General features: G+C 37.6%; 1 pseudogene; it reads right to left on the minus strand.

Annotated features, from left to right (window-relative positions):
• Positions 1–34,046: 34,046 nt before the first annotated feature.
• On the minus strand, positions 34,047–45,003 carry LOC126752953 (uncharacterized; annotated as a pseudogene).
• Positions 45,004–72,089: the final 27,086 nt, after the last annotated feature.

The following is a 72,089-nucleotide window of genomic DNA, read 5'->3' on the forward strand; positions in this document are numbered from 1 at the left end:
CATAACCTTCCATTTTTCCACGGTTTAGAGCGGTTTCATCGTCTACCGTCCCTTCGGATGACTGTCGATTGAACTTCATGTCACATATTTTTTTGATGTTTTCGTTGTTACCAATCTCTTTTGGACATCCAGAGCGTCTTCGGTCTTCATTTCACCACATCTAAACTTAGTATACCTATTCTTGTTGATTGATTCTCTTGAATACTGTACCAATAAATCAGTAATTTGAAAATTAGGTATTTTTTTTTCAATATCTAATTTAAAAGTTTAGTCTCTTTACATTGATCCATATTCTCCAACTAATATATCTACAAGCATGCATTTATATACAAACCTAATTTTGCCTGGAAGTTGCTCACCGCTTTCATCGGTCAAATATTTTGGCTTACTGACATTTGCTTTTCTATTTGAAAGATAAAAGTTTCTGTAGAACTACTCTCGGCAGTTCTTGAAAAGCTATTTGTGTTGATTCGTGACAGCAAACGAAAGTTCTTTACTTACTATGCACGCACAACCCAGGTGGGGTGTGTGTCAAATATTCATCATCGAAATTAGCTCCTTGGCTTTAGCTGCTTCTGCGCTTCCTTTCTATTTCTGTTCGTAAATATTGTTTTATGTTGAAATAGTTCAACTTTGTTTGGAGTGGATATAAGTACTCAAGTGTTGCATCAAACTTTGGAATTATTTTTGTGGTTTGCTAGCAATCAATATGGTCGCAGAAGTAAGACAAATACTCAAATATAGAAATCCACTTGACCCTTTGCGCTTTAGATAAGATAGTTTTGATTGCGGTCCCTAAACTAGTTATTGTTGATTGGAATTATATATAGGTTGCAGTAAAAGTTTCCTATTTCTGTCTTCATTTTATACAATATTTCTCAGCTAAAAATGGCATAGGTAGTTTGTTCGGTCATAATTTTTGTTATAATCACTCATAATAACAGATACGTGAGCTTACAATGTCTTCCTAATTTCCTCTCTTTTCTTGAGGCTTAATGTTGATTAGTCTTTCTAATATAACTGTGGCCTCCATACAGCTGCTCTAACCCCAGTTGATACCGCATTGAAGATTTTCATAGTTCTTTGGCTCATTCCATACTATTGAACTTTTCAAGTTTGGAAACAAAGAGAAGTCTACCTGAATTAAATTTAGGGGATACAGAGAATAGAAAATAATTCCGTACATAACTAGCTAAAGTGGAAGAGCAGATTTTTCTACTACAGAAAAATTGGTAAATACCTTTCCGGCTTATAAGGCAGTTTTCTGCTGCTTCTACAGTTCTTTTGTTTCTGATGTTTATCAGTAGAATCATTTTGTGTTGATGATCTCCGATAGCTCATCTCACAGTTCCGCATGTAGTCGGTCGAAAAATTGCAGATATGTTCATTAACCGATCTTTCTGCTACCTGAAAAATATCTTTTAAAACTATGTGACCCTTCGGTATAGCATTTTTTGATTTACAGGTGACTACTCAGCTATCCAAAGCAAGTTCAACTAGAAGTCTGACAGTAGAGTAAAGGTGAGTAAATGGCGCAGAGGCACGTGATCCTTCGGCGTAACTTTCAACATCTGCATGGACGGATCAAAAATGACTAATGGAGTGGAGTCCATAGCCCAGAGCGCAATTAAATCTATAATTTTACATCCCACTGCCTCCGAGCATGTCCGTAGAAGTAAGGAGCCGGTAGATATAGTGACTTCCCGAAAGCTGCTGCATATATATTGGATTCCAGGCCACAAGAATATTTCAAGCCCGAAATAGCTGATGAGATTGCCAAAAGTGATATCCGCATAGCTTCAGAACCAGTTCTAGAAATACCGAACCAGTTCTGGTAATATGTTAGTCGCTAAAAGCTACATATACACAATAATATTTCCGAAAAAAGCTGGATCAGGAAAGATGAAATGCCTTTGAGGCTATGCAGGATCGCCAATATTATCTGCAAGGGAGCTCAGTCTACAAGAAAGATTGTAGGACAACAACGTTAGCCTACAGACCACAACTTACTGGCATCTCATGCGAGCCGTAAGCGCATATAAACGGTGTTACATATAGAGATTGCAGAGAGTTAGAAATGAGAGAGACGCTGAAACAATTGCTCATCTGGTGTCGGGACCAATCTATAACTCGGCTTAGATGTCTAGGAGCTTCGGAAATTCAATGAGACTAGAGGAAGTATCAGAATGAGATATTGAGTCTGCATTAAACTTCGTCAAAAGCATTAACGCTGACCTCGTGTTAAACCGAAGCTAGATCTGGCATTACAAAGACCAGTGGTTCTATGTATGGCCTGACAGCCAGCCAGTGTAACCTAACCTAATATAACAATATTTACATTTAAATAAATTATTGAAATAATTTCCATTCTGTGTAAGTTATTAATTTAACTTAATTTGAGCCGCAATTTGATTATTGAAAGATTCAAAATTTTACAAACAAATTTTCAAAGCAATGTAACAATTAATTATGAAGCAAACTTCCAAAATCCAAATAAATAACAATGTGCAGTTTCCATTCTTTTGGATTTCCAAAGATTTAATTGATTAATTTTTAATGAAAATAATAATTTAGTAGAAATGCATAAGCAAAAAGTTTCTGGCATATTGTCCGTATAACTGATTCTTACCATAAAAAGAGAGTAAGTAAATAAACGAAGAAACGACAATAAGCGCTCAAAAATTTTGTTTTCGTAAACTGGTTGATTGTTTTATGAAAGAAAAATTGTAAATAACGTTTACGTAACCTATGTATAACGTTAATTTCGTTCTTATATATTAGCCTAAGCAGTGAATTTGAACTGCATTTTTGATATAATCCTTATTTTTGACTTATGCCCTTTATTTGTGTGGCAGTTGTTGCCTAGCTTAGGAGGCAAATGAAGATTTCGTTAAGTCAATTATTTAATTGTTAAACTTTTGTTGTAATCCACTAATGAATGTGTTAGCTTACGTTGTGGTCAAAGAGTGATAGGAAATTGAAGAAACATAAGTGCATGCGCTTACATATGCAGATATGCAGTTATTTTGTTATCTATTTTAATAATTGAGTCGAAATGCAATATGAATCGCATCCTGATTGAATTCAACAAACAATCGTATTAAACTTTAATTACCACAAATAATGAAAACCGGCAGAAACACAGTGAAATTAAGCATTAAATGTAATTTTTGAATATTTGAGTCTATTAATGCAATTAGTAACAGAAAAAAATAATGAAACTTATTGGAATTTTAGTTTTGAATTTTCTCCTGCTACGACATACAGTAACAGTGGCAAGGCTTTAACGAATTACCACTCATCCCTCACAATGGGAACTACTTATACTTAAATGAGCTGCCGGTTTATACAGAGCTTTGTTACGACTGATAGGAAAGTTATAATACCTTAGTCACAAGAAAACAAAAGATTGATATTATAATACCTTTCACAAACACAAAAGATTCTTGAACTAGATTTTACTTTCTCAGTTTTTATGGCATCTTTATACTAACTATATTGATCCGATCTGAACATTTTCTTCAGAGAAGGCACAATTGCTTTAGACAAAAGGTTAGGTTAGACGGCTGTTCAATGATCGCACGTGGACTGCTATATGTAGTACCTTGTGAAGTCATACAAAAGAAGAAATCTTTTGTTCGAACTTATAAATTAGCAAAACCATTAGTAGCCAATACAAATTTCTACAGGCGTTCCCGCCAATTCGGTGGGATATCTGAAGGTATGCGCTAGCATGTGTTTAAGTCTTAACCTCACAAACGCAGGACAGTCAAGAAAAAAGAGTTGAATTCTTTCCATCTCATCTTCTTCCAAAAAGCTTCTGCAGATGGCGTCTGGTAGCATTCTCAGCCTAACTGCGTGAATGCCAATAGGGCAATGGCCTGTTAGAAGCCCCACAACTAGGAAGAGGCTAGCCTTAGTGAGGGTAAAGAGATCACTAGATATCTAGCGATCAATTTTGGAACAAAAGGATTTTGTATCAGCGGATGTGCCGATGCTGAACCAGCGCTGACCAAGCTTCCGCGAAGCCCAGCTATCTAGCATTAGAACACAAAACGATGCGGGAGCACCAACCCACTTCCATTCTACCGATAGTGGTTTTAAGGTGTCTTTTCTTGCTAGCTCATTAGCTTTACATTTTTCTATGATTCCGCTGTAGACTATCACATATACCAGTCTTATCAGAAAGGGACTATTAATGAGCTCAAGGCTAGTATAGTGGTAGTAGAAAGTGTGTTCTTTAGAATCTACTATCTGGGTGGATGGTCCCTTCTCTGAAGGAGGCTGCCTCTGGAGCAGTAAATCTATTGCTACTTTAATGGCTGCAACATCGGCCTGGAAAATATTGCAATTGTCAGGAGGTATGAAGCTGGAGTTTATAGAGAGCTCCCGACAATAAACTCCTCCACCAACCATCCTCCAAGCTTTGACCCATTCGGAAAAAAGCTCTCTGCCCTTCTCCCTCGCCGGTATATTGGCAGAGAAGGAGCCGCCAGAGTTCGGTTTGGCGACTCTATGATCCAAGTGATCCGGTATGAAGCCAAAGTGAGTGAGAATTTCCGAGTGTTCAAACAGGTGTTCTGTTAGGAACCCGGATTCTCTGAGTCTGATAGCAACTTTCGCAGCCATACACCTTCCGACGATGTCTAAGGGCACTATGTGCGAGATGATGTTAAGTGCTCTCGAGTTTCTTTGAAAGTGTGGTCTTTAGACAATAACATGAAGCTATCTTGTCAAATGAAAAAGTTTTCAATGCAAGCACTTGATTCCTATCGTTCGGTTTGTATGACAGCTATATGCTATAGTGGTCCGATATCGGCAGAGTCGACAAATGAACAGTTTCTTGGGAAGAAAAGGATGTATGCAAAATTTCAGAACAATATGTCATAAACTGGGTTTAACTCGATAGCTCATCATGTGGATCATTTAAAAGTTTGAGAAAGTGCAATTCTATAAAAAAATATGCCAAAACGACTCCAAGTTTATTATCTTTGTATCGGATGGTATCCACCATGTATGGATAAGGCGTAGTAAACGGTTCAGTGGAGAATGTGTACAAACAACAGTATGCCAACCAGTAAGCAAGATAGCCTTCGGACTAAAAGGAATTAATTTAATTGATGGAAGATCCCAAGGTGAGACGTGTACGAAAGAAAATTTGATACCTTCATTTGAAGAAATCTATTAAGAACAAAACGACGTCAGTTTTCAGCACGATTATTCGCCATGTCACAGGGCGTTAGTATTAATTTTATAGGGTCTCCGACGTTTGCTGATACAAATCTGATTGCAAAGGATATTTATTAATAGCATCGAACTACTTTGTTATCCGACTTGTTTGGGCGTTGAATCACAGCAGATTCGCTGTAAACTACGAATCCGTTGAGCTTGCTAAAGATAGTTCCCTTACCACAATTTCATCATATTGATAACGAATTCGTAATCCGCTTTCTATCCGCTTTTAAAAATCAAAACTTGGGCAGCTGCGAGATGCTTCTGTCCCAAAGTGAAATCCATGAGATCCCCTAAGCTATTTACTCTTAACAAAGTTAATTTCACCACCTAGGAAGGCGTTCTGACTCGACACAGTTCAATAAGCCCACATGTGGTATGATTATATTGTATATTGTAGGATAAAAATTTACACTTTATTATATGAAAGAAGGCGAGGTGGCATCATCTAGACTCCTTGTGCTTAACTGTGAAATTTCCATCTTTTGTCAGACTTCTTTTTTATTGACGTAGACACCGCTTACGCGGTTATAGCCGAGTTTACAACAGCGAAGCCAGTCGTTCTTTCATTTCACAATTTGGTCTTTCCAACGTAGGGGAGGCCTTCCTCTTCTTCTGCTTCCCCCGGCGAATACTGTATCAAGTACTCTCAGAGCTATACTAAGGTTGAAATATCACGGCAGACATACATATTTTCGACGTACGTGGAGAAACATTTGTGATTGATATTAGACATCTTAGCAATTTTGTGGTATGCTCAAAGAGATTCGTTTATCTACATATAAGGGTTTTACGCTCCGTATATAGGAGTGTTGCGAATCATAAAGGACCACACTTCCCAGCTGTTCAAATGGGATTCTGCGTATGACAATCGAGTCCTTCAATTACCGAATATCCGAATATTTTCCGATATTTCGATTGGTTTAAAATGGACAATAGGTAAATGACGTAATTATTTAGGACTTATTTTACCACATCTATAAGATAAAATGGTACAATAGCACTCAACGCTATTTGTGAATAAAATAAACTAATAAGAAATACTGGTATCAAATGTATTTCGAAGACTGTACCAACTTCTGTCAAAATGTACATATTTCCACTACTGTAGTAGGTGACTTATAACTTCTTGCTGAGTTATTCGGTTCGCTTTGTATTTATGCTTTAGGTTAGCTTGTGGTGAGGCGTTCAGGCTGAAAGCTAACTCCAAAGATGTTAAACAGTTGGTGTTGTAAGTTACAATTCTGGTATTGGTGCGGCAAATAGTTTCATTGGAACAGAGGTCATGTATTGTATTAACAACATATCTAAAGTAACTGTCAGATCAGAAAGAGCACAGGTTTCGCTCCGCGTTTCACATTTCTCTTACATTATTTTCATAAAAATTTGTTTGGGTAAACAAAAACTGTATTTACATTTGTTTACAAATAAAATGCCCAAACCGAATTTCAACACAGGAATATTAAAAAACTTACCGCTAATGTCTTTAATTTCAACAAGTTAGCTCTCTCTCGCCTTGTTGTTGGCTCCTTTTAAGAGCAAAACCTCAATACTCGTAAAGCTACGCACTCTGAGAGTGTAAAGTATTTATGTATGGTGAAAATACCGTTGCGAGAAGCTACTTTAAACTCACGTTGGTGTGTTATATTGTGTTAGAAGTCCTATGATTCACTTGTGAGAGCATTTCCAACATTTATTGTGTAGGATAAAAAATTAGCTTTGACTTATGAAATTATTTCATTCATAATCGTAAAATAAAAATTCAGTTTCCAAAAATTCTTTTTTATTTTTATTTGATTGCGTATAAAGTAAAACTAACAGTAACATATTTCACCACAGTTATCCTACCACAACTTTTGTCGCTTTGTCGCGTGCTAAGTTGGTGTGAGGCAATGATAAATGTCTGCTTTTCCCAAAATACTGGGAACAGTTCATATGGAGCGCAAATTCTGTTGAAGTTAAAGAGAAGTACGGCTCTCTTTTCCTTGAATAGTAAATTCCCTGAAATATTCGTTATATTTTCAAATGTTGTGCAAGGTGTGATGACTTATGCCTAACAAGGAATGGGAATAAAATGGAAAGATAAAATTGAGGAAATATCCATTTTCATAAAACGGTTTTATGGATAAAAAAACTTCTATCTTTTGTATTAAGTGCGACACAAGGCTTAGTTGAGACTACCTCAATTTACCGCTCAAGTGAATGACCGAATGTCATTTGCATTTTTCCATGAGATTTGGAAAATAATTTCATACATGTCTAGAGATTCGTAGTAGTACGGGACATTGCAATAGACACTAACTATGTAACGCTAACATTTAAAATCCTTTGCCTTTATATTTGTATAAAGTTTAAAAGCCTCACTAGGCTCAGTTATTTCATGATGTTCCGCAACATTTAGACTAGAGACTTCTTCAACAAGATTTGAAACAATGGCTGGTCAAGTCAATAGGGAAGTGATTCTCTACAAACCCAACAATGATGTTCGATTTATAAATAGGCTTCTCGAGAGGGCATTACTGGTATCCGACCGTTTGTTACCTTTTTTTAGGAGAATAGAGTGCTTAGTATGGTTCAGGTTTCCGTTTAGCATTCTTTAGTCGAATTTGTTCTATTTTAAAGGATCCAAGTGTTGGGAAACTCTAATTATATTACTCTCCATGTTGGTTGCACTGAGAACTCACTTCTTCCGTTAATATTGTGCTAAAATATTTAAGACGAAATGAGCTTTGTATTAGCTGAAATCTTTAATAGAAATATCCAAGGCAACTCAGTAGTTTTATTCCGTTGCAGTCGCCATCTTCATTATGCGTACTCATCAAACTTGCAATATTATTGACGAGGGAGGTACAACGCTTGTTATTCAGCAAAGCCATAGGTGTTGTAATTTTCTAAAAGAGAACTACTATGATGTGTTGCTTGTAAAATCAATTGGACTTTATTGGCACTAGACTATGGTAGTGCTTTCTGTATGTGTAACTCCGTCGTTAAGAAAACTTTATAAATTTTCTCTGTCGCCTATATTGCAACTGAATACATACATACCTACATATGATGGAGTCCATAAAAGGTGACTAAATACGTCCTGCTTTACTTTAAAGGCCTCACATGTAAAACGTCTAAGTGTTAGAAATGTAATTCTGATTGCTTGACTCAATATTCTATGAGCAGTCGTCAACTCGATGGACTGCGCTCTGGAAGGCCAAATATCAAAAATATCGATTAAATCGTATGAATCAGCATATACTGTCATTATGTAGGTACTGTTTTTATTGCATTTAACTGCTTATAGTTCGCATTTAACTAAGGATGAATACTAAAACGAAGACACATTGTGCTTCATACACCCCGAGTTAACACAATAACCTGCCTGCACCAAATCTCAATCAGCTAAATGCCGCTGGTTACTAAACAAAGCTAGATTCATTCTTGAAGCGGATACTTACTGCGGATAAAAAGTGGGTTACTTATGGCAACGTCAAACGGTAATAGTTGTCGTCTAATCGCGGTCAAGCCTAACAAACGGCGGCCAATTTTGGATTGACGATTAGGAAAGATTGATGTAGAAGGTAGATTTGGCAGAGAATCTTCTACTGTGAGCTGCAAATATGCTGTTAAAAATGTAATCGTCTGAAGCAAGCAATAGCCCAGTAACCACCAGCTTTGGTCTTTAGTAGAGGGATTTTGTTCCACTAGTATAACATCAGGGTCACACACATCGAAACTAACTTGCCAGAAGTCACGGGTATTCGGTATTTATGCATATATAAATATCATCATCACCAACTGAGTCGATTTAACCATATCCGTATGAATATAGGTAAAATATTCTCAAAATTTTTGAGATATCGACTTGAAATTTTGCACACTTCTACATAGATTTCCTTTTTTTCCCTGGGTTTGACAACCACAGTGTTACAATCTTGATTAACGAATATACAAAATAGTTTGAAACTTACAAACATTTAAGCGTTATTTATGTGATCCATACGACCAACTTTACATTGAACTCAATCGAACAGTCAATATGAATTAAATTTGAACATTTTCGGGCCATTATTTATTGAGAAAACTAACAACATTCAATCATTTCATGAAACATTGTAGAAAAACTTTTTCCAATTGGGTCCCACATAAATTGTCAATTGCTCAAAAAAAGCTCGTATCGATTGGTCGAGAGAAATGTTGAAAGAATACGATAATGGTGCTTCGAAACATACCTATGATAACGTTTACATGTGTGATGCCGAAAGTAAACAGCAATGGAACGATGTTTCAAACAGCAACAAATGGTTGCGTGTTTTTTGGAAAAAGTGGACAGATCGCAATCATGACAATAGAGCAATATGGTACAGCAATAAATTCTAAATGGTAAACAACCATTTGCTTGCCAGTTGTCATTCAAGAAATCAGGAAAACAAACCACCGAATATGGATCTCTCTGCACTAGGACAATGCTAACTTTCATACATCGCCTGAATCATCCGAAAGTATATAGATGTTAATGGCGAATATTTTGAAAAACAATTAAGCGATTTGCGAAAAATAAAATTGTGTTTTCATTCCCTAATTTCGAAATATAAAAGTCAGTCTCCATCTCTCTCCATAAATCTGCAAATACAAAGTCTGTCGCAAAAGAAACAGGTCTGTTAAGAAAAAAATAAAAAATTAATATTTTTCAAAAGTTATATTTTTTTATTCAAAGTAGTTTCCTTGTGCTTCGATACAGCGTTTAACCCGGTCAATTAGCATTTCAAATGAGTGTTTAAGGTAATTTTTCGAAATGCTCTTGAGAATATCGGTCGTCGCCTTTTGGATAGCTGAAATGTCCTGAAACCAGTGTCCTTTCATGGGCAAATGAAGTTTTCCAAATAGGTAAAAATCACAGGGTGCCAGATCAGGTGAGTAGGGTAAGTGATTAATGGTTAAAATGGAGTTTTTTTTTCAAAAAATCAGTGACAAGCGTCGACCGATGACACGGCGCATTATCGTGCAACAGGCGCCAGGACCCTGCCTCACGGTATTGTGGTCGAGCACGACGAATGCGTGACAAAAGACACTTCATAACACCAAGGTAAAACACAGCATTAATCGTTTGGCCAGGTGGGACGAACTCTCGGTGTACAATACCCTCGGAATCGTAAAAACAAATCAACATTGTCTTTATTTTTGACTTCTGAAGACGACCGACTTCTGATCGTCACAGAGGTCCTCACGACCTTCTTGGAATCGCTTAAACCACTCATGCACATTACTACGGGATAGGCAGTGATCACCATAAACTTTTTCATCATTTGAAATGTTTCAGTAAACGTTTTCCCAAGTTTAAAACAAAATTTAATATTTGCTCTTTGTTCAAAATGCATTTTAAGACCGATGACCAAAAGCTGCTGTCACTTTTTGATCGATAACAACGATTGTAGTTATCCAATTGTCTTAAAAATTTTACGAAATGTCACCAAGAGATCACACTTTTTATTTCATATACCCACCAATAGGTGGCGCCGACAGAAACAGTTATATTTAAAAAGTTCTGTTTCTTTTGCGACAGACCTTGTATAAAAGTCAACCTAGGCATTTCTCCACAAAACGCTGCTTCCTTGTCGAAACCGCTGATGTCGGACCACTACGGCATATAGCTGCCATACAAACTGACCGACCCAACTCAAGCCCTTTTATGGAAATCTTCTGTATTTGACAGATAGCATCACACAATTTTGCACAGATCATAACCTAAGGCATAGCTATAATCTCCGAACATATGGTTTAGTTCGGATTACTATAGCATATAGCCGTCATATAAACTGACTGCTGGAAGTTCTGAAAATGTTTTTTGCTCCCAAAAATGCGTTGGTGAAGGATATTATACCTTTAGCTTAGCAATCGACAGTTTTTCATGTCTTTATTAGACTCTGAAAGCATCCGTTATAGAGCACTAATATTAGTTGCTGCATTAGTTACGTTAATGAAAGGAAGTAGCTGGCATCGGAGTCTTCTGTCCATTTTTGCCTCGAATATGATGGTACAGAAAGCTTGTAGCCTAGTTCGACCCAATTAACTTCTGTAATCCCTCATTCACTCACAATACTCTCTCCTCACACATGTATTCACTCAGAAGCTAAGTATGCACACGCCAAATGTATACAAATCGAAATTGTTGCCACCTTTTAATGGTTTGCAAAAAGGTGGTTTTTTCGATCGAATTTACAATCAACAATAAAACTCATTTGCATATCTTTCGAACACCAGCTGGCATATTGTATGCATTGCTTTTTCTCCGCTTAGCTCATCCATCATTTTCGAGCATTTGTAATAATTTATAGTACATAATTTGTTTTCCTGCAGCGAAATGTCAAGCCAACACACACACACACGCACATGCAAACGTCAATATAGAAATACATGCTTGTTTATGACGCTCGAAGCCCGCAGCAGTGATTTGTTTATTTATTTTACTTTTCCAATAAAAACAATTAAACTTTTTATTTGCATTCATTATGCGCATAATCGCAACAGTTACTCACCGCCCCACCCCGCCGCTGTAGCCGGTGAATGAATGAATGAAACCGGGTCATCAACAAACATCTTTAATAGCAGCGGGAGCAAGCGAAAGAGGCGAAACAACAACAACAACAAGCGCAGAGTAGCAGCAATGGCAGGATCATCCATCATCGAACGCATTGAACGCACGCAACGAAATTGGTGGCGGACGGATGTGCCTGCATGCCCACATACGACATATACATACATATATTGAGGGTGTACATATGTATATATGTTATAAGTGTGTAAGAGTGCCTATATATATATGTATATGATTGTGTGTGTGCGTGTAGCTTTTAGACACTTCATACCTACAACTTTGAAGTACTAACTATGATATACAAGTGATGCACTCAGTCACCAACGCACCAACACACCTACTTACAAACAAGCTATTACACCAACTCACATATATGCATACACACACACACTCACTCACATTTGTAATCACACAAATTCATAATCCTGTCAGCTCAACTGTCTGACTGCTTGACTGACTGTCAGCTAAATGTGTTGTTCGCTAGCAGAAATAAAGAAATAAGATGGCTTGCAGCCCTTAGATCTCGCTCTCCCACTATGTACACATATATATGCATGTGTGTGTGTGCGTATTTGCAGTTTCCTAAAGGGGTCGGTGGACACTTTACGCTGTTGCTCTTACCATTGCCGTCTCTTATACACATGTGGATGCTCCTGTTGCTTGTTATTGTCGTTGCTGTTGTTGTTGTTGTCATTGCAGCACAGCAATTGTCAATCTCATCAATCACATGATTGACATTTTAGTTATTAGTGTTTGTACAGTTAGGAATTGAATGCCAGCAACTGACTTGACAAAGCACATACTAACTACTCTCCAACTTACCCACACACCCACACCCACCACACATAGACACAACCCCATCGAGCGGGCACAACTGATTCGCAGGCAAAATGCTACAGGCAATTGATTCTTTGAAATATTACGAAAAGCAATATTGCAAGCAAGGAATGTGAGAGACAAAAACGCAACAGCAACAAAAAAAAACAATATATTTTCGCATTTTAGTTTTAGTGTTCGAAGAAGTTGGTTATGCCGTGCCATTTACTGACAAGGCAAAGAAACTAGTAGGGATGTCTTCATATATATTGACATGTACTGCATTATATCTGGAATATGCCCCATAGCAAAAGCACAGAATATCGCGTCTTAATCCGCCTTTTTGGTGGGTCTCAGACAACCAACTATTTTAGGTTGGCATAATGTTCTTTAAATTCTATAAGTCGGTTGCCGATTGTATTCCTCTTATATAATTTGCCAACTCCCCTACACAGTACATTTGAAATACATGCGCTTTTTGTGTGGTTTACAGTAACTTAAAATATTCATCTCAGCCATAAAATGTAACTAAATCCCAAAAACGTTTCCACGCTATTTCTTACAACTTTCGATGTAGATTATCTCAGCAACAGTGATTCGATGCACCTAGTTAAACTTTTAGGGATGAAGCTTCGCCAAGGACCAGCGTTTATCGATGGTATGGTGCATTCAATAGAGGTGATAAACTACTCGAAGGCGAATTTCTTGGAGCTTGTCCACAATCAGTACTTATTCGGGCAACTATTGATGCTGTGCTGAAACTGATATTACAAATCGGCACTATGGGAATTAGTGGGACTAGCATTCATTCAATATTGCATGAACTTTTGAATGCAGATAATTTGTTACAAGTTGGATCCCACTCAATTTGTCGATCGGTCAGAAGAAGGCTGGTGTCGATTGACCGCGAGAAATGGTAACAAAATATGAGAGCGGTGCTTCGAAACACGTCTATGACAACGTGAGAGATGATGAATTGTGAATGTATGTATACGTATGACACCGAAAGTAAGTGAAAAAGCAGTCAACTGTATGAATGTTTCAAAATGAGCCGATTCGAGCAAAAACTGTTCGCGCACTAAGCAGTTCCAGCAAATTGTTTTTTTTTGGAAAAAGGTGACATTCGTAAACATAACACTAGAACAACGCAGAAATGTAAAGTCTGAGTGGTATACAAACCATTTTTTTGCCAGCTGTCTTTCAACAAATCAGGAAAACTCACCACCGAAGAGGTATCACTCTTCACCACGACAGTGCGAGTTCATCTTTTTGGTCCTGTGCAAGAAAAATAAACTAAGAGTCTACGTTTTCGATACCTGAAGGGGCGGTTGATGACAATTGGTTCAAACGCATGCGAAATTACATTTATGTTTTCTAAATGAAAATGTTATGAAAAACAATAAAGCAATTTTCGATTATTTTGATTATTTCTATTAATAATTGTTCTCTAATCCCGAAATAGAAAAGGCAGCATATCTAGCATAATACTTGTAAAAGAATAAATCAGCTCATTGAAAATATTTTGACAAGAGAAACACAGAGGATTTCAACATAAAATCTAAGAAAACCTGAGCAGAATCTGTCATCGTAGCATTGTGCTTAAAAGGAAATTCGGAATTTATGAGGGCACTTTTAAAGACTTTGGTTATATTGCAGCATAGCTCTGCGATATGGAACCTTAGCTACCAAACCTATGCATTAAGGCATTTCCAATTAGATTCTATATATGTCAAGTCTTCCTAATTAGACTAGTAGTTTAAAACTTATAAATCTACCAAAACTTACAATTACTTAATATTCAAAATTCCAAACTTGAATGGAACAGTTGGCAGCTCTTTTCTTTTGTGGGAAGCTAAATTTAGCATCACGAGTAATGATAATCCACAAGCCATTTCTGAGACGCAGTTGCATCTTCAAAAAGTCACTGTTTAGTGTATTCTATGATCAGAGGGAACCATATTTCTTCAAAAGTAAAGCCGGTCAAATGTTACATTCTTTGGATAATACTTAAGAGCCATGATTAATGACTTTTTCGATACAGAATGGTAGGATGTTGATATGGACGATCTTTGGTTCCAAAAAGACGACGCTAGATGTCATACTACAAACGAAATAATCAATTTATTGAAGGAAACTTTTGGCGTGCTCATTATCTCATTAACTGAGGCGTGAAAAGTCGCTTACCACGCAAATAAGCCCGAGACCATTGACACCTTGGAAGAAATTTCTGGACCGACATACGGACTCAATAGCTGCAAAAAAAGGCCGAACATTTTTTTCCCTCGACTGAAATTTATTGGACCCAGCCGCGGTGGAGACTTGTCTGAAACTCTTATCTTTATAATAAAGCCATAATAAATTGTAAATTATTAAAGATGAAAACAAAAAAACAATTTGTTTACCTTTTCCGCTGTTTTCTCGAGAACCGTTCTTCGACCATGAGCCTCGTTTTCGTAAATTCAAAATGGGCTCATATAAGTGAAAATTAAACACGAACTAAATGGGAATTAATTGATTTAATATTTCCTTTAAACCAATCATCCGATTGTTCTTGCTTGTTAACCTCAACGGAGGGTTATTACTACATATATGGGGTTATATGAAGGTTTTAAGAGTTACCTTTGAGTCACATTCGTAGACTTTTTAAAGAAGCTTTAAGTTTCTTAGATTTTTTTGTAGATTAATTATTAAAGCTTATGTGATAACGCTGCAAATAAAGAGAGGTCGAGGTATAATTTTTTCGTTCACACAATTTTTCTAGAAAAAGTTACGTAGTATTAAAAATTTCGATCGATTGCTCTGTAATAAGTATAAAATCTCTCACTTTTCATAAACACTCTGATATATAGTAGATTTCCATATCTAACCAATTTCAACTAATTTCTAATTGCAGATACTTTTTAATGGAATTTTATTCGAAAGTAAAACTTTCACGAAATGTAATACTGCAAAGAACCGCGCTACTCTGTTAGGTCAAAACTGAAACTGAGCTTATTTAAGGTAAGTTAAGTATTAAGTTTCATAAATAAATTAGTCAGCAACATTTTGTTTATTGGGTGTATCACCCAAACTTCTTCGTGGATGTGTATGTGTGTGTGTAGAAATAGGAATAGTTGATGAATAATGTCTTTGTCGAAAGTTGGAGTTGCATATGATTGATGACCAGTAATAGCAATGAAGATTGTCACACACACACACAGAGAAATACACGTCAAAGTGAAAGACAGCAAAGATGACGATAGAGATCCAAATGTTGGCTCATAATTCAATTTAATTTTAATTATACCAAGCAAAACGGCTTTAATTTTAAGCCTCAGCGACTTGTAGAGTAGTCGTTTAGTGGCTCATTATAGCTACCATATTATATATTACTGTTATATATAAGCATATATATAATATATTGTCACATATATATAATTGCAAGGTGTATATTAAGTTGCATTAAAAATTTAGCTCAGCATTGTGTCATGCTTGTACTCCTACCTAAATATGTTGGTAGTTAGGTGTGTGTGTATGCCCATAAAGTGCACACTTACGTAATCTGGGGTGCAACGCATATGTAAAGGTAAATGCTTCACGCCACAGCGCCTTTGTTCTCATTTTGAAAGTGTGCAATTTTTAAGCCAAGAAGCGCTCTTTAGAAAATTGCACCAAATGACGACAATGACGGAGAGGTAACATACATCTTCAACTTTCAACTACTTAAGCCTTACATGCGTATATATGTAGGCGAACATACATACATACATATATCTAAGCAGTTATTAGAGACGACAATATCTAGTACAATAATCGGTATTACATCGGGTTTTTGTGTGTCGGGGAAAGTATACCAAATAACAAGCTGAGCGTTAAAAAACTTCGAAATAAAAATCTGGCTTCACTTGGCTCAAATTGGTTAGGAGCAGTAGAATAGTTACCAGTTATATAACTACTTAGAACGTCTTCATTTTACATTAAATTTCTTTCATAAAATGTAGTAAGGTTCAAAGATAAAAAACAGAAAAGTAGAGAACTGAAGATGTTTGTCTCAAACTACTCATAAGTTTTATGCTTAGTTCTATGATTCTTTGATTTGTTAGGTCCTATCCATCTAAGATCACATAATTTTTCAAATTGAATGGAAATTACAAAGAGCTGTCTCCCTCACTTAGTGATTTATTTATTAACATTCACTTTCGACAGATTTCATTCTAGAGGAGGGGAGGAAGTCTATATGGCATTCTCAGACAATGTTTTATTGAAATTATTCGTCATATAGATTAGATTCTGTTAGTGTTGTAGGCTATTGAACCAGGCATAGACCTTTCCTGGTCTTGCCATCGATGCCACAAGGTGTGCAGTTACGTAGCGATCCTTCATAATGTTCCTGACTTCTTCCTGAATTCGATCCTGACTAATGTGGCCTACGTGCAAAAGAGAGGACCCGTTGTTTTCTCAGTGCCTTGCTTTCCTTTATTTTCTGCAGTCATCTCAAGTCAGCCCCATTCTACAGACGTGAGCCGACACCAGACTATCACCAGTGAGGATTTGAGTTATGATCCCGCACTCCCTTATATCAAGAGTGTGTTAGAACTTTATGTATTTTAAGTCTACCGCCTCGCATATGATTTGTGAAGTCTTGCATCCCGGTAGATCGTTTCATCCCGTGAATCATCATTTAAGTCCGGGTATCTTCGTATTCGTACTTCCATAATTCTTTTCAGAAATTGCAAATGTGATCACTGGTTCTCGGGACTGGCATCTCTAATAAGTAAGCTAGTAAACACAATCGAAATATTTTACACACAAATGAGCCACTTAAGTGTTTCACTATGCGTTGGCAGCACCAAAATTGTTCTCTTGTAGAATAATATATACAAGCACATGCACATACATACATAGTTACATATAGTACATATGTTGGTCTACCCCGTACGTTCGAAAGGTCGTTTACGCATACCCAGCGAACAGTGTGAAGATTGTTCGACCATAAGAGTCAGGCAGATCACGTTGCAGACCTTTTGGCAATATTTTTTATTCCAGAAGTCAATGCGATTTGTTTATGATGCTTTCAATAATCAACATATGATGCTTTCAATAGTTATCAAAATCTGATTTCAGTAAACGAAAGTAGTCGCTTTTAATACAAGAAAGTATCGCGCGAGTATCGCTAATGAGCCTCCTTTCCATGCTCTCATATTCCTATGTGTTTGCTCCTGTTCGCTGTCGCTGTCCGCTTATTACACGTAGACTTTCGCGCAACTAGTCATTGGAGATTTATTTTTGCCTGACTCTTCACGAAACTTGGATTTCATCTCAGACACTTTACAAATTTTAGCCGAGTTTACAATAGCGCGCCTGTCGTTCATTGTTTGGAGCCAATTGCAGAATCCAAGTAGCCAGGCCAGGTCTCCATCTGGTCCTTCCAACGGCGTGAAGGTCTTTCTCTTTCTCGGCGGGTACTGGCTCTCAGAGCTGGAGCGTAACCGCTGTCTCTTAATTCGCTGAACTACTATCAATGTCGTCGTATATAACGTACAGCTCATCGTTTCATCGACATGCGGTCTTCGTCGTTGCCAATGCGCAAAGGACAGAAATCTTCCGAGAACTTTCATCTCGAATACTTGTCTATACTCATCAAATATTGTCATCGTACATGCCCCATAGCAGGACGGGAATGATGAGTGACTTATAGAGTTTGATCTTTGTTCGTCGAGAGAGGACTTTACTTCTCAATTTTCTACTCAGTCCGTAGTACCACCTGTTGGCAAGAGATATTCTGCGTTGGATTTCAAGGCTGACGTTGTTGTTGGTGTTGATGCTGGTTCCAAGATAGACGAAATTATCTACGAAGAATCTACGACTGTCAACAGTGACATGGTAATCAAGTGGCGAGTGCGACGACAGTTTGTTTGATGACAGATAGAAACGGCTCGGTAAGGTTCCTTTCGATCCTGACGGAGTGTTTGGTATTGCTGAACGTCAGTTCATACAGCCATATTAGTTTTGCGAGGATCACGAGTGTTCACTGGGTCGTATGTAGTATATATATATATTTTTTTTCTCTGCTGCGCTGCTTCTAAAATAGCTTGAAACGACATGCGGGAACAAAAAGCAACAACATTGACAACAAAATCGGTGTCACAGTGCACACATTTTTGTATGGAAAACACAACGCAAACACACAACAATTATAATAATAATAATAATAATGGCTGCCGCGCTCGTTAATGCAACGCCACTCAGCGAAGCAGCGCCAGAAGGGCAATGCAATCACAGCAGCTGTAACGCAAAAATAGCTGGAAGAAAGCTCATAAGCGTTACCCTGACGACAGAGTGTACATATATGCAAGGGGTGCAGGGGGTGCACGAGTTGAGTGTAGGTATCTTAGCACTTAACGTAACATAAAATTGCATTCAATTCATTTAAGAGGTGCATAATTTGTTGTCGCCGTGTTGTTGTTTATTAAATTGCCGTCGCTGTAATCGTTTGCGTTGCAAAAGCATGTGCTAATGAAGATATTGTTGCTGCTGCTGTTGGTGCTGTTGTTTGTGTTGCTATTGCTGTTGCTATTGGTGTTGGTGTTGGCTTTGCACTCGCGACCTAAATTGCTTGCAATCACTTTGATGTCTCTGCCATAATTTCGCCCCATCCTGCTATTGTCCCTGCAAGTAAGTCGCTCATTTTGCGGAAGGGCAAATAAATTAATGTAAATGACTTTGTGGTTGGCAAGTGTGGGAGCCTTGCTGAAGATGCATATATATATTTTATTACAGTATTTCTGTACTCTGTACTTATTATGTGTACTTATACTCAATACGAAACTGAAGGAGGGAATCTATCTACTAAAACGCCGATAAGATAAGTCATGGTGTAAAATAATGACCTAAGAAATTCCTTATAAAACGTGCTTTGCGAATACTACTGACAACAAAATAATGTCTACGACTTTGCAGAACATACATACATACATAGTATAAGTAACTATCTCCAACAGATTTCGCAACAGCAAATGTCTAATTTTTATAGTTTCATAACAAATATCGTGACCTTCACATAGCAAAAATCACCCAAAATCAAAAATCAGTTTCTAGCCAAGAATAAAGTCTCATATAGGAAAGGGTTTTCAAAATGAAAATGGCGGGAAATTGTACGTTTTTTGAATGAAGCTACAAGTTTTTATCAAAAGTGGGACCATTCAAGAAGTTTTTTTAAATCCATTATTCATTAAAATATGTCACCACATCCAAAAAATTCTTTCTGCATAATGTACGAAGCAAATACCGATTAGATCAAAAAAGATATGAACGACTTATAATTAAAAATATATATAAACGAAATTCAAACATTTCATAAAAAATTCGGTGTGCGAATTTTTCGTCCACGTGAAAATAAAAAATTCATGAAAACGACTATAGCGATAAGGCTGAATATTCAAAAGCCGTTTCTGTAAAAGCTCTTTATTTGTACCTTAGTATTAATCCTTATCAAAATTAATTACTTTATATAAAAGATTGCTTCAACACTTTTACCGATATAACTTTTTGAATTATTCGATCCGCACCTTCGGCTGCAACAAAATATGCGATTTACGCGTCACTGGGCCAAGGGAGGGGAGTCAGTGGCATGAAATAAAGTGCAACGCGGCTTACTCACTCAGTTGGTTCCTTACTAAGCGCTCGTCTGCGGAATTGAATATAAATATTACAGGCTCTGGCACTCGAAGTGTAACCAATTAAAAAAGCCATAAATTCGGTTTGGAAAACTATTTTTATTTATTTTAAAGTACAAAATGTTTGAAAATAATCATAAATTTGGAACCAATTCTCTTTTTTGCTCGATATGACCACCTTTTGCCTTAACTATGGCCTTGAGACGGTAAAACAACGAATCGCAAGCTGCCGAATGTGACTCGCCGGTATTTTGGCCCACTCCCGGACAATGGCTTTCTTCAGCATCTCAAGACTGGTGTATTTTTTACTTCGGACCTTGCTCTCCAAAATGATCCAGAGAGAATAATCCATTGGATTCGCATCTGGTGAATTGGAGAGCCATTGTGTGGTTGTAATGAAGTTCGGAACGTTGTTTCTCATTCTTGGTTCACTGGTTTGTGAGACGGCGCTGAGTCTTGTTGAAACGTCTATGAGTTGCGACCGAAATGTTTGTTTACTCACGGCTTCAAAGCAGCCTCCAGAACACTCTCCCGCTAATATGTCGCATTTACTTTGACGCCAGGCTCGATGAAAACAATTGGAGAGCGCCCATCTGCGGTGACAGCGGCCCAAACCATTATTTGTGGCGGGTGCTGCCTCCTGGTGGCCAACCGATGACTTAGATTCTCGTATGAACGGTCGGTCAAGTAAACCCTATCGTTTTGAGATTCTACAAAGAAGTCGCTTCTTCACTTTCCGAACCATCTCACGTGACATTGCAGTCTTTTGATGACCACCTCCATGGCGTTTTGCGATGCTACCAGTATCATTGTAACGAGTGATGGTGCAATAAACAAAAACTTTATTCACATTAAGGTGTTTGAGCATACGAGCAATTGCTGGCTGTGATATAAAGCAATCACACTATTACGTTTGAATTCCACCGCTGATCAGATTTTTTTGCGTTCACTTTTGGTAAAACGTTTTTGTACACTTGTGAACAATACTTCGAACTGTCATTCAGCAAATTTATAAACAGCTGATTCCAGTGCGACAGCTGCGCGAACGGTCTGAAGTTGGTTACACTAAAAATTTCTAAGTTCAAATCTCATCGCTTACATGAGGTCCTCTTCCCCCAAGCGGGATGGCATATGTGGTGATCTGCTAGTCATTACTTTATTTTACTTTCACAAGCATAATAATTTATAATGTAAGAATGTAATTCAAAAGCTGCAAATGATGAGTATTACCATATATTACTATATAACATACCACCGAGTTGGTTACTTCATTATGGTTTGTCATTTGAAAACTTGGGCGGATGCGAGATCCTTCTAACTAGTGGAACGCGAAAGACCTCTTAATTACTTACTTTGGCAAGTTTCATCTCGCCGCCATGGCAGTTGTTCTGTCTCTACAATATGTTCAGATGCGATGTGGCTACATATCTTAGCAAATTTCCAATGCTAGATACATATATAGGAAGACACAGTGGAATCATCTAAAAGCATTTAGACAGAGGTTGAAATATTGTGGTATACACATATTTGGTCAACCCGGAGAAAAACAGGGATTGCTATTAACCGCCTTAACAAATTTGTGACAAGATCAAAAGGCTGCGTCGATCTAAATGGGTCTGATGATACTGATGATACATAACTAGGAATCTTTGGAATAGAAACGGTGCCCATTGACAGTTAGTCTTACACCGTTTACTTCAAATAAATATGGCCCGACAATACGCCTTGATTAAACTACGCACCATACAGTGACTAGTTCTGCGTGAAGTTCCGTCTCGTGAATTATTTCTGGATTTGATTAACTCCATGTACGACAATTTTGCTTGTTTACATTTCCGCTTAGATCAAAATGGGCCTCCTCAGACATAAACAGGCAATTTATCAAGTTAGTGTTTTCTTCGGTCATTTCAATTATTTTTTAGTCAAATTCCAGTAAAAGAGGCAAAAGGGTTTAAAGAGCTTAACCGTCCTGATATTTGAACTTTACACGAAAACAGGTTTAAGTAATCATCAATTATACGTTGTACTGGCCGTCAGCTAACACCAGGTTGCGCCGACAAGTTGCGAGTCAAATCTCTTGGATTTGCCTGAATTGACGAGCAACCGCCGCGATTGTATACTAAACATGAACACACGGATCTCGATGATTCGGTATTTTTCAAATTTTTGAAGAGATTCAACAAACATTTTTATCAACCTCAAAATGGTCCATCAGCTCGGAGGGTGCCGCCAAACTCCTGTCAGAGTTCCCTTTGAACGGAAATGACGGCCTGGGAAGCATGGCACCGCGTGTTACTATCCAAACCCTCTTTTCGGTATACCAAGTATTCACTAAACAATTTAGATAATAGCTTCCCAAATAAAAAATAAAAATTACGCGGATTACTCACACAAGAATAAAGTTATTGCGGTTTCTTTTTTGTAGCACGATTCGTGCGCCACCCTGTAGAACAAGTAGTTTGGGTGAAAGTGCCACATTAACTGTCTTCGAAATCACTTAACGTTTGACCGAATCATCAATACCGGAATAGCATATAGCTGTTATACAAACTGAGTGATCCAAGCAAAGTTCTTGAAATGAAAAACTTTTTATTTGATAAGATATCTTCACGAAACATTTCTTCAGTTTATTACCCATAACTACGCTACAATTTCCGAAAAAAATTGTTCTGATCGGCAAATAGCTACCATACAAACTATTCAAGCAAAATTGAATTTTTTTATGGAAAAGTGTTTTGTCTGTGAATGGTATTCAAGCTGGTGCAACCAAGGCTATAATCTTTGCTTGTTTCACATTTCTTTTCATGCTTATTAAACAGGTATTTCACTTCTTCTACTAGAAAAATACAGTTTCATGTGAGTGCTGTTTGATTGCTGCCTGAATTTCAGCCTTTTAACTTCACTGCAGCTGATTATCATGCACATTGCCACATGAGTATCAAAATAGAAGAAAATCGGCTTCAAATAACACAGAATATCAGAAAAACCTCTCGTGAGCAACATAAAAAATGCTAAACGGCATTCATTTCATTTGCAAACCCACCAAAAGGAAATTTGGTTTAATTTTACATTGAAAGTTATACATATAATAGTAATAAAACTACCAGTCACCGCAGTTGGCTGCACTCTATTTGTTATAAATAAAATAATACTCATTTGTTAATGCCATACTATTCAAAGTGAATTAGTTTGCAAATTTTGCTAATAAATATATTTACTTTATTATTTATTGTTGTCTGCATTTACGAATGATAAATATTTGCTGGAAATTTACCAACACACTGTTAGGGTTTGTTTTAAATTAAGTCGCCTTTGTTTGCCTTGCGTGTGCAGCCAATTAAGTACCAATTAATAGTTACTCATACGCCGTGGCGGTTAGGCAAACAAACGCGCACTGACCATCACATGCGCACAGAAATAAGGTAATAACTCAATTTTAATAGCCACATATTTTAAAAGTATGCACAAACTACATAAATACAAAATACAAATGGCTTTAGGCTTATCGCCTGCGCTTACACACTATACATATGTATATTATCTAATATTGGAAATATTGTAATTACATAAATGGGAATCAGGGAAATTTCGGCAAATTACGCAAAGAGACTTTTAGTGGGATTTAAAAGCACATTCGTAATTGTCGGCAGTATTTTTGGGATTTGGAAAACGAAATTATTATATAGATATACATATGTATGTATGCATACATAAGTATATATGTACATATACATACATACACATACATACATATGTATGCATGTATGTGTAGTGAAATTTTTGCTTTTCACTAATAAAACTCATAAAATTTATTATAAATGTAGCACATAGCTTTTTCGCTTTAAGTAGAGATTGGATATATTTGTTAGAGTTGCCACTTGTTTATATTTTTTGAAATGTATAAGTGAAATGGTTATCAACTATAATGTATGTATGTAAGAAATATGTTTAAAACACTTGAATCCAAAAAAATAATGTACAACGGAGTTGCCACCTTATAATAATAATAATCCTATGAAGCAAAGATTTTACAGCACATAATAAAACATAGTTACTTAATTAACTAACCACGGCTATTTATGAAAGTATTAATTTGAGCAGCTTCAAAACAGAGTTGCCACTTAAATACAAAAAAAATCAGTAATAAAATAAAGTATCAGAATATAATTTCTATAAAATATTATAGTGCCTAGCAGAACGCTTTCGACTTCCTAAAACATTTTAAACAGAGTTGCCACTTAATTATAAAAAATAGGAAACAATGAACATATTTAATTCTCATAGAAGTTTTAGTACTAAGTACGCATAGCGTAGTAGATTTGTTCAAATTTACAGAACAGAGTTGCCACCTAATTATAAGTGGCAACTTAGATATAAAAAAAATTAGAAACAAAGTATTATATGATTCCTATAAAGTTTTATAGTACCCAGCTGAACGTATTCGACTTCCTAAAATATGCTAAATAGAGTTGCCACTTAAATATAAAAAAATAAGAAGCAATGTACAGATATGATTCTCATAAGTTCAAGTACTAAGCACGTAGAACGTACTAGGTTTGCTAAAATTTACAGAACAGAGTTGCCACCTAATTATAGAAAATTGATCAAACATGTTTCACATCAAACATTAAAATTTTACTGCCAAAAAGAAAGTGTTTGAGAAATCATTTGGCTTAGAAGTTTCAAAACAGAGTTACCATATCTTTCGAAAAAAATTTTTTGAAGAAAAATTGTACCAAAAAATTTAATTTGTTTGTCATATTTTTTTATGTTCAATTTATGATACAATTTTGAATCTCTCTCATTAGACTTTAACTGAGCCTTATTCGAAAAAAGTATTTCCTATTAGAATCGAAATGTCTGTTAAACATTTCTGATTAGCGCAACTTCTGCATTAACCATGAATAATCGATTACAGTTCTTTCATAATATATATTATTATATTTGCTTTGATATATCCAAATGGCAAAGCAAAGTAAACGAGATTAGCAACAAATCGTTGTTTAGTTCCGACGAAAAAAAAATGTTGTATCGTTGAAATCATGAAATCAAGCCGATTGAATCAGTCCCCCAATGCTTCCAAGCCGAATAAAAATTTGTACATCAGAGTTATTTCAAGTTAAACAAATCTTTTTTTTTTAATTATAATCTTGAGAAAGCTGCAGAAACTCAATTGAAATGTAACTGCAGTAAGAGCTGTGTTCTTGGTTTTAAAATGGGACTTAAAAGAACAGCACAAGAAAAAGTTCAGATAATTACAAAAGCTACCAATTTATTTTCTTTGAACTGAGAAAGTGTCTGACATTCAACGGTTAACCAGGAAAATCTAAATTATAAGTTCAATTCAAAACTAGTCAACTATTTATAGGTACCTATTACCTTTCTTAAATCGACTACGAACCCAGTTGATGTGGTGAATAATGGTGCAGGTGCCCATTTACATAGTTATGTTACGCAGAGAAGCCTCCATATAGCGTTTTGCTAATTATTCTGTAGTGCCCTGTTCAACAAATGTCTGCCGGTACTTGTTATTGGATTATATATATATATGGAATTTAAATTCTTTCCCTTCTTTCCCGAAAAAAGTGGGCCGAAAAGATCCTTGACGGTAAGAGTTAAGAATAAATGTCTAAAATAATGTTTTCATAGCTAGAAAATAGAATTGTGGAAAGACCTCAATTACTAGTACATGATTTAAAGGCAAAAGAAAAATTGCAAATTAAGCAAATTTGCACCGAACCAGTGTTTTAGACATTAGCTCACCTGGGAATTGTATGATTATGTTGTAAATAAGGTAGTTGATATCAAAAATCTTCCTTTATAGAGATCTGTGAGAAGCATTAAATTTTAGAACCGACATATCCATCGTTGATTTGAAAAACAAAGCCATATAGCGCATTAGTAGTAGTTCTCGTAGGATACTATCAACATTTCACATATTAAACAAATATACCGTGGGTTTCATAAAGGTACCTCACATACAACCACCACTCATATAGAGCAAAGTCAGCCGGATGTTCGAAAATCCTGATGTTAGTTATACCTGTTCATTGCGATAACTCACATATTGGCCGATATATGAGGTATAAAGTCATTTGTAAGCTTAAAATTCTTTATATTAGGTTTATTAGGGCTTAGGGAAGAATTGACCCAATCCGACCCAATTTTAATACACAGATATACTATCATCAGGAAGGATTCTCTTTAAATTTCAATTGTTTATGCCATACATTGTCAAAAGTCAATTATAAATACTGCGCTTCACACGTTCGGTACCTAGTGGCTTCAACAGTTTTGTTTGGATATGAACAAGTTTTGGTCATTAGGTGGCATAGTCTAATTTATTATTCGTGCAAAGTTTTATTCCATTATATTAATTACTTCCAGATTTATGTATATACTGGAAAGTTTAAAAATTAAATGGAATTTAAAATTGTGTTATATGTACTCTGTGCCCAAAAAATAAGGTGACATTGTATTTATTTTGAAAATTCTTTATTTATTCTTCCAAATCAATTTCATCCCCTTCAAAGTAACCCCCTCCCGATGCAATGCACTTATGCCAACGGATTTTCCAATCTTCGAAACACTGGTTGTAGTCACTTTCCGGGATGGCCTTCAGTTCCATCTTCGCTACGGCTTGAACCTCCTCTATCGTGTAAAAAAGCTTGGTGAACAGCCAGAAGTCGCACGGCGCCAGATCAGGTGAATACGGTGGTTGCGGAACGATATGGGTTGAGTTTTTGGCGAAATGATCACGAATTACGAGGGCAGTATGGGATGGTGCATTATCGTGGTGTAAAAACCAAGAATTGTCTTTCCACAATTCCGGCCTTTTTAGGCGGATAGCGTTACGCAAACGACGCATCACGTTCAAATAATATTCCTTGTTGACTGTTTGACCGGTTGGAAGGAATTCATAATGCACAACACCACGATAATCGAAGAAAACAGTCAACATGACCTTGATTTTTGAGCGACTTTGGCTCGATTTTTTTGGTGTCGGCTCTCTTTTGACGATATTCGCTCGATTGATCGGTTGTTTCGGGGTCGTAAGCATTGATCCAAGTCTCATCGCCAGTTATAATGCGTTTCATGACACCATGATAGTCGGAGAGCATTTCGCCCAGTTCAACGCGACACCTTTTTTTTCCAAAAAATTCATGTTTTCGGTACCAGTCGAGATTTGACGCGCTTGAGGCCCAAAACATCCTTCAAAATGATATAGGCTAAGCCTTTCGATAAGCCAACTTCATCAGCAAGGTCTTGTGCTAATTGTTAATCGACGGTTTTTCAACATCAAATTTATTTTTTGAACGTGATGCGTCGTTTGCGAACGCTATCATGGTCGCTGTTGAAAGACAATTCTTGGTTTTCACACGTTCACGGCCCATCCCATTGGAAGAAAATTTCGTAATTGTAAACATTTTTTTAAAAAACTCAACCCAATAGGTTCCTGCAACCATCCGTATTCACCTGATATCCGTGCGAGAAAATTGATTCAAGCTAAACAAAATTCCGAACGCGCAATTTTTTATCGTAGAATTTCAATCGCAAAATGGAACGAAAAATCCTTAGCAGCAGTGACTACAAAACGACACGTTTCAAACACTAATGAATATTTTGACATGAAATTTGACATAAATGTGGCTGACAGTACTACCAGCCTAAAAAAAAATTCGCCAAATCCTTCGCAGTTTAAACCCAAATGTCACCTTATTTTTTGGGCACAGTAGTATGTATGTGAGAAGAATACCACGTACCAAATTTAGTCTAAATCAGTCGATCGGGTCCCGAGATATGTGATTTCATCTAAAAGTGGGCGCTGGCACGCCTACCGTCCTATTTTAATACCGGCTCTGGCGTAATTAGTTATTGATTTGTCGTTATATGAGCGGACGGACGGACGGTCATCCGGATTTCTGCCCTCTACCTGCATATAACCCTATATCTATCTCGCTTAGTTTTAGGTGATACGAACAACCGTTAGGTGAACAAAACTATTATATTCTGTAGCAACATGTTGCAAGAGTATAAAAATATCGGTTCGCTCGTCCCAATGCGCGCTGTGTGCATATTTCGGTTGACACAATCGTCCAGCAGAGTTGGTAATTCGAGAAACTTTGGCTCGATGCTCACTACTAGTTGAACGGCAACGTTAGTTAACAAAATTTTCTCATTTAGAATGATGATAATCTACAAACCATTGTTGAAACGTTGTTTAAATGCCTAAAAGTCACAGTTTGGAATACGAAAGCGAAATCATTGGCCCATGCTTGTTCAAAAATTAATCGGCCTGAATCGGCGGGTGGATATTTGCGCGACCTTCGGTTCCAACAAGACGAAGCTACATGCCGTACAACAAGCGAAACAATCAACTTTTTCAAGGAAACTTTAGATGAGAGACAGGGGTGCCCTCCAAGATCATGAGATTTAAAACTGCTGTACTATTTTTGTGGGGGGTTATATGAAGTCGCTTGTGTACGCAGATAACCTCGAGATGGTTGACAGCTTAAAAGAGAATATACGTCGGTTTTTGTGACAAACAGCCCCAATTAATGCAAATAATGGCCGAAAATCGGTATATATTCACGCCAGCCGCAGCAGTCACTAACCCAAGATTATTTTTATAACATAATGGCAGGCCTTATCTTTATAATGAACCTATATTTTTGGCAATAGAATTAATCATATGCATTTTATTTCTACTTGAAATCGCAGGTCTGGAAAAAGTACCATTTAGTTTGCGAAGATCGCTATGAGTTTTAGAAGTAAATAAATAGTTCGCTTGCTTTCTTACAGAATTTTCAAATACTATAATTTCCCTCTTTACTATTATTCCCCCAAATGCGCTCGAATTACCTGCCATTAATTATTAAATCCGCTCGGAATCCACTTCTTTAACGGCTTTATCATAATCTCGATTGCTTTCATTTCCGTTTCAATTGAAAGGTGGTACAAATATTTGTGTTGAAGTGTAGAAGACTACTGAAGTCTACAACAACAAGAACAACAACAACAATGCCAACAATCAAGCGCTAACCAAGTGCTTAATATCCCTACAGCTATCCCTCTGCCCGCCGCTCAATTTATTTGCCAACTACTTTACCGCGAAGCAGAGTTTAGTTAACCGCGGCATTGCGTTGTCCTATTTGGCTGGCAACAAAAGGAAACCGAAGTGAAGCATAAAATTGAAATCAATTGTGCTGCATTTAGCTTGTGGCGAATGCGCTCAACCAGCGTGGTAAGGCGCCAGCGTCGGCCAAGTGGAGTAAAATGATGAATTTTTGGTGGAATTTACAAGCGCGCCACCGCCACATTGCTGGCGTAAAGGAGAGAGGAAGGGGCGAGCGAGCGATATCGAGTACGGCTGCGAAAACCTCAATGCGCTTTAATGCCGTTAGCTGGTAAATATGTATGTGGCTTTTGTATATACTTGTGTATTATCTGAACATATGCCTGTGGGTAGGCATGATATCCTCACCCTTAAGTGTGTGTGTGGGTTTGTGTGTGCATGTACGTAGATACTTGAAGTAAGTAATTGAAAATCGCGCAAGCGTAAGCTTGTACTGCGAAAATTCCTGAACGGCGAATAGGTATGTGCAACCGCAACCGCCTTACCCCCAGCCAAGCGCTGCGCAACGGCCGCCAAGTCAGGCACAACCGCAAAGCCGCCGTGACTATCTACCTCGACGCCGCAGTATGCCACTGGCAATGCTACACCGCAGTGTTCGGTGATTAATCGCTTTCGTGAAAACTGTATACGCGAATATCGTAAATAGAAAGATATAATTGTACATACAAATATCGCACAAACACGCACACACACATAAATACTAGCTAGCTCACTTCTCACATACAAATTAACCGTTGAAATTCGCCCCTCGCGTTGTTTGCACCCTCTTCCACTGCTGTTGGCAGGCCTTAGAAAATACTTCGGCTCTGCCGTTATCGCCACTGACAAACTTCCGTTAGGTTGGCGTGTTTTCCAACTGCCTTTCGCATATCTTGTTTCACTTATTTTTGCAATCTAAATCTAAATTAAAATCAAGCGCCAATTTGTTAGCATTGTGCGGCGTTTGTGTGGTGTGTTGACGTGTTACTGTTCCGGCGGTTCACCGATTCGCCTCAGTGCAGGTGATAAATACCCTGAATAACTCGATGCTTTTAGGATCTCATTATTTTTATTACACGCTCGGGCAGTTTCGAGAATATTAATCAGCGGGTGAAGGCAGGTGTGTGGTTTTTGATGTCGGTAGTCACGTGTGGTGCGTGCTTGAGTGTTTTGCTAATCATTCATTTTGCAAATAATGAAAATTGCTTGTCTTTAGAAATCTGTACTATTCAAAATAATCCTAAAATTACTAATCATTAAAATCTAAATAACCCTGACCGAATAGTAGTCACGTTCCTCTCGATGAAATTTTTTATTTCAATATTTTTGGGACCCAAATTCAGAGCCAGAATATTTAGTATTTCAAGGAGTATGAAGCTAAATTCAAAATTTGGAGACATTAGTTGCTAGTAGGTTAGGTTAAGGTTAGATAAAGAGGTTGATTTTTCGTGAAGCCATGAATAATCCCAATTCGATAGCTGGAGACGCCTGTTCGTTGTGTTGACCAGAATATATAGCCGTCGCATATCTAAAAAGCGCCGAGAACCAGACACAATTTTATTGAACCAGGTACCATCTACTCTGGGTTCGTAGAAAGTATGGCAACCGAGATGCATCAACCTTAATCTGGCGAAAGCTAGACAGTGGAGGAGAAAACGTCTAAATGTTTCCAACTCATCTTCCTCCATGCAACCCTACAAGTTGCGTCATCAAACTGCCAAAGGGGCAGTGTTCAGTTAGGGCAACTATCAACAACTGACCAAAGCTTACTCGCGCGTGGCCTAAGAGTTGTTTGAGAGCTCCCAACAAAAAACTCTCTTTCCAATCTTCTCCTTGATCTTAGACCAATTTGAGAAAAAGCTCTCTGCGCCTTTTCTCTTTCGATTCCGCCAAATCCCTCCTCGGAGGTCCGTGTACGGAAAAAATCTCGATAGGAGTTAGCTCCACGGTGCTGTGGTCTAAGTTACCAGAGATGCAATGGAACTGAGAGTGGATTTCGGTATAGTTCACAAAAGATTAGATTGAAACTAGTATTACCATTAACTGACTACATTGACGTGCATAACGATGCTGGTATTGTGACTATAATACAACCTTCTACAATTTGCTCATGATCTTTTTGGTTCCTTTTGCTTTCCTTGAATCACTACTATGCATCAAAGTACCAAATCTGTACCATTATCTACAATTTTATGTTTAATGGAACCACGGTGAGACTTGAAAACGATTTTAAGAACCGTAAATTTAGCTTCTTTATTAGGCATACGAGAGACCCATGCAATGGAAAAATTAATATCGGAAGTCCAAGTTTCCCAGGAGACACCACAATTTCTCTTCTAGAAAAGACGGGTTTGCTCAATGAGGATCCGATTCAAACGCAAAAAGAGCTTTCTTCAGCATTGTGAGTCATCCGCTAAGCCATTTCAAAGCGACTAAATACATTATTCAAAAACAAGAAACTTGGGTTCCTTATGATTTGAAAGCAAATGACCTTTTTTCCTGTGAATAATTGTTCTACGGCAAAAAAGGATGGGGTTTCTGCATCGAATTGCAACGAGTGATGAAAAGTGGATTCATTACAGCAATCCGATGAAAAGAGAGTCTTTGGGATTGTCTCGATTGGGGTATCGATTTCAACTGTTGCGATTGAACCTAGCACTGCACGAAAAGCGGCACAATACCATGTACGAAAAAGTGTTACTGCTGCATTACAACGCTTGACCTCCTGCCAAATCCGTTAAAACCTACCATTAAACACTGAAATAGAAGATTACGATCCACATCAACTTCTATAGATGACGTCTGATAGGATACTTTGCCTTAGTGTGTCACGCCAATAGAGCAATGTACTGTTAAAAGCCCCTCAACTATGGAGAGGCTAGCCATAGTGAGGGTAAAGAGATCACTAGTTCTCTTGCGGTGGATCTTGGGCTAAGGGTGCCTTTTCTTGACAGCTCATCAGCTTTCGAACTGTTAATCAGTTCAAAGCCTTGCCGCTCTGTTATCTGAGTGGATGGTCTCTCAGTGTTCAAACAGGTGTTCTTTTAGGAACCCAGATTCTCTGAGTCTGATAGCCATTTTCGCAGCCATCTACTTTCCGACGATTTTTAAGGATTTTAATATGTGCAAGATGGCGTTAAGAGCCATGGTTGGAGTGGGCTACAATCACTACTCACAAAATACATTTTCTTAAACGTGTTTAGCCTGTCATTGATTTTCCTCTTAGTGATCTTAGTTTAGCTAAAACTTTTTAAAAATCGAACTATTTTACTTTAACCTCAATGAGTGGCATCGTTAATATTAACCTTGTTGGCATCATCAAACTTTTCACCAAATTGGCACATTTCAGAGGGCGCGAAGTTGGAAATTCGAGAGTTGTGTTTTTCCACCAAACATTGCTCATCACCAGTTCTCCAAATCAAACCTTTATTCATCTATTTGCCACACTTAGCATTTAAAGCGCTTGGCAAATTCGAAGAAAAAAAGAGAAAAGTAAAATCAATGTTTAAGCCAGCTTCAAGCTTTTGCGCTACGTGCCGAATCGCAGCCGAATGAATTGGTTACATTTGCTTGTTTATTAATTAACGCTGTTTTTATTGGCAATTGAACCGTGACATGCAACTGGAAAAGTTACAATCACTGCACTGCAACAGTTACGAGTGCAATAGCAACACTTGGCGCTCAAGTGGATCTTCGTTGCTCTTCGCTTTTATTTCCGAACACTTTTAAGTGCATTCCAGCGGAAGTCAACTTAACAACGCACAATGAATACACACTCCAATTAGGTGCAATTCAAAAAGTTCCCTGAATGCGCCATTCACTTGGCCCACATGCCAGCTGGGGGGTTGAGGGGGAGCAGGCTAAAGTAGATAGCACTGGGGGGAAAAAATTTATGCAGACTAACAAATGTATCTATACATAGCTCTCTGCGTACGTATGTATATGTGCGTGAATTTTGTGTGTATTTGCGAGAACTGCATTATGGAGTATTTCCCATTGTTAGTGAGTGGAACTATGCTAGAAGTACGAGGTTGGTCTAAACAACTTTTTGCAACAATTCAATTTCTTTCCCATTTCAGCCTCTATTTAACTCTATTCGTAGAGCCCCGATACTTCAACTTCATTAACCGTCTGAGAACTGTTTTCTGGGTGGTTTCAAAGTAGGCCACCGTAGTGGTCTCAGCCTCCTCATTCGACACAAACGTTTTCCCGACGAGTGAAATTTTACCGTTTCGAAATAAAAAGAAGTCGTTCCGAGCAGTGATTCTTAGCCTATATCGAACAATTCTACATGCTCGAACCTCTTGAACTTTTGACTTTCTCCAAGTAAGCGATTTAGATAAGTAGAACGGCTCTCTCATGACACATCCCATTATATTCTCTATTCTCTATTGGTTCCTCCCTAAACCACCCCGAGTTTCTGATAAAGATCATCAGCATGAGAAGTTTTATCTAAGCAAACTCGGAAACCTCGTCAGGAAACCCACATAGAAGACATTTGATAGTCTCCTCTTCTTCTATCTGACGGCTTCTACAATAGACGTTATAACTCGTTTCTAGTCTACCGGTATGTCTACTTATGAGACAGTGACCTGTTAATACTCCTGCTGGAATTCTTTAGTAGTCGGCATATGGGGCCTATATTTCAATATTCATGTATAACATATTTGTCGAATAGACGTCTTGAAGTGAACATAGGTATAAAATTTCCCTCTTTTCCGAAGTCTAATTGTAGGGTGGTGGCTGTTCCGGCTAATTCATCTGCTTCACAGTTCCCTGGGATATTATTATGTCCAGGGACAAATTACAGGTTTACCGTGATGTAGGATGTTAGTTCCACTAATTAAAGGCATTATTTCACTAACTTAAACGAAACTCTAAGAATCTTTAATGATCTCAAAGCCGCCTGATTATCTGTATACATGAATATATTCCTTGTCGTGAGCACACTCCTTGTCAGAACAAAAAGTCTTGCTTTAATTGGTATGATCTCCGCTAAGAAGACACTACAGTGATCTGTTAGACGGAATGTGAATTTGGTCTCTAATTTAACAGAGAAAACACTACCTCGCACTCGGTTAACTTGTTTGGAGCCATCCGTATAGACGCTTAACCCTACGCCCTTATCTACCTCGCTCCTTTCCTACGATTTTCTGGATGGGAAGGCAATATTGGAGAGCTAATAATTGGGAACACCACTTTTGTGGCCGAAAAAAAGTCCAGCATTTCTGGTATGAACTCATCGACGTTTCCTCCACGATCAAGAAATGACGTAGAAAGTCCCTCAGGTTTTACACAAAATGCTACAAAATCCGATTAAGGATGTGGTTTGAAATGATAAAACAAAAGATATCTCAAGCTGAATGTGACCCTCACGGTGTTTTTGAAATACTTAGTGACTCAGTTAATTTGTGGACATAATCTATGGTAGATGAATTTTCGAGGCATCTCGAAAAATCCGCCACGCAATATCGTTAAACCAGTTTTTGACGGTTATCACTTCACTTCTCTCTTCGAATATTTGCAGACACGACCACTTCCAAATGCGGTGAGAGGAATCTTAGAATTCCGACTCGACTGAAATTTAGATATCTCTCACCCATGAAACTATACTAGAATACCTTTTATCAAGCAGCTCTTGTGTTAGAGGCGCTGTCGAATGGTGCGGCTAAGTCATTATCGGACCGACCGCGTACATATTCATGCGTCGCTACACAAAAAGCCTCAGCAAATTTGCTACAGTCTTGCACATGCTGCTTCGCACTTGCATCTTTTAGTTAGAATGCAACAACAACCACAACTATATTTGTTATTTACTCAAAGAAAAACAACAAAACTATATTTGTGCTCAAAGTGGAATTTTTAATTGCCGCCAATAATTGAAACGAATAAAACTCGATTACCTTCATAATGAGCGGAAGATGTGCAAGCAGTGCGAATGCCATCGAGAAAGCGGGTCGAAAGGATTTTGTAGGATTTTTTGCTCTGCCACTTGACCACAACTAACATTTAGTTGCAGCAATTAACGCCATCGTACCGAGCGACCGCCTTTAATGGCTGTGGCAACAGTTGCCAATTTGACTTTTGTTTTGCGCTGCAAGCATTTTTAGCCATTTGCACCGTTCGCTCCATTGGCTTGATGTGATTCTGTCTGCCGTAATGCCGTTTTTGTGGCCTCAGCGCGCGTATGAAATGCGTTGAGGTTAGCAAACGAAAATGAAAAGTAAAGCAAAGTCAAACTCATTAAGAAGGAACAACTAAGCATGCGTACTTAGTATATGTGCATAACTAAGGCTTTACGAGTCGAAATTGGAAAAATAAACTTTCATATCGAGAAAAATATACAAATGTGGAGCTCTTTCCACAAAGCAAAAAAAAAAAAAACAACAAAACAAACAAAAACAAGAAAAAACGTTAACTTCGGCTGCACAGAAGCTTATATGGCAGCTTTTTGCTATAGTAAACCGATCTGAACAATTTCTTCGGATATTACATTGTTGCCTTAAAAATTAACCTGTGCCACCTATTGTGAATATACATTGACAAACGTGAAAGCTTTCCATACAAGAAATTGATTCCGATCGTTCAGTTTGTATTGCAGCTATATGTTATAGTGGTCCGATATCGGCAGTTCAGTTGTGAGCAGCTTCTTTAAGAGAAAACTACTTTGGCAAAATTTCAAAATGATATCATAAAAACTGAGGGACTAATTCGTATATATACAGACAGACGGACGGACAGACAGACGTTCAGACAGACAGACATACGGACATGGCTAAATCGACTCAGCTCAACATAATGATCATTTATATATATATACTTTATAGAGTCTCCGACGCTTCCTTCTGGGTGTTACAAACTTCGTGACAAACTTAATGTAAACTGCTCAGGGTATAAATATTAAGAAGTAAGTACAAACCTCAAAGTGGAATAGAATAATAATAATTTTTACTTTCCCACCCCAATCCCTCCAACAGCTCCGAACTGGGTTCTCTAGAATTATTTCGCACTCCACTTATGGCGTAAGAGGTCAATTGATCTGACACATAGATGTCGCTACAAGAACACGCCCACTTCTCATATAACACAGTTTTAAATTCCACTTGAGTCGTTGAGTTTCCAGTACAGAAATCAAGAAGCAATTTATATAATGAAACTAAACTTTGCACTAATAATTCCTTTAGTGTATGCCACTTTATGACAAAGAATTGTTCTAATCCAACCAAGACAGTTCAAGACCCTAAGTACCATTATATGTGGAATCTAGCATCTATAGTTGACCTTTGTTCGATAATATCGGTCAATGTGTGAGATATGCAATAGAAATTCAGATAGAATCCTATTCCTGCAATAGTAATTCTGTGTATTCAAAATGGGTGGAATCGGATCAATACTTTCCTAAGCCCCCATATACTTAATATAAAGATTTTCGAACTTTCTGGTGACTTTATGCTGGATTTATCGGCCAACATTTGAGTTATCTCAATGAAAATTTCAGAACGTATTTGCCTCATAATAGTATATCTTTGTGCCTAAAATGAATAAAAGTGGGCGAAAACATCACCTGGCCCCCATATGACCATTTCCAGGAGTTGTAAACATCCGGCTGATTTTGTTTAATGACTACGTATAATGATTTTAGTTTTCTAACCAATCTTATGCCGAATATACACGTAGGTCAGTGTTTAAGTTACATATGGTGTATGTATACAAAGTTACTTACATTTCGATCCTCTGGTTGACGTTTTGCATCGTAAGTTATTTCCCTTGATTCCAGCAAGTTGCAAGAGTCACTTTCTTACTTGTTTTTAATTCAAATTATTTTCGGATATATGGTATAAAACTGTGTTTGTCGCGAGGTAGTGTTTTTAATTGATATAATTTATTCAAAGAGGGTCGACGAACCACGTCCAGATCTAGATTGCTTAACAATCGACAATTAACAGTTGAAGATCTTACTGCCATCGTAGGAATAGCGGAAGAATCAGAAGAGAATCATTTTGAAAAATCATTTGGGCCTAAAAAAGTGAAAACATGATTGGTTCCAAAATCATGTAACTTTTTCGAATTTCTTCCAACCGACCAAACTGGAATGGAAAACTGGAAAAGGAATATTATTTAGTATTTTGTGCCGTTTGTGCGAAGCTATTCGTATAAAGAGGCCGGAATTATGGGCCGACGACTCTTGGACGATAATGCAACGTCGAATACTGCATTGATTACACAAACCTCCCCTTCGCTAGACGCATTGTTTAATGCCAGTTTCCAAGCAAAACCAGTTCTTAATATGCAAAGTTCTTTGAACGGCGCCGAGTATTGCTACATTCAAGACAGTTTTATGACACGTCTGTGATAAATCGGACCGGTTTTGCCAAAGAGGCATCATGGTATTTGGTTATGGGTGTCTTGTCAGGGCATTCCATGTAAAGAAGCACACTGGAGAGAAATCAGGTGTATACACACATACCTGTATGCCATGGTTGACATATGCCATTATGTAATAAGTATACATACATACATATATCATGTAATCATATAATGAGCTTTCTGTTTCCTCTAATTGTTAATCAGAGTCACCTAACAAAACGTGGTATATTTTATTGAAATTTTTTCTGTCGAACGCGTGTACTTCTGATTTAATTATGTACTGTACAATAATGTCAAATTATTAAAAATTAGTAGTTAATTAAATTTTAACCATCATTTTAAGCAATACAGTATGTTTCAATTAGCAAAATTTTGCAGAATACACGTATTCACTTGTGAATACAACATATAAATATGTCAATAATAACAACCCTGCTGAAAAGTGAACGAGTTGGGAACTAGTTCCTAACTAGTATGAGGCTCACATATAACTAGTTAGACAGAATGTTATCTTTACTTAATGGAGTTTTACGAATTTTAGCTACTCAGTTTTTGATTAAAAAAATATGACAATCTAAGGCTCTTATTTGATGAAGAAGACCTGGTTCAAAATGATATAGAAAGGGTCAGAGAAATATAGTATATTATAGTTTGAAGTTATTTATATAGAATAACAATTTATAGAGAATTTGAAATTGTTTCTTCAGAATATAATTATGTTAAACAGCGGAACTGAAATAAAATAATAAAGTGATTTTGAGCTATATCACAGTCCTCAAATTTACTGGCTAGTTCCATTTCAGTGAGGAATTTTCTCTCGACTATTTTAACATTTCACTGCCGGGTAATAGTAACAACAATAGTTGCGCTGCGTAAATTGAATAAAATGTTCATGTTGAATTTCAGAAAAAATACTTTTTTGTCCTTTCTGGTGGACAGACATACATATATTTTCGCACATACGTAAATATATATTTTAGTGTATCTGTTGTGGTAGCTGTTGAATATTTAATGGGCAAACTTAAAAATTTGACATAAAATAGACTCTGCCACTAAGTTGTTGTAATAGATATACAAAACTGCTGGCTCATTGCTCCAACTCCATTACCGACATTTTGGTGAATAAAATAAAAATAAATTGTTCGAATAATTATTGATCAGGCAGCGATTTTATTTAGAAGCATGCAAGAAAAACGTCCAATCAATCAGTCATGCCATAATTTTGGCATTATTATATTATACATTGTTACAAAAAAGTACCCCGAAATCATCATTACGTATTTTGTCGCCTTCAAAGTAATCCCCACCAGTTGTAATATACTTATGTCAATGATTTTTCTAGTCCTCGAAACACTTCTCATAAGCACTTCTGAGGATAGCCTTCAGCTCCTGCGCAATCGTGGCTCGAAACGATGATGCATTAGCATCTCATAAAATCCATCAATTGTTTTTCCACAATACGGCTAAATAGAACTCCATTCTGAACGTCAGTCCCTTCGAAACAAATTAATGATGCACCAAAGAGTGAACATCAAAAAAAACCAATGAACATCACCTTGATTTTTGAGCACCTTTGAAATTTTTGAATTCGTCTCGTTTTTTCCCTCAATTCCGGTAATTGTTGACTTGTTTGCATGTCAAACTCATAAACTAATGTCTCATCAACAGTCATAATTCTCCCAATGAATTTTAGATCGGAATTCACGTCATCAAGCATGGCCAAAGAGACCTGTTTACGGTACACTTTTTGAAGAAAACTCAGGTTTATCGGAACGAGTCGAGCAAGGACCCGCTTCATATAGATGAAAAAAATTCACCAAAATCATTCGGTGCCGAGCTCTCTTGCCATCCTTCTAACATTTGCCTGATGATTTTCAAGTACCACATACTTCACTTTTTTAATATTTTTAACAGTTGAAGAGGTCGAAGGTCGTCCAGAACGAGGGATGTCTTCTACGGTCTTTTGGCCGTATTTCAAGGCTTTGTACCACTCGTAGGCTTGTGGTTTTGTTAAAACTGAATCAAAATTCGCAACAATTTCGCACACGAATTTTACTACAATTCCGGATGCTTTTTGTCACAATGTATAGCAATTACACCTTTGACTATTACAATAAAGGCCTAGCTGGAACGAAATGGCACCACAATTGTAATTCGCAGTTTTTTTCATGTACAGAGACTTTGATTTGAGGCATTCTTCACAATAAGTTGGAAGCACAGGTTATCAGTTATTTGAATTGTTTGATTTCAAAGACTGAAAACTTAAATCAATTATAAGGTTTATACTTATAGTAAGCAAAACTAAGAGGCTTGTGAAACCTCTTAGACTCGGAAAAAATAATAGTAAACAAAACTAAGAGGATTCTAAAACCTTTTAGACTTGGAAAAAATTATTTTCCACCCAGAAATAAAAACATAATCCATCATAATATTCGTTCAAGTTGATCAAAAATCAATTGAACGAATAAGCTCCTCCCACTGACACAGTTTCCTAAATGCAGGCTCTTTATAAGGACTACATCGATTACCTTAAGGCGCACACCTACAGTAATAAACTAAGAAAGCGATTTTTGTGAATTAAAAAACCACTGGGACTAAAGTTCACTCACTTTTATATCCTCTATGAAACAATCCTTATACTTCTTATGAATTTTATTTGTGCAACATCGTCAACAAATCCTCGACCGATAGTTACTATTATTTTCCTATATAAAGCTTTGTTGATGTTTTATAGTCTCCTCTTCTTCTACCTCCTGACAGTTTCTACAATAGTCGTTAATTATGTTCCTAGTCCGCTGGCATGTCTGCCAATTATACAGTGACCTGATGTTATACTCTTGCAACATCTTGCTACAAAGTATAAAATGTCCGGTTACCTCGGCATGAACGGCTCGTATTCAAATCATGTCACCTTTTCCTGCTTGTTGTGCAAGTTAGGAATTGACTCCACCGAGACTCAGCTATATCTATAACAGGTTTTTCGAATAAATACATTATCTCAAGTAGGCAGAGACATAAAAATTATCTCTTTTAGGCAGTCTAATTGTAGGGTGGTGTCTGGTCTGGCTAGTTCATCTGCTTTACAGTTACCAGAAATTTCACCAAATTCAAAACCCCACGGAAGATTTATCGTGAAATAAGATTTTAGATTCACTAAGAGATTAAGGCTTTCTCTTGCTATCTTGAATGAATGCACATGATCTTAAACGACGCTAACAAACATCCTTTACTGCTGCAATGATTCCAGTCTTTGTAACCTAAGAAAAAAGTGTCGAACATATTGTCAGTGCAATAATTTCCAGTTGAATGAAAAATCTTAAATTAATAAAATGGCGGACTTCTAAAAGAGTAAAACAAAGTATTTTTTGGTCTGCCAAAATTCGATTTTTGGCAATATAAAAAAACTGATAGATCATTGAACGAAAAGCTACATGCTTTTGATTATTTCAAATAGAGATTTTATACATTTCGAAAACACAAAAGTCGTAGACTTCGTGCGGCTAGAAAAGTCGAAAATTATTAAAAACCAACTAACACTTTCTTCAAATCTTTATTACGAGGAAACGGGTTTGTCACGCATAAAACTTAAAGCACTGGAGATTTCAAGGAACGATTTAAAATGATTCTACTCCATTTCATTGGCTTGTTGAGTTCCCTATAACGAGGAAGCTTTCTAAAGGCCTTGTCATAGATCTTATATATCTTAAAGCACAGTAGGTTTCCACCAAAGCTTTAAAGTGGTTTCTCCACCAGTTCTTATTTTCATTCGTATGTCAAGCTCTTCAATTTCTCTCCAACTCGATCGGGATCTCGACGCACAGCACAAACTATACTTCTCTGCACATCCACAGAATATTTATGGCTGCGGCACGTCCATTAAAATCAATTACTGCACTAAATTAAATGCAATTGCAATTTGAATGAGGTGACTGAGAACGTAAAAAAAATCTTACTATAAAAATGTTTTCGCGAAAAAAGAAGCAAAAACAATTAATTTCATTGGAGTAAAATGCTGAAATATAAAAATTTAAAGAAAAAAACCGAAAACACCAATCACGCGTGGAAATGAGCTCTGAAGATCAGAAAAAAGGAAACAATCAAAATGCTTGCAATCAACCAAAAAATACTCGGGCCGTATGAATAAATTAAAAAATAGGAAAACAAGTAAATAAACAAGACACTATATGCGATGAAATCAATTTAAATTTTTACATTATTGAGCGAGCAGGGATTGTGATTTTAACAAATTTTGACGAATGCATCGCATGTGGCTGTGTGTATGTCTGTGTGTGTTGGCTGCGTGTTCGTGGCGCTCAAGAACTGCATGCAGCGCCACACTTGGTGAATGATTTCGTCGTTTTTTCGCCGGAATTTCATTCTTCACATGCTGATTTTGCACACACACACGCGCACACATACTTACAAGTCTATATCTATGGGCGTTGCATGCACTGCAAGCCCTAGGAAAACAATAAAAAGGGATAACGCGTTCGGCTGCCGCAGCAGTAGCGACGAGCGACGAGTACGCTTCGCTGCTGCCCAATCCAATTAATTGGTTTGGATTCAATTGAATTCAATTGTGTTGGTATTAAGTGCATGATGCATGTAAATACGCATGTGTATATTTGTACATATGTATGCATGTATACATGTGTGTATGGCAACGCCGACACAACGTTTGCGTACGCGTTGAAGTGGCCTCAATTTCTCACCCACAAATGAAAATTGTGTCTTTAGTATTATTCTTATTATTTTATGGATATACACACTCATACACACTCATACACGGTGATATACTATATATACCATATACATATGTATGTAGTATGCAACTCAGTTGGCAGATTCGTATGCATTTTTCATATTTTCAACAATTTTTTTGTTATTGTATTTTTTGGAAACTCCCACTCTTAATCGCCGCACAGCGCAATTTTAAACCGCAAAATTCGTCAGCGTGGCAAGCGCCGGAGTTGGTGCTGCCAGAAGTCAGCAGGTGGATAACTGTGTGACACTCTGTGACAATGAAAAGTCTAAATGTGACCCCGCTGGACAAAAATCGAGTATGAATTTGGAAATAAATGAAAAATTTATTCCAATATTTAGTCTTTCTTATATCTTCTGTTCGTATGGATATCATCTTAAACCAATACTGTCTATACCAACATCAGCTTAACAGATATTTCACTATTATTTCAGGTTTATGAAAATTATTAAATAGCAAGTCATTGAAAGGTCTCCGTCCTACCAAAATACAACATATTTTTTGGCAAAATTCCACTTTTTATTCAACATACAGGGCTTGTCTGGAAATTAATAGAACTGAGTTGTTTTAAAAAAATTTATTGACCCAATCTTTACAATTCCTTAAAAACTTACAAAATAGGCTCCTTCTGCGTCGATGCAGCGCTGCCAGCGCGATTTTCAAACATTGAAGGCGTCACGAGGCATTCTCCGGAATAGCCTTGAGAGCCGAGGGGCATGCTGCTTGCATCCCTTCTGTCGTCTCAAAATGTTTGCTTTTCATCGGCCTTTTCAGGCAAGGAAACCAAAAAAAGTTCGTGCGGGCTATATCTACAAGGTGCTATCCAAAGTAAACAGGACTTTTTGAATCTAACGCCTTCTGGTGGCGCCATCTATATGCCGACTGGTGCATTGAAATTCATGGAAATGGAATTGAACTTATCCAAATATCGATTTTTCGCATTTTAACAGAACATTTGCGCTTATGAAAGGTGTGTGCACGATTTGTTCCGCACAAATTGACTGACGACCAAAAATTGCTCAAAAACCAACATTTGATCGACGCTTGTTACCGATTATTTGACCAAAAATCACATTTTAACCAATAACCACTCCCCGTATTCACCTGATATGGCACGTTCTACAAGAAAATGCATTTGCAGTGTTGTGCAAACGTAGAGCCCATTCAAAAGGCTTTCACGGCATACTGGCGTTATCCAACGAGCGAAAACACTCATCGAATCGGCTGCGAAGTCTTTGTCACTTTTTTTACCCGATACATCTTGTCTGTAGAGCGGCTGCGTTTGCCGGCCTTGAGAACTTCCACGTAAACTTGGCGTTGACAAACCCGATTGTCGCTTCGTTTGAGTCTCTTGAGGACTTCCACGTAAAACTTGGCGTTGACAATTTGTTCAGGAGGAACTCATGGTGAACGATGCCTTTGATGTCAAAAAATACAATGAGCAGCGTTGTCACTTTGGACTTGCTCATTCATCAGCGACCTCTTCTCGGCTCTCCAAAAAGCGCTGATGCCACCATCTGGGTAAGATTCCTTGATCATATCAAACTTCTCTGTCGTAGATTTACCGAGTATCACACAGAATTTAACTGCTCTGTGAACGCTGCATTTTCGGCTTGTTCCACTCACAGAATAACGTCGCGCGAAATTGTTTATCTTGACTCTCCAGGTGATCGGACACAACTGACCAGCCGCTCGTTTGTTAGCTAGGAATGCCTTATACCCAATCTAGTCGGTACGCGCATGCTCCGAAGTACAGTCGCGGCAGCTGAAAATCAGTCCTATTACTTTCGCGACAAACCCTGTAATTCCCTTCCAGGGTGATACACTGATTATAGCGACCCTCCTACTTTCCGACACCATGTTTGAAAGACGATTTGTTCTTTGCTTCAAAATTGGCTTCAGTTTCGGCGATCAGGAAATAATTGCTGAGGGCCAGATCTGCAGTATGCGTGGATGTGGAAGCAATTCGAGGCCCAATTCATATATTTTTTCCATCGAATTTACTGACTTGTGACACGGTGCATTGTCTTGGTGAAACAGCACTTTTCTTTTCCGCAAATGCGTCAGTTTTTCAGTGATTTTGCCTTCAAATGGTCTAATAACGCTATGTTATAGTCGCTGTTGATGGTCCTTCCTTTTTCAACATAGTCAATGAAAGTTATGCCATGTGAACTGTTACATTTTCCCATGCTTTGGAGCGGGTGCATCGTGTGCAGTCCATTCGAATGACTTCGAAGAGAAATGGTGGTCATTGAACGAAGTCATGTTTGTGTTTATTACACACGAACATCTCCAAAGACAGCTTCGAATCATCAACTCGTCGCTGGTTTTGGTCAAAGTGAGCTCCCACTTTACACAGATTGTGAACTTTCTTGATGTTTTCGTCAGTAACACTGTCTTTTGGACGTCCACTACGTTCACCGTTTTCGGTATTCATTTCACCACGTCTTAACTTAGCACACCAATACTTCATAGTTGGATTTCCTAGGGCTGTGTCCGGAAACATGCCATCAAGACAAGTTTTTGCTTCAACTGTATTTTCTTCCCACAAAAAGTTGATTCACTCAAAATGATATAATTCCCAAGACTGGGATATACCTGTTACTAAACATATTTCTCTTCTTAAAGTCTCAAGTAACAAGTTTGATTCGCTGGCTGGCTGCTTGAAGAACTAATTAAGACAACTCATTGAAAGCGCTGATACCAGAGCTTCGTGAGGTCCTTTTAGACAGGAAATGTCAACAAAATGATAGTAAACTCGTCATAGTGCAAACTAAGCTTTGTTTTTACAAATATATGCTGTCATGGTTATTAGTAGGGCTGAAGTTGAAGTCAGAACAAGCACTCGCTCAATTTTTTTCTACTCTGTATTATATCTCAACAATTATATTAGATATTGGATTAATATACAATATATATATATACTAGCATAATACAAGAATTTGTTTTATGAATTTGTCATCACAATTTATATCTTCAGATTTAGTGTAAACTATAACAGGCAACTGAACTAGGCATACAAGTTTCCTTTCCTTTGAAGGCTAGGCAAAAGCCATAGTTATAGTATGCTCCGTCGTTCCAGGTCTTCAAAATCCATTTCCGTATTTGATATTACATTATACTTTCCCTACAGGGCATATTATATGCACATGACGGGCTTTTACATAATCCGACCAGCAGTCGCAGACTGCAGAGGATTAAGCTCATTTCATTTCAGGTGACTCGCACATTCACCGCATACATACTCGTACACACAGTCGTATAAAGTGGCTACAGCAGGTGCTTACCGGCTCTGATTCAAATAGTTGCTGGTTCCGTGTGGAGAGTGGCAACCACAGTGAATTAACTATTATAAATATTCATGGAAAAATATGAAATTGAAGAACTGCAGAGTTGTGGAGTTCTACATGAAAGCGCAGATTTCTGTTGCGAGTGACAAAAGTACTGAAAGGAGCTTCAGCTGGACACGTAATTATTCACGCTAGTTTTCTTAACACTCGCCTTTGCAATTTGCTGTAATATTATTAACTGCAAAATGATAAGCAGATCAAAGTTTTATCAGAAAATAATTTAAATTAAAGACGGATGTCGAGTGGTAGACTAAAGATTGAGTACTATCGTTAATTGTTTGAAAAAACATATATGTGACCTGGTCTACGAAAAGGGAGCTAACGTGCGAAAACTAGTTTTCTGGGAAAAGCTGTTAAAAATAATCGTCAGTTTCTCGTTATCTCTTCAATTGTTCTCCTTTTTTTGACACCTAAGCCCCCTTTCCGTAGACCAGGTGTATATACATAAATACTTAATGCGATATAAGTAAGTTTAGAATGTTGCTAAAAACAGCAAATGGTCAGATAAAGTTCTAATCAAATCCGACAACATAGAACCGCTCTAACTTCGGTTTGAAGACTGTAGCAGCTTAAGCTCTTATATATTAATTTTAAAGCCAGCATTCCAAAGGCATATCCATACAAAGATAAGCGCTTGTATGACACCACCTCTTTGGTCAGACTCTACCAATCCAGGTTGTTTTCTAGATGTGAGGACTCAGCAGACTTCGAAGAGACAACTAATATTCTTACCTCTAAGTAGGGTTTTAGTTGCACTTACAGAAAAGACTGTCTGAAGTCAACAGAAATTTTTGGTCGCGCCTATTGTCTCATGAATTTTGAATTAATTCGGTAATAACAATAATTCAATAGTTAGAGAAAGCTATTATCTCTTCGTGATATGAGTAATGGTTAATATGGATCATTAAGACATGGTTCAGTCTAAATTAAAAGGCTGTGTATCTGGTAGTTTTCTATGTTGTCTATTTTATTTATAAAAACTTATTCAAGCCACAACTTTCCATCGGAGAGTTAGACAATTTACCAGTGAGATCTTCTCACCAGCCAAAAATAATCCAACATATGTATGTCAAAGAAGTGTCAGAGAGGGCAAGAACACCCTTAGTGTTCTTTAGGTATTATATCCAATTGCAAAGCAGAAAACATGCGTTTTTTAAGGAAGGGTTAAGTTTGGTTGCAATCGAACGTTTTGTAGTGTTGCAACTTTCAAAGATAAATTGATAAAGAAAATAAATAAATAAAGAAAATTCTTTCAGGTGGTGGCAATATTGAAAAATGTATCGAAAGGGTTCAACTTCATTGTTCAACGCAATTGTGAATGAATTATAAGCAAAGTGAAAATTATACTAAAATATGCCAGAAGTTTGAAAATCCTTATATTAGGTATAAGGAGACTAAGAAAATAATGACCCGATTCAACTAATTATACCCTGAACAGGGTATATTAAGTTTGTCACGATGTTTGTAACACCCAGAAAGAAGCGTCGGAGACCTTATAAAGTATATATATAAATGATCAGTAGGTTGAGCTGAGTCGATTTAGCCATGTCCGTCTGTCTGTCTGTCCGTCTGTCTGTCTGTCTGTATATATACGAACTAGTCCCTCAGTTTTTAAGATATCGTTTTGAAATTTTGCAAACGTCAATTTCTCTTCAAGAAGCTGCTCATTTGTCGGAACGGCCGATATCGGACCACTATAACATATAGCTGCCATATAAACTGAACGATCGGAATCAAGTTCTTGTATGGAAAACTTTCACATTTGACAATGTATTTTCACCAAATTTGGTATAGATTATTTTCTAAAGCAACAATGTAATCTCCGAAGAAATTATTCAGATCGGTTAACTATAGCATATAGCTGCCATACAAACTGAACGATCGAAATCAAGTTCTTGTATGGAAAACTCACATTTGACAAGATACATTCACCAAATTTGGTATAGATTATTTTCTAAAGCAACAATGTAATCTCCGAAGAAATTGTTCAGATCGGTTAACTATAGCATATAGCTACCATACAAACTGAACGATCGAAATCAAGTTCTTGTATGGAAAACTTTCACATTTGACAATGTATTTTCACCAAATTTGGTTTTAATAAATTTAAGTAAATTTACATGTATTTTCATTTATATTTAATTATCAATAAATTTTTTAAAAATTATTTGCCCTAGTTTTTGACATTCAAACAAAGTATAATAAGGAAAGAATTCTCTCAGAATTTCAATTGTATAGCCCATACATTAATCGATATTTTTGGTAAAAAGACAACTGAAACAATGAGGTAATCATATTCGGTACCTAGGGGATTTAACAGTTTCGGTTCGACATCGCAAAGTTTAAATCATAAGATGTCACATTTCAAAGACTTCAATTTTCAAAGCAACTCATATTCATACCATTTCATCTATTATTAATTAGCCTAACCAATAGCACTATTCGATTTCATCAAGGCAGTTGCAAAGTTGAAATCAGATTTTTGCATTTCTGGTTGCTCAAGAAAATTCGATAATACAATTATTATTGCCACAATATTGAGTGCCATTTCATTTGCTTGTATAATCCGGCATTTATTGCTCATTACTCATTGTAACGCTTTTCGTCGTCATAATTGTGAACTATTATTAACCAATTATAAATTAATTATGGCCATTAATTTGCAAGCAAGTACACGTGCAATTATGTGCATAAAATGCAATCCATTCACATACCCACACACACACACACTGACAATAATTAAGCCGAAAAACACGGCAGATGAACTTAATGTGCCGGTGGCGGCAAGCGAATGTAATATGAGTCTATGTATAAGCTGTCTTTGATTTAACAGAGAGTATAAGCGAATCGAACAGACAACTGGTACAAATGCAATAAGCTGGTATAATCAAATATATATAGGATGGCAAGTGATTATATATTCTCTTGTATAAAATAAGCTGGATGAGCTTGTTACTTTGAAATATGCATTTTTTATGAAGAGAACAGAGCTGAAATGAGTAGCGAGCAGCCGGCAGTTATTGTATCGAAGACGACTCTCATAACATACTACTAATGTAGTATTGAAATAGTTGTACTTCTTACAGTATAAACCCTTATTTATTATCCTAAGTACCAACTAAGAACAAGTTATAGTAGAGCAGCGTTCTTTGTGAGATTGTCATTTTAAAACATTTTGAAGACCAATATTAATTAGAAAGTACCGTATAGTAGCAATTTTGTTTAGCCACATTGATAAAATTCCTCTACAAAATTGACTGAAAACAGTTTTCCAACAAATTTTCTTTAGAAGACCAGGAAGTAAAGGGTCGGAATAATAGAGCATACGAGAAAATATAGAAAACTAGTTGCTTCCAGTCTCATAAACATGTTTACATATACTTATCCGAAATACATGAAGATATATCTTTGAAAATACAGCCATACTGGACCGGAATATGTATGAAAACTTTAATGACTTGACAAAACCAAATATTTTTATGGAATTACTACCAAAATAGCTGTAGATCTGCTCTGCGCAACCAATAGGACTTCAAGTAAAACACTACAATCTACCAGAAGTTTCGGATAATAACCATGCATTTCTTCCTCTATGGTTGGTTTACTGACATCAACTTAAAATATTCATCTCAGCCATAAAATTAAATTAAATCGCAAACATTTGTTCTTTTTTTTTACAATTTTCGACAGCTACAGTGCATCGGTGAACATAGCTCAAGATTTGACGCTGAAGCTATATCAAGGACCAGTGTTTATCGAGCGTATGGTAAACCTTAACAAGGCCTTAGATCACTCCAAAACGAATTCCTTGAAGGCCGCCAAAGATAAGATAATGTAAATAGACGTGCACCGCAACCTTAGGTCTATTGTACGCTTTCCTAAACCATAAAGGCTCACCTCTGTGATTCCTAATTGTAATCATGGATCCCAAAGACGTTATCCTGCAGACTGCTATGGAGTCAATTAGTAGGTGTTCTGGAATTTAAGGCTTCCTGAAATTTATGCAAAACGCTAGGCCCTTGTTAAATAAGTGCTTCTTCAGCTTGCAGTTGCCAGTGTAGAATGCGACAAGTAGCCTGAACTTGTCCCTAGCGAGGTTAATTGCATATTAAAATCTGCTTGACGCATCACTTTGAGTTTTTGCCAATACCTCTTTCTGTCTACTCCTTCTTCGTTGCGGAGCAGTTGAGTTATGGTATGAGAACCCACCGCGATGGAGGGTTCATGTTCTATCATGTAAGTGGATGATGTGGAGCGGGCGAGCTCATCAGTCAGTTCATTCCTAGCTATACCTTTTTGACCGGCCACCCACTTGTTTACGTCAGGCGTTCTATACGCTCCTGCATCAGTAGCGCATTGATATCATAGACAGAGATTGCTTTAAGTATGGCTTGACTATCGCTAAGTATAGTTATACGTCCGTTGCGATAGTTGCGTTAGAGGTTTATCTCTACGCACCGACTTATGGCAAAGACTTTTGCCTAAAAAATGCTTGGGAAACTTCCCATAGATGTGGAGAGTTTGGTGGTCTTGCGGCATGTATCACTTGATTGTAATATCTCTAAGCAGAAGCTCGAGAGTGGAATCATTCCATTCAGCCTTGGTGCTAAGGGTAATTTTGAGCTTCTTGGCGACGTTTACCCTTTTTAAATGCTGTCCCTGGGGAGAAGAGCCAATGGTATTACACCACTTAATTCTATTGCTAGGTGAAGTGGTGTAAGCTCAAGCATGATTGCAAGTATCTGCCGTCGAGTATGTGTGCATTGCACCTGACATGCAAATATAGGCAAGTCGTTGCAGTTTCGATACCTGGAGCCCTGGATTATCGTTCGCACAATCATGGTGTACAACCACCTAACAATTAATGGCTCTAAGCTCCAGGATTTACCAGCTATTCGATTGTATATTAGTGCTTTAGTCGCTTAGTCCACCATGTTGCTTCCATCACAAAGTGGAATCCAGCGTGCGACCAAGATATTTGACCATGTTGGTCATCTCTACCTATTTGCTACCAAGGGTTAGATTCCTTACACCAGGCAGGGACTAACATCTAGTCAACGGGACGATGGTCTTTTTAGAAGGCTCGATGTTCAGTGATACTTCCAGATCGTCATGTTATCTATCGTAAGATTGAGAGATCTACGAGTATGGGCATTTGACTGTGAAAACCATATTTCAAGGTGGATACCACACAATTTCATAATCACTTAAAAAAATACTCGTGCCGATAGGTCGAGAGAAATGTGAAAAAAGTGCAAATAAGTGGAAATATCAGACTATTAGCAGAGTACCGATCATTTAGATGATAATTCATACCTCATGCACAACTTGACACATATCAAAAAAAAAAAATTTGGGTAGCATTCTCATAACTGTCTAGTAAAATTTGAAAAGGTGATGTTAGACTAAAACCATGCCCAGTTCCTATGGAACACCATTTAGAGTATTATACTTTACAGCAGTTAAGGGTTAAGATAAGATATTGAAACAAAACTTAACATCAGACATTTACCTATGACTGGTAAAAATTGTACGATGCCCTTTCAAGCTCACAGATATCAACAAACGCAGGGCCCAACGACTGACTTTGAAGGCAAAATATCAATCGAGGTTGAAGATAACTTAATGAAGTTCAGTAGGAACTTTTTTAATAATAATGTTATTTTGTTTTAAAAGTGGTTCACTATTTCCGTTTGCTATAATATATTTAAAATTTTATCTGTCTGCGTCCTTTTTATTGCTTTTAATTCCACCCCTAAATCTAGAAAATCAAGATGGCAGCTGGTGTCCTGAACCGTTCTGATTTGTTCCTCCTTTATTCGTTATTATTTCGTAATTATTAATAATAGTATGCCTTTTCCTATTATTTTTTGCTTCGTAAGCAACTTGGTGTACTTTTGTGTATTTCCCGTTAAATAGAACCATATATAGTATGCGCATAACTGATTTTGTATTGCAAATCCTGCAACATGCAACGCGCTCAAATTGTCGACTTTAGCAATAATTCCCTCGCTGGCAATAACAACAATGAATTACACTTCATTAGGCGCATTGCGGAGCGGACAGCGACAGCTGGCGCAGGCAGTGATTGCCAGCTTGCAGCAGGGTTGCACCGATGCAGGGGTGCCCAGCGCAGCTGCCGCAACTGTACGCGTATCAATTAAGGTTGCAATAATAGCATTATTTTCAATCGCGCTGTCGTCATTGCTTCTATGTTTATTTGTTTTAATTCTTTGTCATTTCATTCATTTTATTTTATTTTATTTTTGGTTATGTTATTTGCAACAAATGAATAAACAAACAACGGCGCATTTGCGTTGCAATTATAATGGCAAACGCCATTTTGTATGATTTTTTATTTTTATTTATTTTATTTCATTTTTTGCTTTAATTATTATTGCAACTGTCGCGCTGACATACAACAAATATACATGTATATATATATATGAATATGAATTTGTGGCATTAAGTGGAACAATGCAATGTTGCAACAGACATTTAGTTAACAACAATTGTCGTATTTTGTGTTTTTATGACAGATCAAAACCTCGTGTACCGAACAAAAGCTCTGAATGACCCACGCTATTGCAATATATGTGTGTTTGTGTAGTAGGGTGGGACAAAAATTAATCAGTCACGTAACATTTGGGTTAATATAAATTTTACAAAACAAAAACAAAAAGAACAAGTAAGGAAGGGCTAAGTTAGGGTGTCACCGAACATTTAATACTCTCGCATCATAAGGTGATAATCGAGATTTCATTATTCGTCATTTACATATTTTTCAAATACCGTATTTGTGTAAAGTTTTATTCCGCTATCATCATTGGTTCCTAATGTATATATTAGACAGAGAAGGCGTCAGATGGAATTCAAAATCGGAAGCAATATACCGAATTTCATTGAAATCGGTCTAGTAGCTCCTGAGATATGGTTCTTGGTCCATAAGTGGGCGACGCCACGCCCATTTTCAATTTTTAAAAAAAGCATTTCTGACGTTTTTTGTTAGCCGGTTAATGCAATTTTAGTGATTTTCAACATAACCTTTGTATGGGAGGTGGGCGTGGTTATTATCCGATTTCTTCCATTTTTGAAATGTATATGGAAATACCTGAAGAAAACGACTCTGTAGACTTTGGTTGACATTTCCGAGATATGTACAAAAAACTTAGTAGGGGCGGGGCCACGCCCACTTTTCCAAAACAATTGCTCTTTCGTCTTTATTTATGGCTTAGATTTTTTTTGTATGTGCGCCGATTTTGCCCGTCAACTTTACCTTCTTATGAGCCAAGGAATACGTGTACCAAGTTTCATCATGATATCTCAGTTTTTACTCCGATTACAGCTTGCACGGACAAATTTCTTCTAACAGACAACATCCGGATTTCGACTCTACTCGTCGCTGATCACTTTGGTATATATAACCCTATATCTGACTCTTTTAGTTTTAGGACTTACAAACAACAAACAAAATTATAATACTCTCGTTAGCAACATTGTTGCGAGAGTATAAAAATCGGCAAACACTTCACAGATACTTTTTATAGCATAAAAGGGTATAAAAAGCTCTTTCGTCTTGATTTTTATATGTCAGTTTGTATGACAGCTGTATGCTATAGTCATCCGATCTAAATGATTTCTTCTAAGACAACGCCGCTATCTTAGATAATAACTTATGCCAAATTTCGTGAAGATATCTCGTCAATATAAAAAGTTTTCCATACAAGCGCTGGATACCGATCGTTCAATTTGTATGGGAGCTATATGTTATAGTGTTCCGATATCGGCGATTCCATCAAATCGAAAGCTTTTTGAAAAGAAACAAGTGTATGCGGCATTTCAGATCGATATCTCAAAAACTAAGGTAGTTCTGACTCACCTTAATGTACAGCATATGTGTTTATGCGTGTTGGTCACACATACTATAAAAGCTTTCAATGTACAATTGAAACATAAAATTTTATAAACTAGTGATTGGAAACTTTTTATTTGGCACATTTGCGTATTTAAATTTTAATTTGCTCGAATAAGTAGTCAAACGTTTTGATTTTTGGTATTTTCATCAGAACACCATGAAAGTTAATTGAATTAGTTATGAAATTACAAAAATTGTATTTCAATTGAAGCGCATGTAAATGAAACTGGAGAATTTTAATGAAAATTTTATTGAAACTCACATTAAGCAGTTATGGCCGACACGTTTGCAGAAACTTTACGTAATTACTAGAATTTGAATTGAAACTGAAACAAACTCTTTGCCATTCAGAGCAAGCTGTGGCGCCTCGAATGGCAAAACTCCTGGAGGGCTCGTAAAATGGAATAGTTCTCTTAATAACCCGGAAATCTGTGTGACTTAACCTTCAACGGCGTTGTCACCATTATACTGCAATAAATGTGTTGTGGGTTTTCCAACAGCGATGATATTATTTTTTAATGCCGTTTCGGCCATTTTTAATATGATCTGCCTTTTTTCAATATATTCTGTAATATCTACAATGCCATCATAGAAAGGTAACGCAAGAACAAAGTTTAAAAATTATTCCGCTTTATTGTCGAAACAATCGTTCTGCAATTACAACCTATCGTGCGCTTTTGCCATTTTATGGTCGAAATAATCGTCCACCTCTGCTCGCGATTCGTCGAATTGTTGAAAATTTCGAGCGTACATCTTCTTTACATAATGTTCAAGTGCCAATAAGACAAATAACCGCTCGAAGTAATGAAAATACTGCTGCCATTAAAGCAAATGTTGATGAAGACCACAAATTATCGATTCCAAGACGTTCTCAATTATTCGGACTGTCTCAAACCACAACCTGATGGTTTGAGAAAGGATTTGGGGTTGCATTCATATAAAATTGTTCTCACTCAAGAATTGACGCCATTGGAGCACCGCAAACTTCCGAAATTTGCTGATTTTGCCTTGGAACAACTTGAAAATGATAACGTTTTTTTAAGAAAATTATCTTCTCTGATGAGGCTCACTTTCATCTGAATGTAGCGGTAACTAAACAGAACTGTAGACTGGTGCAAACAAAATCCATATATTATTCATGCACAATCATTCCATTTACCTAAATTGACCGTTTAATGGTATTTGTTCTGGTGGAATCATCGGTCGGTACTACTTTCGAAATGAAACTGGTGACACCGTTACAGCCAATGAAGAGCGGTATAGATCGATGATATCCAACTCTTTTTTGGCCGCTATTGGAAGAAGCTGATTTTGACAACATCTGGTTCCAAGAACACGGGGCTACGTGCCACACAGCACGTGCAACAACCGAATTATTGCGGGAAAAATTTGTAGATTCGACTATTTAAAGAAATTGTGACATTGAATGGCCTCCAAGAAGTTGCAAGTTAACATTTTTAGACTACCAGACTGTGTGGTTAGTCGAAGTCGTTGAGCTTTAGCAATAATCCAAACTCTATTCAAGCTATAGAAGTCAATTTTACACGTTCTATTCATGACAAAAGACTTGGTTTAGTGGAAAAAGTACTCGAGAATTGGGTTCATCAAATTCGTATGCTTCGATTTCGACTTTGAACAAATTAAAGTGTTAAATATGGAAGTATGGGGCTGTTGGATGATAGCCTACTGACGGCGTTGCTATTGTGATAATAATATAACTTTTAAATATCGTCTGCGAGCTTACCGTATCTCAATGCTGTATTCGCCTAGGCGAAAAACGCTAATGGTTGTATTTGCCAGGAGATATAAGATTCCAAACCTTCCACTGTTCTCATTCAGATGCTCACGTCTCCAAACTGTTGATAAGGTGAAATACCTAGGGCTTATCTGTGATATAAGACGATCATGGAAGCCCAATGTTGAGAATTGGATGACGAAGGCAACGGTTTCCTAATATTAGTGTAGTGGAGGTATGGGGAAAAGGTAGGTACTCTCACCCAAGGCAGTGTTTGGGCGAAATCGTAGTTAAGCCAATAATGTATTCGAATATTGAAGGGCGCTCTAAAAGTTTGCACTCGCTAAGAATCTCGAACTTGTCCAAATAAAGACTCTCATCTGCATCATTGGTGCACTACGGACTAAAGCAACAATAGCACTTAATGTCATTTTAGGTAAACATAGCGCCAATGAACATAGCCGCCAGATGCATTGCTGCAAAGTGCATTTTAAAACACAGGAAAGTTGGGTATAGGTAGGGATCCAACCTAGAACTCGCTGAAATTCTCTTTTCCTTCAACTAAATTGTGGCCGCTTTTTCACTATCCGAAGAGGAATATGTGGATGAGAAGTGTTCTTTGCTCGAGAAGAACTACAGTAAGTTTTTTCATGGATGGGTCGAGGGTAGTAAGGAATTCAGTTCAGTTCGAAAGCATAGCAGCACTACTAGCGCCAAACTCGCTTACTGTGCACTCACAGATAGTCAAGGAGTGTGTGTTCTTACTTGAATTAGCATCAAACTGAGAGGCTCTGTTGCCAAGCTCTCATCGGTATAGAAACGAGTTAGATATACATTAGCACCTTGCATTGTAGTACTAGACCAATGGATCTCGCAAGCGCTTACAAGACCCGGGTCGACCACTATTCTTTAGCAACTGCAAGTTCATTTCAGCCTAGAGTAAAACGCAAGTGCTCCTCCGAACGACTTGCCCTTAGCAAAGTTCATCTTGCCGCAATCGTCGTAGTTCTTACTGGACAATGTCTAATAGGTTCACACACAATGCGGCTAAATAACTGGTTGGAGCTCCGTTACCAAAGCTGTGTCAAGGATATAGAAACTGGCATTTTATCCCTAATAAATTTGGCAATTAATCAGCGAACTTAACCTTACATATCTCGCCTTGAAATACCGCTTCCAGTCGAGAGCCAGTAGAATATAAATTATGGAACTCTTACTGATTTATTGTCATGTAATTATATGAACATACTATATAATATATAATATACTCATATTCCTAACCATACATATATGTATATACTATAATAACAGTATAATTTTCGACAAATTTATGCGCTTTATTTGCCAATTTAAATTCTTATTCATTTGTGGACAGCTGATTTGACATTTAAGACCATTTGAAATGCATATCAATTGTCATATGCTATAATATATATATTATATGTATATGTGTACATTTATATATATGTACATATATTTTCACTCATTTCAATATTTATGCCACAAAAACATTTTCATTACATGCTTGTCAAGTGCTCAGCAAATATGGTTGCCATCGACGTTGTAATCAAATTTGATGTTGACGTTTGCACAGCCAGCTGCCAGCACTGGCAACAACAAAATCCAACTCAGCGCTTGCTACACGCTGATAGACGCACACACATACTCGCACACATGCGAGCTTGCAACGCATGTATAGTATGTGTGTGTGTGTGTGTGTGCGTATATGCTGCAATCAGCAAATGCAATGACAGCAAAAATTGCAAATCAAATGTGACTGCTCAGTGAGAATTTAATTGTAAACGTAAATTAAATGATTTCAGTTGGAATATTGCTGCTGGTAGCAAACGCAATGAAATTGTGCTCTGAAATTCAACCGCCTGCTCACACTCACCCTCACAACAACACCCACACACGCGGCATGGAAACATAGAAGAGCAGATTTCAACTCATTTACAGGCGTTGCCGGCAAGTATGAGACGGAGAGCTGAGTACCCGCTGCCCTAATCGTATTTACTGGCATGTGGTTGTGTGTGTGTGTGTGTGTATGTACGTCGTAACGCAACTGCCTTGGCATGGAGCCGGTGGCGTGCTGGTGAGGAGGTGTGGCTTGATGTAGGAAATCAGTGCGGCAAATATCTTTGCGCATTTTTGTTTGCAATGCAATTGTCGTTGCATATTTGCGAAGATATTTTGCAGCAGCTCAAATGGATTTTCTATAATGTGATTGACAAACGTTTGACGTACAGACGGCCAGCAGTGACTTTGTGCACAAATGCGCTGGCCCAGCAGTGGTTGGAAATACTCGGGTGATCCCTAAATGTTGGAAGACAATATTTGCAGCAATTTCTTTTCATACAAGAAAACCCGTTAATATTCCCATCACAGGCACATTTCTTATAACATAAAAGGCTATACAACGATGATTTTCATTATTTTGGTCGGTCAGTTCATATGGTAGCTATAAGCTATAGCAGTCCGTCCTAACAATTTCTTCGAAGATTATTCCATTGTCTTGACGAACAATCCATACCAAATTTCGTGACAATAGTACGTCAAATAAAAAAGTTTTCTATACAAGGATTGGATTTTGATGAATCAGTTTGTATGACAGCTATAAGTATTACTATTCCAATGTAAACAATTTCTGCCATAGACTATAGCGTTTTCTTCTACAATAATCTATGTAACATTTCGAGAACATATCTTGTCAAGTAATAAAGTTTTTCATATAAGAACTTTAATCTGATCGTTGATTATATGCACATTCAAGGTTTGTCAGAAAAGAAATAAGACTGTGTCGATTTAAAAAAAAATTATTGAACAAATCGTTACAATTCTTTAAAAACTTTCGAAACGATTTCCAAGCATTGAAGGTGCATGCTACTTGGATCCACTTTGTCGTCTCAAAATGCTTGCCTTTCATCGGCCCTTTTAGACAAGGAAACAAAAAAATCCGGGGGGCCACATCTGGGCTACAGGACGGCTGCGGAAGCATTGGGATGCCGGCTTTGGTTAAGTAGCCGTTCACAAGAAAGGCGGTGTGAGCCGGGGCGTTGTCGTGGTGCAACTTCCAATCGATTGCGATGTCTTGTCGGACACGATTGACGCTTCGTTTGAGTCTCTTGAGGACTTCGACGTAAAACTTGGCGTTGACGGTTTGTCTAGGAGGAACAAATTCATGGTAGACGATGCTGATAGATTTACTCATTCTTCCAGTCTTCATCAGCGACCTCTTCCTGACCCTCTAAAAAGTCCTGGTGCCACCGAAACACACTAATTCTTGCTAAAACGACATCGGGGAAAGCCTGCTTGATCATATCAAACGTCTTTGTCGCAGATTTACCAAGTTTCACAGAGAATTTAATCACGCACCTCTGCTCTAACGAACGCTGTTTGTCCCGACTCTCCAGGTGCTCGTAGACAACTGACCAGCCGCTCGTCCGTTAGCTAGGAACGCCCTCTACCGAATCCAGTCGGTGCGCGCACGCTCCGAAGTACAGTCGCGGTGGAAGAAAATCAGTCCTATTATTTTCCGGACAAACCCTGTATTTCAACGGCATAAAAATTACTTAAATGACAAGAGGTTGTTATGAAAGATTCTCGAATCGAATATAGGTTAGGTTATGTTAATCTCTGCGGCCTCATTATCGATACCTCCTCCGGTGTATCATACCGCGGGGACTCCAGATGATTACAGCGTAGTCTTGTCAATGCGGGACAAGTGCACAAGAGTTGCTACATTGTTTTTCTGGTGCCTTGCTCTAGACATTTCCTGCATTCTTCTCGGCCTGTAAGACCCATCCTGCGGTCGTATATCTTCAGCATGATATACATTATAAGTTTTATGTTCCGCTTAGTAAAGTAAAAAAATTTTAGCGCATTTTGCTCTAATATTACAAAACATGAAATTTATTTAATATTATTATGAAACAACCTAATGCCAATACCTAACCAAACGTGTATAAATGGGAGCAAAATACAAAATACTAAGCCGTAAATGTGTTGCAGTGCTATCACGGAGGGATAACGGGCAGTGGGCATGGCATCGACCATAAGCGGCAACACTTTGTTAAAACTTAAGTGCAAATCGATTGTCAGCTGCCTTCTGTGCTGCCGCCAGTCGTGTGTTTAGGCGTCCATGCTGTAACAGTGAGCATCAGATCGTAGCATATCGTTGGCGTTCGCCAGCAATCTGCCCTTAGATTCAATGCGCTTTTTGCTCACACCGTTATTGTCATTACGGGCATTAGGTTCGGTAATGTGTTGCTCTAGCAATCTTAATATCTTGTGTATCGAATGCTATGAAAATGTTTTCGAAATACATACAAGTATATACAAGAACGTGTGTGCATTTGGAAAATATACTCGTTTGACTTAATTCCTTCTATTTTTTGGAAGTAAATTCTAAAATTAATCATTAATTTATGAAAACATAATAAATTGAATGATACCTTCCTTTCTCATTCCTGAGTGTATAAAAAATACCAGAAAGACAACAGAACTGTCATTTCATTCAGAAAAAACAGTTTAGAGTGGTTTGCGGGCCGGTGAAATCAATGGTCCATTGCCATGATAACCGATTAATTGATTCCTGAAATTTTAGCTCATGATCTTGCCAACATTCGGTTTTTATTGAGAGAACACTTCGGTGAGCAGATAATTTGACGTTTTGGGTCGATCGCTTGGCCACTAAGATCGTGTTATATCACACCGTTAGACTTTTTCCTGTGAGGATATGTAAACTCTGAAGTCCGAGCGGACAATCCCGCTTCGATTAAGGCCTTGGTGCAAAACATCACGCGTGTCATACGCCAGTTACTAGTCGAAATGCTCGAACGAGGACCATTTGAGACGTAGCCACGTCCAACATTTGAAAGAGATAAACTTCAAAACAATAAACATTTCCCATTAAAATTGAAGTTTCTGTCTTTTTTCTTGTAATAAGTGGAAATGGCTTACCCCTCATAAGTACAAAGTCTTTGGTTTATTATCGATCTTGAGATCACTCATCTAAGATAGATATTTTCTGAAGTTTGACTAATTTTTCGCTTTGAGATGAAATATTTTAACTTTTCTTTCTCTAGGGTTGCTAATGCAATAAGAGCCAAGATTTGTAAATCGTTATCACCACTCAAGCACTGGTAAAATGCAAGTTATAGCTAAACACGCGTAAGATACAGCACTATATCTCAATTTAGTCTTTAAGGCCGAAATTTTTCGAATAACAGAACGTGCCAAATTTGCTTATGTTCTAACCAGAAAGTCCATAGACCTTCTAATGGAGAGACTAGAGGCTATTAAAGCTATCCGTAGCGGCTTTACTACGCCTCCCTTCGTTGCATTACAGGCAATATACTCAGTAGATAACTGGCTCAATATCATTTGTGTACCCAGTCATAAAAGAACAGAAGGATATGAAATGGCAGACGAGTTCGTCTGATTGGGGGCAGCTACGAACACAATTCCACTAAGCTGCACTAAACCATTAATTTCATCCTCGAGGAACACCAAAGTAACTTCGTGGTATTGTTGATAGTGGGCAGACCAAAAAGTTTCTAATGAGACACTGGAACATTATCTTTGCCAAAGCTTTCGGCATCCAAATATCTTTTAACACGAAATATGTTTGTGTGATTGATTATCAGAGTATTCACTGGGTAATTCGTTTCGAACGTACAGTAGGTTAGCTGAGGACTATCATGGAGTAGGATAGATTGCAAATAAGCAGATCTACTGCTACCCTAATGGTCTCCAGCGCACTTGGAAAGCTCTTTAGAGGTCCTGGAACCTGAAGCTTAAGTTAGCCTTCGTTACATTACTGTTAAGAAACATTTATTTCTTAAATTGCTGCTTTTGTTAACAGCTTAGGTTTAATTCTCTTAATTTAGTACGAGCATATGTTTACTCTTTTACTTTACTTCTACTATTAATTTGTATTAGAATGTGCAATGTAGTGACGTACTATGTTCCTAATCAAAGTAATGCTTTCATTCCCAAAGGTGCATGTGTTAACTGGGTCAGAAAGTAATCGTTTCGCATGTTTATCATCAAGTAAAATTAAAATTTTCTTCCGCTGCTTTGCGCACACACATGGGACTGCTGCCAGACGCGCAGCAAAAGCCAGGTGGAACGCAGCTTTGGTAAATGAGCATGTTTGAAATGGTTGACATGCTAACGTTTTAATAAGTCTAATGCATTCACAGCTGGATTAGCAATTGTAAAAGAGATAGTTTTTATGTGTAATATTATGTGAAAACATTTTATTTGTCACTAAATTAAAAAAAAAAAAAAAAAAATATGAAACAAACGTGAACTAAAATACCCTTCCCAGTTGCATTTAGATGCTTAAAAGGGTATAAAACTATGTATGTATATCTCGTTATTTAAATTTAGTATGACTTCAAAAATGACAGTCAGCCGGTCTATAGCTTCAGAAGCATTATTTAGGGTAGTCAAATATCTTGACTTAAGTGAAAGGCATAATTATTTTTCAGGTCTACCTAGTAATCAGAGAGTGGTAGCGATAATAATTCACCACACGTCGTGACTATCTTTATGCTTCTCCAACACATTCAGTCTCTGCAGCTCTGACGGAATTTAGCATAATAGATTAACCTGAACAATTTCTCCGAACTCCAAATGGAAGTTGGACAGTAGTTCTAAAGAATTCATATATTTTTAGGAAGACTTATAGTATATCGAGCGTCCAGCACCCTGTGCAATCTGAGCAACTTTGAGTGATTTGCGGCAACCAAGCCAATCAGAGCCATAGCTGAAAGATAAGACTACTTATTGGGTCTATTCCGAAGTAATCGATTTACGAGCTTGGGAAGGTAGCAGCCTCATTATACCAGGTGGTGCGGCGGTAAGTGAGCGTTTCTCTTAGAGCAACGGGTTCGTTACATAAACGTGATCAATGCCGCAAGAAGAGAAGCAAAGAGACCCAGAAGATAGAGGCTGAAGGAAGTACGTGCAAAGAGCTTTTCAGAATTTAAGAAGTTAAGGCAGCAAACAAGTGGTTTCAGGCCCGGACGCGGCTTCTGTAAAAGGAATAGAAACTTCTTAACAGACACCCAGAATACACCCAAAATTTGCTGGGGACATTTTCCAACACTGCTAAATGGCGAAAACAGTGCAGCGACGGATGAAAAAGCAAGTGATTTTTGATCGTGACAAAGCTGTTTAAAGAAGGAGACGAGGAGTTGGATTGGATGATCCAATGATTGAAATTTTAGTGTACACTGTCCATTTCACAAGAACTGAGATCCTGCAGTAATTATCGCGAGATCAGCCTTCTTGACATGGCGTATGATGTTCTCTCGACAATAGCATACTGTATGAAAGACTTCAACCCGTTGTAAATAAGCTAATTGGACCTTATCAATGTAGCTTTAGACCTCGGAAAGCCACCATAGACCACTCGACTCCCATCAGTGTTTTGAAACAGCTTTCGACAGCACTGACACGAGATACCTAATAATCATCAATTCCGATAAATTCGAATAGGACATCCTCGAGCCATTCAATAACAGACGAGGTTTTATGCAGTGTGATTCTGATAGTGCTGGAAAAAGTATGATGATACTGACATCATAGACCTTAACTACAGAGCCATCAGCGCAGCATTTTCAGCTTTGAAAAATAACCGAAAGAGGTTGGTCTTGTGTTGAACGAAGGCAAGAAAAAGTACTTGGAGGCCACACAAAAAAATTTCTCGCGTTTTGAGAACTAAGTCATTGTTGGTCTTCGTCCTATTGCCCAGCATTTCCGTGCATGATTACGAACCGCAATGAGAAAGTACTTAGAGCATTCGAGTAGACTGTTCTTCGCAAGGGTTTTGAAGCTGTTCACTTGAACGTTGAATATCGAGATGATGGCACCACGAACTATATGGGCTCTACGGTAACATGGCGCATAAAACTCCAGTGAATAGCTTGTATAGGCCACGTCGTTTGCATGGAAGATGATGCTCCAGCAAAGAGCTCATTAAATTCAAGAGCCACGGGTAAAGAACGGATAAGAACCAAAATACTATACATGAGTATGAGTATACTATATACGAACTCATATAGATTCTGCAAATGATAGAAGCAACTGGCGAAGGTTTGCGTTTTTGGCTCTGACCTACTTACGGTTGTAATGTCAGAGAAGAATAAGTGGAAAGTATAATCTTTATTTTAGTTTTATGTAACAAGCTTTCTCTTCTTCATTGGGGGAGACACCGCTGTCGCACTTATAGCCGAGTTTACAACAGCGTGCCAGTCGTTCTCCTTTTTCAGTGTTTGGCGCCAAGTATAGCCAGGTCCTGCTCTTTCCAAAGGAGTATAGGTATTCTTGACTTTCCTGGCTTGTATTGAATCGAATACTCTCAGAGCTATAGTGTTTTCATCCATACCGAGGACATGACCTAGACTTGTAGAATTTGGTCTTTGTGCGTCGAGAGAGGACTTTACTTCTCAATTGCCTACTAAGTCCGAAGTAGAACCTGTTATGTCACAAGCGATCCTCCGTTTATTATGACACATATTACTGCCTCTGGTTTCTCAAGGTTATAGAGTTGTAAGCATTGCAACTCTTTTATAAGGCAAGCTCCAATTTTTAAATTTTTGGTCTTGGATCTCAAATTTGTTGGGAGACACTGGCATACTACTGCAAGTCCCTACAATACAATTTTCATTAACTTCGACTAAGCGCTGTAACCACGACAAACCTTTCCGGTTGGTGGCATTAATATTGCTGTTGTTGTACAACCACAACGACTACGACAACAACTACTGCAATCAGTCAACTTTTTTTTAAGCTTCCAGTCACAATTGACAGAAGTAAAAGAAGCAGCAGAATATTTCTATGGAATATGAATGCCATAAATGCAGCAGATAACGGGTGTTAACTTATAAATATGTATGCATATCGTCACGCACACACACACACATTGGCGCCGAGTTGCCAATCAATGTGCATTTAATGAAATAGCTAAGTGCTGGTGTTAGTGCTGCTGCGGACATCAATAAATAGCGCACACACCCATCGAATTGAATGGCAACCACAACAAAGCATTTGTGGTCCAAACGAGCGACGGCTACACCGATAGAATGGACGCAAGCACACACCACACATACATGCATATGTATGTACTGAGTGGCAACTGCAGAGATGGCACTGTGAATGCCATCAAATTGTTAGCTGTTGTTGTCTATGTTGTCGGCTGCTGCTGCTGCTGCCAATGCCAATGGTTATTACCGTGGTGACAATTGCATGCAAATCATCGAATTTTCGACGCACACCCAGCAACGGCACTTCCATCAGCACCAACACCAACAGCGGCACCACCAACAGTGGCAGCGGCAGCGGCGACGGCGGCAGCAGCACAATTGTTTGGCGCAGCAATATGCGGTGATTCAAACGGTTGCACCATTGTTGCTGTGCGCTACAGTGCGGCATTGCCATAGACTATTGCGCAAATTGGGCACACAACACCAGCAGCAACAACAGCAACAGCGTTTGCTCGTTGGCACTGCACGTTGGTTGGGTCATTGCTTGCGCGCAGTGATGTGTGATGGTCCCTGGACAGATTTGGTTGCGCAAATTGCACATTTCGATATGGATGTGGCATGCAACGTGTCACCGTTGTTGGCCGTTGTGAAATATAGCGTTGTGAGCAAACATCAAATTTTACCAATTTTGCATCTTCGTTTGTATGTATGCGTGCGTTCGTCGTATTTGTCATTCGGGCAAAGTGTTGTTATTGCCGTGTAAGCTGCTCTGTTGCGCTTAATGGTAAATGTCGCAAATGCCGGGTGTACATTGCTTGATGGCTTGTGCATGGCTTGTTGTTTGCCATGCAGTGCCAGCTGTTGCTGTTGCTGTTACTGTTGCCCAGCAGCATGCAGCAGCATTTCTAACGACTTGTGTAAATGTAAATGCAAATATGCCTATTGTTGCAATCATTGTTGTGCACATAGCCACAAAATGTTTGGGTTTGCTGCTTGAAATAAATTTGACATTACCGTTATAGTAAGGCCGGTCAGGGGCGTATATATGTATAATTGAAAATTCAGTATTGAATATCGGAAGCACACACACAAACACACAAACATACATTTCAAATGTTGTAAAATATGTTCATATATTTTTGGTGTGAATATGAGCATACATATGTGTATGTTTGTGTAGGTGGTTTAAAGGCTTGACGTTTATTTGGTTGGTTCACATAGCAGTTGGAGTCGGTGTAGCTCATTATAGAATACTGGCGCAAACTTAGTTTTAGGAACCGTAAATTTATATTATTAAGTAGCACAATTTATATTATTTCTGAAGGTTTCATGTTTTATAACAGTGAGGATAAGAGAACGGCAGCGGAGAAGTTGAAGATCAGCTGAATAATACCGCAAAGAGTTTGAGAAGAGGCATTCTTACCCAGCTTGGTTCCCCGAGGTCCGGAGTTAAGGGTTTAGTACATAGGTATATTGTTCCGCAAGTTCAGTAAAATTAGGTAATACTAACTGGGCGCGATCCCGAAAGAGATGCATCCTTAGCATGCAACATGAAACGTGAAATGCCTTTCGGCAGCATTTTTGGAAGATTTCCCCTCCGAAATCACAAAAACAATAATAATAATAATAACAGTGAGGAAATTGATTGATTTTTGAAGCTCAAATAACCTGTTTTCACTTTTCCTTATTCTTCTTCTTTTCCTTTAACCCAAAGAACGCAGTTATGTGTACCCCAGAGATTGAAACACACAAAAAACGTTCAAGATCCTATAAAGTACATTTGTCCGGAAAGTAATAGGACCGATTTTCTTCCGCCGTGATTGTACTTCGAAGTGTGCGCGCACTGACAGGATTCGGTAGAAGGTGTTCTTAGCTAACCAACGAGGACAAACATTTTTGCACGACGTGTTTCTGTAAGTGGTGCAAGCCGAAAATACAGCGTTCGTTAGAGCAGAGGTACGCGATTAAATTCTATGTGAAATCGGTAAATCTGCGACAGTGACGTTTGATATGATCAAGCAATCTTACCCTGATGCTGCTTTAGCATGAAGTGATGTGTTTCGGTGGCACCAGGCCTTTATGGAGGCCCTGGTAGGGGTCGCAGATGAAGACTGGGCTGGGAGACCTGCGACTTCGACAATCACCAACAATGTGACTCATGTGCGCAAAGTTTTGAACTCAAACCGTCGACTAGGTATTCGTTTAATTACCGAGATGTTAAATTTATCAAAATCTGTGGTTGTGAGGGAGCACTTGAACATGAGCAAGGTGTGCGCGAAGATGGCCCCAAAAGTGCTCACTGCCGACTAGAAATTGCGGCGAGTGGATGTATGCCAAGAAAATTTGACAAGTGTGAAAGTGACCGCCAAATTTTTGAATAACGAGTCATGGCTCCTTGAGTATGATACCGATGGAAGGCAAGCATTTTGAGACGAGAGAGGGGATCCAAGCAGTATGCACTTCTGCTCTCAAGGCTATTCCGGAGAATGCCTTCCGTGAGCCTATTTTGAAAGTTTTTACAGAATTGTAACTATTGGTTCAATAATTTTTTTTAAACCTATTACATATAAATGCTCAGCGTAACGAGTTGAGTCGATTATGCCATGGTCATCTTTCCATCCGTTTGGTTTTCTTTTTTATAGTAGGAGGAAGCATCGAAAGCCGGTGTGCGGAACTGTATTCCGCTAAACCCAACTTTCTCCAATCTCATGTTTCTCCCACGGGACCACTGGACTAAGTATTACTTCATTGGAGGAAAGAATACATTTATGTCTCCTCTATTGTACGAAATGTTATCGCCTAATCTATAGTAAATGTCTCACTCTTGTCATAATTAGATTTGCCGCTGGCAGCTTTCCACTTAACAGAGATCTCGCACATAAGTGCAGTAAAATTTTCCACCGAGTGACTACCTCCAAACATAGTTTTCAGCTTTTCCCTTGTACTTTGAAACTGAGGGCAATGATAGAGTACGTGTTCATGGTCTTCTATACACTCTGTATACGTCGGACAATATAGACTAAAGTCATGACGATATTTGTATAGGTAACTTCTGAAGCACCCATGGCCACTGAGTATTTGGGTCAGGTAGAAAACCAAGCACCCATGTTATCTATCCATCCACGAATGTATGTTTGGCATCTGTGTGGGTGCCCACCGACCTTCGCATGAAGTTTGCCACACATGGTACCACATTGCGATGCTTTTAATTCTCTTCTTTCTTTTTGCTGCTGTAGAGGTCTCTGATAAGTTGTAATTACATATGCGCGCATTCGCCTCCCTGTATGTTAGTCCGCGCCACACTGGCTAATACCTCAGCAGCATCGTTTGAAATGGTTCGGAAAGCACTTATCCCGCAGAAAGCCTGTTCACTGCGTTAGTTGGTCTAGCATATGAGATTATGTCTAGCGCTTGTATCCATATTGGAGCCGCCTACAGTTCAACTGATCTCACACAGCCTCTATTTGCCATCATTCTAGATAAAGCATTATAGATTTTATTTGCTTTACATGTTGTATGTTTCAAGTGCTCCTCGAATTTAAGTCTTGAGTCCACTATTACACAAAGGCATTTCAACTGTGACTGTAAAGTAATCTCACATTCTCCTATGATAAGCAATATTTTTTCTTTTCCTGAAGCTTATGAGCAAGAGTTCTGTTTTCTGCTCAGCCAGTTCTAGACTCATGGTAGCAAACCATTGGCGCAAACCATTTATGCAGTCATTGCATTTGCTCCGGAGTTCTTCCAGATGTTTAACCATTGCTACCACTATCTGAAGGCTCCCTGTACATCTCCCTGTCTCAGTTTTTGAAATATCAATATGAAATTTTTCTGACGTCTTTTCTCTCTAAAGGGCTGCTCATTTGTCGGAACTACCGATATCGGACCATTATTTCATATATCTGTCACACAAACTGGAATCAAGTCCTTGTATGGGAAACTTTTTCATTTGACGAGATATCTTAATGAAATTCGGCATATATTTTTTCCAAGAAAATAATACAACCTCTAAAGAAACTGTTTAGATCGGACCACCATAGCGTACAGCTGTCGTACAAGCTGAGCGATTCATATTAAATTATTACAATGAAAAAAATTATACTATATAATTTTACAATCTTTGAATAAATTTTTGAGTTCGAACTCCTATTACACATAGGTAAAGTTAGGTCCTTGAGTTGAACCAAAATCTATGGATCTCACTTGGACAGGTATTTGCCTTTTTGGTTACCCATTAAGTCCCAAAAGTAGATCGCCCTCATAAAAATACAAGGTGTTTCGAGCCCACAAGTGTATTAATTCGCAAACAGTGTGTCTACTCATATATTTCAATCTTAGTTAGGCAAAGCCCGTACAATAGAGAAGGAGATGACAAGATGATGCCATCTCACCTTCCACCATTTATTGACGTATTGAACAGTGTCCAGCCAGATCACATACAATTTCGGCGAGATTGTCCTTACTAAGAGCCAGTAGTGCGTAGGTCTTTTTATGGTTTACTCTGGGTCAGAAAGGTTTCGCAGTCGCACGAAAGATCCAAAAGTCCAACTTCAGATCGCAAGAGGACATGGGACAACCAGCTCGCTTTCAATCGGATGAAATAGGGAAGGGTGTCCACCTTAGCAAGCACATCGGCTTTGTAGTTTCCCGCGATTTCGAAAGAAAGAAGACTCCACCTTCAACTTTTCCTGTTAACTTCAAACAATCCGTCAAAAAGCGCAATGCTCTCCTTCTCCAAAGGCCTCGCGCCTTATAAATCGCTCGTATGTGTGTGAGGTAAGATGGGACAACCAGGAGAGTTCGTCAGTTTTCGCTAAATTATGAAGCACACATTTCTTAGGTAAAACTTCTTTTAGACTATATGTGGATCCAGCATAGTAAAGTTTTTTTTGTACAAGAACTAACGGCCGAAGAAGATGATATATAGTGCGAGTAAGCCAAATTGAATCCAGAGAACTGCGATGGCATGGAAGCGATTAATACATAATTATCTCATGATTATGAACCATCTCGCGACTGCTTCATACATTAGGACGCTCATAACAGCGGATTTAAACTATTATTTTATATTCCATCGCCAATAGATTAGGTAATGTTGATTCAAGCCGATCTCGTATTAAAATATGGATAGAGCCGAACAAATGCTTATATGTGGCTCGCTCTGGTCTTAACGAGGAAGATCTTGTAATACTAGTTTCGAAACACCCATTTTTATATAAAGTATGAGATAACAAACACTTCAAGAATTAAGTGCTTTTCGGATTGTTTAAACTAAATCATACATTTAGCAAACGAGCAAACTTATCCCTTAATGCTTTAGACGGATCCTAAGTTCTAAGCCATTTGACCTCTGTAAGTCGTGAGATTATTTCAACCGCTTTTACTTCGTATTTTACTTTCATTAAAGGTTATTCTTTTCGCAGCACTTTTCTGTTCAATCTCACAAGATCTCTTTACAATAAAGATATGTTCTCTCAAAATATAAGTAAGATTTAAATAATATCTTTTGAAATTGTCTCATTCAAAAAAAACTTTTTGGTCGGCTGAGCTAATGGTTGTACAATTTATTTAGCTAAAACGCTTTAACAGATTTCGGCAGTACGCAATGATATGACCTACCTGACTTTCTGGCGGTTGATTCCTGTTAATGAACTTTACAAGCTCCTCTTTACAACATTAAAGTTCCAATTCATAATCTTCTGTACCAGAAAATATGAGAAGGTCCCCTAGTTCATATGACTGCTTCTGATACCAGCCTCGCCAATCTGCCTTCAAGCCGGTCGGTAGTTCTTTAGACAATTTAGAAATTCAGAACTCAACATAACTTCAAAAAAACTCGAAGTATTTGCCAGCTGGGTGTAATCCATATTCAATTCTAAAGCGTCCCGTTATGCAATTCTTAAAATCCAGAGGTAGCTTAGACTTCCGCTCAATCAACTTCTCTAATGCATCTAAGTATAAATTCTCATAATAGCAAAATGCCGTACGCAGCGTTGGAGAAGAAAGTAAAAGGAAGATGCCAAAGCGCTCGCAAGCGTATTTCCCAACGGTCATGCCTTAGCGTTGTTGGAATGGAATACCGATTGTGTTAGTGCTGCTAATAGCAATTTTGACATCAATTGCGAAATATCAATGAGCTGCCGGTATTGACATCACAAAAAGTGTGCTTAAGTGTAAATAAATCACACACGTCATTGAATAACTTTTATTTGAGGAAACAAAATATCAGGAGAATGAGTTTTATGTGAGCGAGAATACAATAGGTCCAAAACTGCAAGATCTGAATTTTAATTGCCGCTCAATGAAGTGGTGAACTTGCCCACAATATTTAAAGGCCGTGTTAAAACCTTTGATAAAGAGCACTGTCATAGATTCAATGCAATGAATCTAAGCTCCTTATTTAAAGGAAAAAGCTAGCTTTACCTTGTTTCCTATACATATTAATCGAGATCTGCTCTGTGACTCACTCTTAGCGCAACCGAGAAATTTGATATTCCATAATAATATAAGCACTCCGGAGCAGATTACTTAAACAATCTACCTCATTATACTGGACTTAAGTAGCGCAAGAATGCCGCAGACTTTTGATCAAAGAACTGCGACTCTGTATTATTGCAAACCACTAAAACTACACTTTTGTTATAAGGAAAGTCATCCAAAAATGATAACTCAAAGAGACTGACTAGCTTATCCGATTGGAACACTCAAAATTTAGTTTGTTTAAGGTTATTCGGTCCATTCGTGATCAAATGGTCTTTCCCCTAAGTTTAATATAAGAGCAGGACCGGTCCCAAGAAGAGCTTCCGGCTAATATAGAGATATAGACAGGCATGAAGCTCTTTAGATAAAGAAATTGATATAGATATGGATATAGATATAGATAAAGATATAGATATAGATATAGATAAAGATATAGATATAGATATAGATATAGATATAGATATAGATATAGATATAGATATAGATATAGATATAGATATAGATATAGATATAAAGATATAGATATAGATATAGATATAGATATAGATATAGATATAGATATAGATATAGATATAGATATAGATATAGATATAGATATAGATATAGATATAGATATAGATATAGATATAGATATAGATATAGATATAGATATAGATATAGATATAGATATAGATATAGATATAGATATAGATATAGATATAGATATATATATAGATATAGATATAGATATAGATATAGATATAGATATAGATATAGATATAGATATAGATATAGATATAGATATAGATATAGATATAGATATAGATATAGATATAGATATAGATATAGATATAGATATAGATATAGATATAGATATAGATATATATATAGATATAGATATAGATATAGATATAGATATAGATATAGATATAGATATAGATATAGATATAGATATAGATATAGATATAGATATAGATAAAGATATAGATATAGATATAGATATAGATATAGATATAGATATAGATATAGATATAGATATAGATATAGATATAGATATAGATATAGATATAGATATAGATATAGATATAGATATAGATATAGATA

This window comes from Bactrocera neohumeralis, chromosome 3 (genome assembly GCF_024586455.1).
Source record: "Bactrocera neohumeralis isolate Rockhampton chromosome 3, APGP_CSIRO_Bneo_wtdbg2-racon-allhic-juicebox.fasta_v2, whole genome shotgun sequence".
Classification (NCBI taxonomy): domain Eukaryota; kingdom Metazoa; phylum Arthropoda; class Insecta; order Diptera; family Tephritidae; genus Bactrocera; species Bactrocera neohumeralis.